Source organism: Mobula birostris, chromosome 2, assembly GCF_030028105.1.
Source record: "Mobula birostris isolate sMobBir1 chromosome 2, sMobBir1.hap1, whole genome shotgun sequence".
Lineage (NCBI taxonomy): Eukaryota > Metazoa > Chordata > Chondrichthyes > Myliobatiformes > Myliobatidae > Mobula > Mobula birostris.
The window spans coordinates 26,144,277-26,216,365 of NC_092371.1; the positions used below are offsets into that span (position 1 = coordinate 26,144,277).

Sequence of the window (72,089 nt, forward strand, 5' to 3'; positions counted from 1 at the left end):
CAATGTCAAAAAGACCACGGAACTGATTGTAGACTACAGGAGAGGGAAACCAGAGGTCCATGAGCCAGTCCACGTCAGAGGATCAGAGGTGGAGAAGGTCAGTAACTTTAAATGTTTGGGTGTCACTATCTCAGAAGACCTGTCCTGGACCCGTCATATAAATATTACTCTGAAGAAAACACAACAGCATCTCAACTTCCTCAGGGGTCTGCAGAGGTTTGGCATGTCATCGAAAACCTTGGCAAACTTCTGTAGATATATGGTGGAAAGTGTGTTTACTGGCTGCATTATGGCCTGGTATGGGAACACCAATGCTTCTGAGCAGAAAATCCCACAGAAAGTAGTGGATTCGGCCCAGTACATCACAGGTAAAACTCTCCCAACCATTGAGCACATCTACATGAAACGTTACTGTAGAAAAGCAGCATTCATCATCGAGTATCCTCACCACCCAAGCCATGGTCTTTTCTCATTGTTGCCATCAGGTAGATGGTACAAATGCCTCAGGACTCACACCACCAGGTTCAAGATCAGTTACTACCCCTCAACCATCAGGCTCTTTAACAAAAGGGGATAGCTACACTCATTTAAGGACTCTGTTACGTTGTTACCTCACGCTTGTTATTTATTGCTATTTATTTATATCTGCATTTGCACAGTTTGTTTACAGTTAGCAGTTACAGATGTTTACACTTTACAGTTTCTGTTCTATAAATTTGCTAAGTATGCCTGCAGAAAAAGAATCTCAGAGCTGTACAGTATGCGGTGACATGCATGTATTCTGATAACAAATTTGACCTTCACTTGACTTTGAACCCCTGTGAGACTGTTGTGCATAAAAATCCCAGGAGATCAACAGTTTCTGAGATACTCAAACCACTCCTTCTGACACCAACAATCATTCTATGGTCAAAGTCACTTGGATCACATTTCTTCCCCATTCTGATGTTTGGTCTGAACAACAACTGAACTTCCTAACCATGTCTGTATGCTTTTATGCATTGAGCTGCTGTACATGATTGTCTGATTAGATATTTGCATTAATGAGCAGGTGTACAGGTGTACCTAATAAAGTGGCTTCTGTGTGTAGAGTAACACACTCAAAATGCTGGAGGAACTCAGTAGATCAGGCAGCATCCATGAAAGTGAAAAAACAGTCAACGTTTCAGGCTGAGACCCTTCTTCAGGACTGGAAAGGAAGGGGGAAGATGCCAGAGCGAAAAGGTGGGGGAAGGAGGCTAGTTAGAAAGTGATAGGTGAAGCCAGGTGGTAGGGAAAGGTAAAGGGCTAAAGAAGAAAGAATCCGATTGGAGAGGAGAGTGGACCATAGGTGAAGGGGAAGGAAGAGGAGACCTATGGAGAAATGATGGGTAGGTGAGAAGAGGTAAAAAGCCAGAACGGAGAATAGAAGAAGAGGAGCGGGGAGGGAAAGAAACGTTTAGCAGAAAAAGAAATCGATGTTCATGCCATCAGGTTGGAGGCTACCCAGATGGAGTATAAGGTGTTGCTCCTCCAACCTGAGAGTGGCCTCATCGGGGCACAAGAGGTGGCCAAAGACCGACATGTCAGAACAGGAATGGGAATCTGAATTAAAATGTTTGGCCACTGGGAAGTTCCGCTTTTGGCTGATGGACTGCTCGATGAAGCGATCCCCCAGTTTATGGCAGGTCTCACCAGCGTAGAGGAGGCCTCATTGGGAGCACCCGACGCAGTTGATGACCCCAGCAGATTCACAGGTGAAGTGTTGCCTCACCTGGAAGGACTGTTTGGGGCCCTGAATGGAGGTGAGGGAGGAGGTGAATGGCCAGGTGTAGCACTTTGGCCACTGGCAGGGATAAGTGCCGGAAGGGAGATTGGTGGGGACGGATGAGTGGACAAGGGAATCATGGAGGGAATGATCCCTGCGGAAAGTGGAGGGGGAGGGGGAGGGGAGGTAAAGATATGTTTAGTGGTAGGATCCCTTTGGAGATAGTGGAAGCTGTGGGTGCTGGTGGGGTGGTAGGTAAGAAAAAGAGGAACTCTACCTTTGTTAAGGTGGCGGGAAGATGAGGTGAGCACAGATGCCTGGCAAATAGAGGAAAAGTGGATGAGGGCAGCATCAATGGTGGAGGAAGGGAAACCTCATTCTTTGAAGAAGGAGGACATTTCTGATGCCCAGGAAAGGAAAGCCACCTCCTGAGAGCAGGTGGAGACGAAGGAACTGAGAAAAAGGAATAGCATTTTCACAGATGTTGTGGGAAAAGGTATACTCAAGATAACCGTGGGAATCAGTAGGTTTATAAAAGACGTTGGTTGATAGTTTGTCTCCAGAAATGGAGACAGAGAGATTGAGAAAGGGCAGGGAGGTGTCAGAGATGGACCAAGTGAACTTAAGCGTAGTGTGGAAGTTAGAGGCAAGGTTGATAAAATTGACGAGCTCAGTATGGGTGCCTGAAGCAGCACTAATACAGTCGTCAACGTAGCGGAGGAACAATTGGGGAGTTTTACTGGGGAAGCTTGGAATATGGACTGTTCTACGTAGGCAGTGAAGAGGCGGGCATTGCTGGGGTCCATGCAGGTCTGGAGAAAGTTGGAGGAGCTGAAGGAAAAGTGTAGAGTGCTATTGTTGCAATTATATTCGCCAGGGAATTCAGGAAAAATGCTTGCTGCCATGTGAGGGAGTCACATGAAAACATGCAAGGTGAAGCTGTGTAAAGGCATGAGGGATAATGGTATGTTACCAGGATTGGAGGGTGAAGAGCAGGTATTAATCTATAGAGCTGAATCGGCTGTTTCTGTGCTATGTTCAATTTAATTTTGAGTAATTTCTGTGCCCTTTGCCTTCAAAAGACCAAGTATGTGGTACATTTGTTGCTATGGTATTTTATATATGGATTGTGATGTCACACATTTCCTATTTTGCCATTACGGCAGTTACTGTGACAACAAAAGATTTTAGCTGACACGGTCAGTGACTGAAAACTAAAGGATCTCCTGTGGCATACTGTTCCCCTCGTGTTTTTCTCAACTCGTGAAACTTCCATAGATCTGTTCCTCGGGTAGGGATCAGGAAGTTGAGCTACCCATTGTGTAAATATAAGCAATGTTTTGTGATAACATAGGGCAGATATTGTTTATAAAGTACCAGAAATCTGGTACCCCTTCCCCAACCCTGTATCTCTTTCACCAATTAACTTCCCAGCTCTTTACTTCACCTCTCCCCCCTCTCAGTTTCACTTGTCACCTTGTGGGTCTTCCTCCCCTCTCCCCACTTTCTTACCCTGACTCCTCATCTCTTTTTCCAGTTCCGATGAAGGGTCTGGTCCTGCAACGTCAACTGTCCTCTTTTTCCATAGATGCTGCCTGGCCTGTTGAAATCCTCCCTCATTTTGTGTGTGTGTTGCCAGAAATCTGTAAATTGTTAGGTATTGTAAAATGGGAATTTATTTAGCCTAACGAGAACTTGTTTCTAACGGTGCCCCAGTTACAAAGACGGACAAGCTAAGTGGTGACTCTTTAGAAGGTACTTTGCTCTTGATCTAATGGTGCGAGATATTTGTGCAATAGAGACCAATTAATTGATGCAGTTTGTGATCTGACTCTCCCTCTACCCAATGACACCCTTGTTGTTCAAATGTTTGTCAGTCTCCTCCTTGAATATATTCAGAGGTTCTACTTGGGCTAGAGAATTCTGAAGATTCACAACCCTCTGAGAGAAAAAAAATCCTCCTCATCTATCTTAAATGAGAGACCCCTTATTCTGAAACTATGTCCTAATTCTAGATGTTCCTACTCAGGAAAGCAACCTCTCAATCTGTCTCCGAATGTTTCCAAATAGACCACCTCTTGCTCTTCAGAGCTCTAATGAGAATAGACCTAACCTACTTCATCTCTCTGCACTTGTCAGTCCTTTTATTTTGGTAACCCTCTCTGTAGTGTCTCTGATGCAGCTGTATCATTCCTCTAATAAGAGGATCAAAACTGCAGGCAGGACGGTTTGAGGTACAATCTCACCAGCACCCTGTAGAGTTTCATCAAAGACCTCTAGTTTTGTACTCCTTACCTCTTGCAATAAAGGCCAATGTTCCTATTGGTTTTCCTCAATAATTGTTGTTCCACTGCTAGGACCCTCAGCTCCCTCGGTATCACAGTATTCTGTATTCTCATTCCTCTTAAAGAAAAATGTGTTTTTTCATCCTTCATAATGCTTTTCCACATCTCCTCGTCCTCTGCCAACCCTTGTACAACCAGTCAATTTAAATATCATTGCAGGCTCTTTTCAAAACTTACTTATCCACCTACTTCTGTGTCAACAGCAAATTTGCAGCTGTCATCCAATTTAGTAAAATAGTTTGGAAGTAGGCGAGGGCCCGGCTCTGATCCCTGTGGCATTCCACCAGTTACTGACTGCCAATCTGTAATTGACCTGTTTATCTGGATCTCTGTTTCGTTTTAGTTAGCTAATCCCTTTTCCATCTCAATATATAATTCCCAACTCCATGAACTGTTATTTAGTAACTCTTTATCTGGCACCTTATCAGATACCTTCTGGAAATCCAAATACATTACATCTCTTGGTTCCCCTTTGTCCACCATTTCTTTGCATCCTAAAGGACCCTAGTAAATGTGTATGGCATAAATCCCCCTTTCAGCGATCACAGACTTTGCTAAAGGTCTTGCTATTGCCTCCTAAATAATGGATTCCTGCATTTTCCCTATGATGGTCCATATTTCCCCGCTTACTGCCTCCCTCATTTCTTGAATGGTGGCATTACTCTTATGGTTTTCCAATCCTGCAGGGTCTCTCCAGAATTAATGGAATTACACCTAACGCATCCAGTGTCACTGTAGACACTTTCTCTGAAACCACAGGATGCAGGCAACCCAGTTCAGAGAACTAGTGGGCCATTGGCTCCAGTAGTTTGGCTAGGTCCTTATAAAATGAGAGGAATTGTGTCAAGCTTAGGATTGGGTTGTAAATTGAGTGTCATTGATAAATTAGGATAGCTGGAGACAAGTGTCATGTACCACAGAAGGCATCCTATCTGTTTGCATAATGGTTTGGTATGGCAACTGCTCTGCATGTGAATGCAAGAAACGGCAGAGAGATGTGGACACAGCTGAGCAGATCCCAGATCTGGATGGACTCTGGACTTCTCACTTCTTCAGCCAGCAAAGTCCAAGAACCCACCCACCTCAGACATTCTCACCTCTTCCCTCTCCCACTGGGTAGAAGATACAAAAGCCTGAAAGCATGGATCATGAGATTCAAGGACAGCTTCAATCCCACTGTTATCAGATTCTTGAATAATTTAATTCCCTAGTATGATAAGATGGTCACCTAACCTCACAATCTACCTTGCATCTTATTGTGTACCCGCACTGCATTTTCTCTGTAGCTGTCTCTCAATGCACTGTGTAATGATCTGATCCGTATGAACAATATGCAAGACAAGTTCTTCACGTATCTCAGGACGTGTGACAATAATAAACCAATTCCAGTTTCAATTCCGAATTGTGGATGGCAGAGCATATACCCCTCATGGGTTTGTTATTCCTGTCATTCCAGATAACTGGAAGCATCTTGCATGTTCATAAGAACATAGAAACTTGGAAAACCTACAGTACAATACGGGCCCTTCAGCCCACAAAGCTGTGCCGAACATGTCCTTACCTTAGAACTACCTAGGTTTACCCACAGCCCCACGTATCCATCCGGGAGTCTCTTAAAAGACCCTATTGTTTCCGCCTCCACCACCGCCACCGGCAGCCCATTCCACGCACAGAGTAGATAAGCATATGTTGTAAAGTCTTTGTGAATACTTTGAGATATAACATATAAAGTAACCAAGTTTATCTACAAGCTGGCACATGTAAGCTGTTTATATGTTGAGACTTTTAAGACGTTAATGTAAAACAAAAGAGGTGATCATTCTCACTGGTAATTGGCATTGATTTGTTGAGGCAGCTGTCAATCCTAGTAATGACGGGGTGGGGGGGGGGAGTCTGGGATTCAGTTATGCTCATTCTGAGAGTATGTGAGATTTGCTTTCTGTGTGTGTGTTGCCTTCACTATGAAAGGGTGCAACATTCATTCCTGAGGTTAATTTCATTGCTGGCCTATTAAAGAGGTACTTAGATAGATAGATTTCACTTTAATGGTCACATGTACATTGAAATGCATTGTTGCTATCAAATCAAATCGGTGACAACTGTGCAGGGCAGCCTGCAAGTGTCACTATGCTTCTGGCACCAACGTTACATGCCGATAACTCACTAACCCTAACTATACACCTTTGGAATGAGGAAACCAGAGCACCCGGAGGAAACCCATGCAGTGATTTGGAGAATACAACCTCCTTACAGAGAGCGGTGGGAATTAAACCTGGATCTCACAGTAAAAGCACTGCTCTAGCCACCATGCAACCATGCTGCCCCATTTTATTTATTGTCAACGTTTAAGCCTTAAGACTACCTGCAGCTACTGTATCCGAATTTTTATTTGGTAGAGGTTATTCTTTTTAATGGAGCTGCAAGTTTTCAAGCTCTCTCTGTCCTTTTTGAATGTGGTGGCCAGGTTGAACCTGAAGTCACTTCGAGATCTGCACTGCACTACTGCCACCTCGTGGGCATGGCTCATTTTTATACCGATGAAAGCATCCTATCCAGATGCATCTCAGCTTGGTATCACAACTGCTCTGCCTGAGGCCATAAGAAATCGCAATGTTTTGGAGACAGCTCTGTACCTCACTGAAACTATTCTCTCCCCTTGCGTGGACTCTATCTAGATTTCTCGCTGACTCAGTAAAGCGGCCAGCATAATCAAACACCTCACTCACTCGGGACATTCTCTCTTCTCTCCCTTCCTGTCGGGCAGAAGATACAAAAGCCTGAAAGCGCACACCACTAGGTACCAGACTAGTTTCTATCCTGCTGCTATAAGACAATTGAATGGACCTCTTGTATGATCAGATAGTCTCCTGATCTCACAGTCGCCCTCGCCATGCCTCGCAGCCTATTGGCTGCCTGCACTGCACTCTCTCTGAAACCGCAACACTTTATTCTGCATTCTGTTATTCCTTTTCTCTTACGCCACCTCAGTGGACCAACGAGATGAAATGATCTGTATAGCTGGCGTGCAAACAAAATGTTTTCACAGTACCATGTGACAATAACGAACCAGTTTACCGATTGGTTATTAAGGTAGAGTTAAGGACAATAGGGGTAACTTGGCCGAAGCAGTCCGAGATTGGCGGGAACTGACACCACCCACAGATAAAGGCAGACATTTCAGTTTTGTTTTACATTTGACTGGAACACTCTACACCATGGTAGCAGAGCAGTAAGCGTATCACTTTTCTGTTCAATTTATGTAAGGAGTTTGTATATTCTCCAGTGACGGTGTGAATTTTTTCTGGGTGCTCCAGTTCCCTCTCACATTCCAAAGACGGCCGGTTGAGATTAGTGAGGTGTGTGCATGCTAGCTTGACACGGAAGTGTAGTGACACTTGGAGGCTGCAAGGTGTGACCTGCACTTATTTGATTTGACGCAGTCGACTCTTTTCACTGTGTGATGAAATATTTTGATGTACACGTGACAAATGAAGATAATCAAATGAATGGTAAACACTGAAGATTGCTTGTCATCTTCTACTGATAGAATCTATCTTACTCTGTTTGCAGTTCTACAGATCATGGCAGTTTTGGAAGCTTTCAAAAGATGGTGGTACAAATACTGTTCATGCAACATTGAGGAGGATGAAGAAGTAGGTTGCTAATTTTTACAATGGAGAGAAAATTAATCAATCTTAGATGTTTAGAACATATAATCTGCAAGTGCCTGAAAAGCATTTCATCCTCTGGACTTCCTCCCTAAATGTCTAACTTGCTTACCTCCCCCCCCCCCCCCCCCCCATGCAGATGCAGAAGCATTGCAAATTACCAGTCTGCGTAGTGGAATTAAGGATCTTGTGCTTTCCCGGCATATATGATGAATAAACGCTTCTCGGGTTTCCAGTCGGGTACAGGTATTGACTATAACCAGCGTTTTGGTGACAAACTTGGCCAACTTCTCAGAGAGATCAGTGTTAGCAGAACACTGCTTTCGCATTGACTTTGACGGTACAAAACTCCCTGCCACACCAATGGCTTTTGGGACTGCCTGGTAAAGGAAACCATTGAAATAAAACCATTAACAAAGACGAAGGTCTCGCTCTAAGTAAGAACTGGAATTTGATTGTAAACAAGGTGGGAGACCAGAAACCTGATTGGATGAGGACTAACCAATCAGCAGGGACAGAAGACAAGGGTATAAATACCACCGGACTAGACATGCCCAGGCATCATTCCCGAAGAAGATGGCAAAGTTTGTCACTGAAACATCGGTGGTGGTCAATATCTTTACCCAGCTGGAAGCCCAAGAAGAGTTTGTTTGTAGTGGGATTAGTTGAACTACACACAATGTGACTGTATTTAAAGTGGAAGCAGTTTTAAACAACGCATACAAAATGCTGGTGAGTCTCAGCAGGTCAGGCAGCATGTATGGAGGAGAATAAACAGTGGATATTTTGGGCCAAGATCCTTCATCAGGACTGGGAAAGAAGGGGGCAGAAGCCAGAATAAGAAGGTGGCCGGAGGAGAAGCTGTACAAGCTGGCAACTGACCAGTGAGACCCGATGAGGTGGATGGGGGAGGGGAGGGGAGGACAATGTGAGAAGCTGAGAAGGGATAGGTGGAAGAGCTGAAGGAAGAGGGAAGATGTACTCTCCTCCACCCCACTCCCCTCTGCATTCTTTCTTCCTTTCATTTCCTGTTGAAGGGTCTTGGTCCGATACATCGACTGTTCATTTTTCTTTATTGATGTTGCCTGACTTGCTGAGTTCCTCCAGCATTTTGTGTTGCTCAAGATTTCCAGCATCTACAGAATCTCTTGTGTGAGTAGTTTTTTATAAACTCAACAGGTTATAATACTCTCTGGTCAATGGTGGTGCCAAAACATCTTTACATGGACAATGTGTTCGTTACAGGTCACTGGGTGGAATTGTTTTGGCTGTCCGTATTATAATTAGTAGGAAACACCATTCATACACAGTAGTCAGATTTCATGTTATGAAATCTTTATGAATATTTTGAGGTGCAAAGTATACAGTCAAAAGATTTAGATATTTATAGGATTGCTTGTTTGGTTGTCCATTGTATCTTGATGATGACAGTATCTAAACCCGTGTGGGAGAGTTTTTAAAGTGGGAAGGCCATTGTACTGGGGCAGTTCCACTCTCGACACTGGTAGTCTGCGTCCAGTGGTACAAGTAGTTGTCACAACTGGAGTCGTCCTTGGTTGCAGTGGATGACCGTGACTTGTGTGTGTTGTCATGCCCTTCGCTCTCCATGAAGTGATACAGAAGAACCCTCCTGGCTGTTAGATCTCATTGTGAGCATGCTATGTTGGCGTGGAATGTGTGAGACACTACCTGGCTGCCCCCAGCACATCCCCAAGTTGTGTATGTCGTTAATGCAAACAACACATTCCACTGTATGTTTCCATGTATATGTGATAAATAATTCAGACTGAATCTGAAGTCAGCCTGGGAAAGTGGTACATTGCGGGGAAGCAGATTTTCGCAAGACTCTACTGTCCAATGCAATGACTGCATGAACACAGGGAGTATACTGCACAGTATATATTGTAAAGATATGTTGTACATGTAGAGTATGTTTGTAATGTCCTGTATGCTTCCTGTGTTCACCTCACCTGCTGCAGACGGATTCATCTCTGCATTCTTTATTCCCTCTCCAGCAGTCTTCTGCCACTGACGAGACCATTAACGCTCGCTCTTCTCTCCATGGGTGCGGCTTGATCTGCTGTACGTTTCCAGCACCTCCTGCTTTTATTTTGCTTTACGTTTCAGCCGTAAGCACACCTTGGGAGTTGGCAGCAGCATTTGTTTCTGGGATTTTTGCTATTTTGTGAGAAGCAATGGGGATCTGAGTGAAAAATGCATAGCCTTAATACAAGCTGGGTCATTGTTTAAACGTCACCGCCCATTGAGATGATGTGCTGTGTGGCATGATATCTTATAAGTCAAAGACAAGTGTATTGGGACTATATTTGCGTTGAAACTGCTTGTCTTTCTTCACTGCACTAAAAGGCTGTTTTACTTAGCACAGAGACTCCCCAATTAAAAGGTGATAACATTAAATCATGATCTACACAGAAATAGCACAGGGAGCTTGCGGCTGCAGCATCTTTGGCACCAGTGAGTGTGAGGAGCAGGAACACTCTCCTCAGCAGCATAATTCACAGCTTACTGTGGTTGCCATGGAGAGGGGAGAGTGAGGGGAAGCATATGTATTCAGTGCTTGTGGTCAAACCCCTCCTTCCACCTGCAGGCCACCACTGGCGATGGCCCTCACGGACTGGTTCGTTGTGTGGCTCCAGGTACCTGTGGCATAAAGGCTCACCACTCAGATGGAGGCTGCAATAGATCTGGGCTGGCCATGTGTTGCAAGGGGGCGTTGGAAGCAGACACGGACACTGAAGTACAAGGAACAGGACTAGGGTTATCGAGATAGCAAGGTGAGTCAGGAAGAAACGACGCTGGACATTGACACAGGCCCTGGATGAGACTAGGATTCAGGGACTGGGCTAGGACGGGACCTGGACGTGGAACTAGGAACAAGGAGCCTGGACTAGGAACTCAGAACTCCGGAACCAGAGTCTGGCCAGGGACATGGAACCTGGGTCTTGGTTGGGACTCGGAACTGGAACCTGTGTCTAGGCTAGGACTTGGGACTAGGATCTTGGCAAGGACTCAGGACTAGGATCTTGGCAAGGACAGGATGTGGCTACAGGACGGGACAAGGCTCTTGGACTAGGTTTGGTTCAGCTCTTGAATTCGTCTTAGTTAGGCTTTTGGGTACGGAGCCGGGGCTCCTCCTTGGAGCGCAAGGCCGGGACCCTTTCCAAGACACAGGGCCGGGATGACTGCCAAGGTAAACTGCCAAGGATTCGGGTGGGGACGAACCAGCACAGGACGAGGAATCTCCAGCACAGGACGAGGAATCTCCAGCACTGGGCTGGGCGAGGTACTCCTGGGCTGGGCGAGGACACGAAGCTCAGACTTGGACAGGGCTGGAACACAGCACCTGGACTTGGTCTTGGATCACAGGAACACAGAGCCTTGGACTTGAGCACAGGAACACAGAAAACAGAGCCGGGAATCCTCCTTGGGAACAGGATGTAGGGCTGGGACTCGTACACAGAACACAGACACTAAACATGGGAACACAAAGAGACAGGTCCAAGCTCAACGGTAGATAGTCCCTTCTCTTGACGTGGCAAGGCTCCGGTCTCACTCTGGTCGTTTAACTTGACGGGGGTACTGACGAGATTGCAGGCAAAGGTTTCAGGTGAAGGTTTCAGAAGGAAGGGAGAGTGAACAGTCCAGCAGGTTTGAGAGGTATTTATGTGGCAGCCCACAACGAGAATCAGGTGCCTCAATTAAGGTACCCAATGGAACAAGGGAAAACAGGAAAACCCGGAATAGGGAATTGATGGACCGGACCGTGAACCGGAATGCGGACTTCACGGACTGGACCATGACACCATGAGCGTGAAAGTCGAACAACGTGAGCCCTGCAACAGTACAGCGGCTATGCTCAATACCATCAGCTCAGGCAGAAATGTGCAAACAGCTACATCCCTGCAGCAACACCAGCACCATCCCACCAGGATCCTTACCTCACCAGCTGTTGGAAGCGTAGCTTTTGGTCTGCGCATTCTGGTGCCCTTTTCCATCAGCGAAGCACAATTCAGCATCGCAGGAGCTGGTTTCAACATCTGGACAGATGGTGCTGGTAAACGTCAGTATGCTAGGGTGAATCTCACCTGGAAGAGCCCAGTCCAACTCCCCGAGGACAGGACTTTCCACCACCAACTGGTGCTGCTGCATCAAAAAACTTGTCAGGGTAATTTTCACAATGGTCTCCTAGGATGATTATCCAGCCTTGCTTATGTCTCTGTTATTGGTCAAGGTGGCGCTGGTGAACCACGGTGACGTGTTGCTGGCATTTTACAAAACTTCTAAATATACTTCTTCTGAACTACTCTCACTGCAATCTGCAGCTTGTAATTTCCCTTTAAGTAAAATATCTTTGAACCACCTCAATGAACTAGTGATTTCACGATCTTCTGAAGGACTCCATGGACTTAACTCCAGAGGATGTGGGTACAGCACCTTTAAGCGGCCAAAGGTACATTGCCATGGCTGAAAGAGAGGGAGTAGGGGAGGACTTCAAGCCCGACTGAAACTTCATCTACCCAGCAAATGTACAGTCACTGGAGAACAAGATTGAGAACCTAAGGGCAAGATTACTATGTTGGAGGGAAATGAGGAATTGCTGTGTTCTCTGTTTCACAGAGACATGGCTCACTCCTTACATGCTGGGTACATCAGCAAGACCCAAGGTCTTCTTGATACACAGGAAGAACCAGACTGCTGATTCAGAGAAGGAAAAAGTGGGGTGTCTATGTTTCATGATAATCTCTTTGTGGTGTTCAGATGCAGCAGTCTTATCGCACTCTCGTTCTCCAACCTGGAACATCTACTGATTAAGTGCCAGCTGTTCTACTGAGCAAGAGAACTCTCCTCTATGATGCTGACTGCGGTTAACATACTGTCAAAGGCCGATGTTAAGCAGGCACTCAAGGTACTGAGTGCCGCTATCAGCAAACAACAACCAGCCAACTCCAATACCTTTCAAATCATTGTTGGGGTCTTCATTCAGGGTTGTTTGAAGCAATCTCTGCCCAGTTATCATCAACGTATCACCTGCAGCGCCTGGGGATCCAACACACCATTGCAACACGCACAAGATGCTGGAGGAACTCAGCAGGCCAGACAGCATCTATGGAAATGAGTAAATAGTTGACATTTCGGGCCGACACAGCTTCTTTAGTACTTGACCACTGCTATACTACAACTAGGAATACCTACCGTTCCACACCTAGACCGCACTTCGGGAAATCTGATCACTTGGCTGTCCTCCTTCTACCTGCATGCAGAGAAAAGCTATAGAGAAAGGCACCAGAGATTAGAACAACAAAGAGCTGGTTGTGAGAGTCAGAGGAGTGGCTACAGGGTCATGTTCAATGACTTATCAGAGGATCTGAATGACTACACCATGGTTGTCACAGACTTTATAAAAACAGCTATAGATAAGTGTGTCCCCACAACATCATTTAGAGTCCTGGATGAACCATGAGATCTGCAATCTGCTGAGGGCCAGGTCAGTGACACTGATTTCTGGAGACCATGTAAAATACAAAAGGTCCAGGTATGACCTCCAGAAAGCCATCTCACGTGTGAAGTAACAATTCCAGACCAAACCTGAATCACTGAAGGACGCTCAGCGGCTGTGGCAGGTTTGAATAATATCACCTCTTACAAAATGAAACCAAGCGACACAGAGGACAACAAAGCTTCGCTCCCAGATGAACTCAATGCACTCTATGTTCGCTTTAACTGTCAGAACATGAAGGAACCTTCACGAAGTATCACAGGCGTGATGACCCTGTGATTTCCAACTCTGAGGCTGATGTGAGAGCATCCTTCAGGAGGGTAAACCCACAAAAAGCATTTGACCTAGCCGGGGTACCCGGCCAAGTACTAAAGACCTATGTTGATCAATAGGCTGGAGCATAAACCGATATCTTTAACCTCTCGCTTGGCAATCTGCAGTATTCACCTGCTTCAGGTAGACTTCAATCATACCAGTGCCTAAAAAGTACGAGGTGACCTGCCTCAATGACTCATCCAGTAGCACTTGCATTCACAATGATGAAGTGTTTTGAGAGGCTGGTGATGAAGCATATCAATTCCTGCCTGGGAAGTAACTTGGATCTGCTCCAATTTGTCCTACCACCACAAAAGGTCAACAGCAGATGCTATTTCATTGACTCTTCACTCCACCCTGGAAGATTTGGACAGCTATGATGCATACATCAGGATCTTTTTCATTGAATACAGCTCAGCATTCAATTCCATCATTCCCTCAAAACTAAGCAATAAGCTTCAAGACTTTGGCCTCAATATCTCCTTGTGCAACTGTATCCTCGATCTCCTGACCTGCAGACCTCAGTCAGCTTGGATTGGCAACATCTTAATCCTCCACAATCTCCATCAACACAGATGCACCACAAGCCTGTGTGCTTGACCCCGTCCTCTACTCACTTTATACTGTTGCAAGAATCACCCCTTGTAATAATGAGCAGAGAAACACAGAGAGATCTCTATTTACCGACAAGTACCTTTATTGTCTAAATTAACAAGCATGTGAATTTATACACTAAATAAATTCATTGCACTAACTAAATTTTCCTGACCTTTAATGAACAGTCAATGAAAAGAAAAAGTATTACCCGGGAAAGGTGTCTACGCTGGCAAGGCATTTCCCGTGGTCCTGAACTCCACGTGTCTGTGGGGTCCTCCTCATCCACGATGGTTGTTCTCTGATTGCTGAAGTTATCATCATTAAATATTTGGAGTTCCTGACTTTTGTCGTGTTCCTCACCAGTTGAACTGGTGGATCTCCATCTCATTGGCTCAAGGTTACCTGACCTACCTGCATCATCTTCTTACTGGTTCTAGTCCAGTGCTACAACCAACATTGTTTCATGGTTCTTCCCAACCCCAACCTTGCGTATTTGTGCCTTTCAACTCTGACTGGCCCAAATCAGTTAAACTAGGCAACCCAGACAGAGTCTAACGAGATTACACATCGCCTCTTTGGTAGGTCGGGCACTTTACATAATAAGTAGCTACACATCTGAGAATGATCTCAGGTTTAGCAGGTCATTACCTGGAGCTCGTTGTGCCCACATTCAATTGCCCTGATAAGATTATCCCAGGGCAAGGATCAGTTCAGAGTCCATAAAATGGGGGGAAACAAAGACAATTGGTTTATACCCTGTCCTTGATTCATCTGAATCTACTAATTTGTAGACTGTAGTTCCTTCTGGCTAACAATACTTGTGATTGTCAGGTTAAGCACAGCTTCAATGCCATATTAAAGCTTGCTGACGACACCACTGTCATTGGCCAAATCAAAGGTGGTGACAAATCAGAATATAGGAGGGAGATTGAAAATCTGCCTGTGTGCCACAACAACAACGTCTCATTCAATGTCAGCAAGACTAAGGAGCTGTTTTTTTACTACAGGAAGAGAAAACTGGAGGTCCATGACTCAGTCCTGATCAGGAGATCAGAGCTGGAGAGGTTCAGAAACTTTGAATTCCTTGGTGTTCCTTGGTGTTTCTATTTCAGAAGCTCTGTCCTGGGTTCCACACATAACAGCCATTGCAAAGAAAGTACAGCAGTGCCTCTACTTTTGTAGAAGTTTGCCAAGATTCAGTATGCCATCTAAAACTTCTATAGATGTGCAGTAGAGAGTATGTTGACTGGTTGCATCATGGCCTGGTATGGAAACGCCAATGCCCTTGAACTGAAAGCCTTCAAAAAGTAGTGGATACGGCCCAGTCCATCATGGGTAAAGCCCTTCCCAGCACTGAGCACATCCCCATGGAGTGCTGTGTCAGGAAAGCAGCATCCACCATCAATGAGCCCCACCATCCAGACCATGTTCTCTCTTCACTGCTGCCATTCGGAATGTGGTACAGGAGCCTCAGGACCCACACCACCAGGTTCAGGAACAGTTATTATCCTCCAATCATCAGGCTCTTGAACTAGAGGGGATAACGTCACTTACCCCAATACTGAACTGATTTTACAATCTATGGACTCACTTTTAAGGACTCTACAATTTATGTTCTTGATATTTATTGCTTATTTATTTATTATTATTATGATTTTTTTTTCCTTCTATATTTGCAGTTTGTTATCATTTGCACATTGGTTGTTTGACTGTGCTGTTGGGTGCAACCTTTCATTGATTCTATTGTGTACCTTGTATTTACTGTGAATGCCCACAAGAAACTCAGTATGTTCTTTGATAATAAATTTACTTTGAACTTAAGGAACAGAGGAGGGAGGCCTTTCAACGATCAGCAAGCTCGTGGCTGATCTACATCTAACTCTCTTTGTTTCATAACCTTTTGTATTCAATCTATCACACCCTTGAACGACTTAATTAATCCAGATCTTCAGAGACATTTATTGCAGGTCATTACTGTCCACTGCCTGAAAAATTGTTTTCTCCTCTTGCTTCCCAACTGTTAAGCGCCAATTATAATATCATGACCTTCTAATATGTCATACCACCAGGAGACTGCTCCTTTCTGTTCTTCTACTTTGACGAGATCGAATTGAATTGACTTTGTTTCTGACATCCTTCATACTCTTACATGAGGAGTAAAAATCATTGTTACGTCTCCATCTAAATATGCCATGTGCAATCATAGTAATTTATAATAAATAGAACAGTCAATGTAATATAGAGTACACTCAAATCAGCGTGAGTTCATCAGTCTGATGGCCTGGTGGAAGAAGCTGTCCTGGAGCCTGTTGGTCCTGGCTTTTATGCTGCGGTACCACTTCCTCGATGGTAGCAGCTGGAATAGATTGTGGTTGGGATGGCTTGGGTCCCCAATGACCCTACGGGCTACTGCTCCTCAGTCTTAGGAAGCTAACTTACAAAACTTTCCCCTGATCTTAACCACTAAAGTTTCAATATTAGACTAGAAAATTTAACTGTATCCTTTCAAATTCAATATATTTTTCCAGAACAGGAAATATCCTCAGAGAAAAGTGTACTCTAAGTTCTGTTCTAAATTTTCTTTACTCTGACTTAAATTTCATTTCTTAATTTGTTTTGTGTAGCTCTGATCATCCACCTACAGGGATGATATCAATAAGATTAAAAGAGTGCAGAGAAAATTATGTTGCAGGGACTTGAGGAGCTTTTGGGAAAGCTCCTTAGGCTTTCCCTAAATAGATGAGTAGTTTAGGTCTTTAATCCCTGGAGCGCAGGAGACTGAGCAGAGACTTACAGAGCTATACATGATTATGAAGGATATAGATAAGGTAAATGCAAGCAGGCTTTTTCCACCGAAGTCAGGTGAGACTAGAACTTGAGGCCATAGATTAAGGGTGAAATGTGAAATATTTGAGGGGAACATGGGGCGGGGATCTTCTTCACTCAGAGGGTGGTGAGTGTGTGAAGTGAGCTGCCAGTGGAAGTAGTGGATACAGGTTCAATTTCAACATTTAAGAGAAGTTTGGATGAGACGGGTATTGAGAGCTATAGTCCAAGTGAAGGTTGATGGGACTGGGCAGAATATTGGTTCAGCACAGACTAGATGGGCCAAATGGCCTGTTTCTGTGCTGTAGTGCTCTATAACTCTAGGACTAATTCCTTTTGAAATAACATCCGCACCTACACAATAAGTACAGTCACTTACCTCAATAGTTTGCACGACCTTAATCATTTTTTTTTGCTGGATGTCAAAACTTAAGGTTTTTCTAACCATTCGTCATAACCCATCCATTTTAAATGAGGATGATTGACTGCCCATTCTGGTGAGTTGTCCCCTCTTTGGAAACAGCTGGTTGATGAAAATAAAATCACCGACTGCCAGGACTGGAAATCTAAAATAACAGCAGGAAAAACCGGAGCCACTCATCGGGTCAGGCAGCACCTGTGGAAAGTGAAACAGTCAACGTTGCAGTCCTGGGACCTTCATCGGAGCTGGTAAAGACAGATTTGCTATTTTCATTTTATTTAGTCAAGAGCACTGAAATGGGATGAATCGATTTGGAGATCTGCATGATCACTGCATAAATTGTTTGAATTTGGATGACATTATTTAAAACTATTAGAGGATGAGGACGAGACAGGATGGAGGAAAATCAAGGGGCAGCAATCTGAACCAATGGATAGACGACAATTGTACATTGTGACATCCCGAGGAGCAAGAGTACCATTTAAATACCTCCAAAGATCAATGAACTTCCATCCACACTCAGCCAGTTGTAGTTACCACAAAACAAACTTAAACAAGTTGATCTTTGCAGCATTTAAGCCCTGCTTTGGAATAAAAACTTTCCATTTGTTCTCAATGAGGGGTCAGAGACAGCTAGTTAAAGATTACTTAAGATACAGAAAGCAGGCTTCAGTGCCGAGTGGCTGTTTATCACCCTGCAGGGTCAATGTTTATCCCACAGAGAGCACAACTTAAAAAATAATTACCTCATTGCAGATTGTGTGACCTTGCTGTGTTTGCTACTAGAAAGTTCTCTTTGAGCTGGTACCAGCGATTCCAAATGCAAATCCTTCTCTGATGGTCTGATTTTCTGTTGACCGAGGGAGATTTGCCATGCTGGCAACAGTCTAAGTATTATCCAGGAGGGATTATTACGAGAACGCACACCAGTCCTCATGGGGGGGGGGGGTGCGGCGGCAGGGGTCAGCAGTGGAAAGGGTGAATGTCTTCAAGTTCCTGGGCATCAACATCTCAGAGTATGCATCTCAGTCCAGCCCATTGATGCAGTCGTGATGAGGACATGCCGGGAGTGTATTCATCTGAGGAGATTTGGTAGGTCAGCAATGGCTCTTGTATGGTAGCGAGCATTCTGACAGGCTGCGCCACCATCTGGTGTGGAGGCTCCAATGCACCAGATTGAAAGAGATTGTAGAGCATGGTGGACTCAGCCTGTCCATCATGGGCACACGCCTCCCACCATAGATGACATCTTCAAAAGTCAGCACCCATCGATAAGGAGCCTCACCATCTGAGACATGTCCCCTTCTCAATACTACCTCTAGGGAGGAGGTACAAGGGTCTGAAGCCCCACACTCGACGTTTTAGGAGCAGTGCCTTCCCCCTTGCCACCAGATTTCTGTGTAGTCCATGAGCACTCCCTTGCTATTCCTCCTTTGCACTGTCAATCTATGTTCATTTATTTATAAGACCTTAAGACATAGGAACAGAATTAGGCCATTCAGCCCATCGAGTCCGCTCTGCCATTCCATCATGGTTGATCCCAGATCCCACTCAACCCCATACACCTGCCTTCTCGTCATATCCTTTGATGCCCTGACCGATCAGGAAATGACCAACTTCTATCTTAAATATACCACGGACTTGGCCTCCACTGCAGTCCGTGGCAGAGCAATCCACAGATTCACTACTCTCTGGCTAAAAAAAAATCCTCCTTACCTCCATTCTAAAGGGTTGTCCCTCAATTCTGAGGCTGTACCCTCTAGTTCTGGACAGACCCACCATAGGAAACATTTTCTCCACATCCAGCCTATCTAGTCCTTTCAACATTCGGTAGTTTCAATGAGATCTCCACGCATTCTTCTAAGTACAGGCCCAAGGCTGCCAAAGGCACCTCATATATTCATGGAATCATCCTCACAAACCTCCTCTGGACTTTCTCCAACAACAACACATCCTTTCTAAGATATGGGGCCCAAAACTGTTGACAGCACTCCAAGTGCAGCCTGACTAGTGTTTTATAAAGGCTCAGCATTATCACTTTGCTTTCATATTTAATTAGTTATTATTTTTTATTGTAACTTATAGTAATTTTATGTCTTACAATGTACTGCAGCCACAAATCAACAAATTCAATGATGTATGTCAGTGTTCATAAACATGGTCTTGATCCTGATTCAAATTATGAAGCATCCAGATTGACACTACTAATTCAGCTTCATGAATTAAGTGACAAGTTTGGATTGATTTCAATGACAGTCCCTGGACAGCTCTCAGAATGAAGAATTCCACCACTAAATCCCAAACAGTCTGCCATCAAGGGCAATTTGCCGTGCATATGGCACCACCAGTTCTCTTTCTGACTGGAGGTGAAAAGCTGGAGCTCGATCACTCCATTTCTGACCAAGGTTGTTTCTAGACTTTGTGTGTGATCAAGGATAAAACAGACAGACTCTCCCCTCCTCATTAGCCTTGGGATGGGATGATGAAAGATGCTGGGACCAAGCCCAGCAGCTCTAGGAGAAGCCTGGAGTGGGAAGTAGGAAAGGGGAAGGGAAAGCAGCAGCTGAAGACTGGAATCCTCCCCCCTTCTGTTCCCACATCCACCAGATACAGAGCACCTGCTTGGGAGACAGTACAGCAGAGGGAACGCCAGGGAACTTCATCGTTTGAGCTTGACCTTGGTGCTTCGGTAGTTCCTTCCCACAGGACCGGAGCTGAGTTCATCCCCGGCTTTAGCGCGTGGACACATGACTTCAGTTACTGAGGGAGAAACAAATGCAGATGTTGAGTTGGGACCACCAAACAGGTATCAGTGTCATCTGGCTGTAGTAAACCGATAATGGGGGGGGGGGGGGGGGGAGGTTGTCAGTGTAAACCAACTGAAGTACACCATAATGCGGGTGGGCGGGGCAGTGTACACGAACTGACATTCACTGATAATCGGCGGGGGGTGAAGTACACTGATACTGTGAAACGGCTGAATTACACTGTAATGGGGTGGGTGGTGTGAGTGTAAGCTGACTGATTCTGTGAAGCAGCTGAATTACACCACTCTGCTTGCTGTGGCATGTTACAAGTGCACTGCTTCTCTCCAAAGTGTGAGGGGCTGCATTAGGTGAAGTGTTACATCGCAGTTCAGTTTCCTCTCCTGTTCTGTGTCACCTCACTTCAGTCTGAAACAATTGAGACCTGGAACACATGAAAAGAGATGGTATTTAAGTGGGCTGAACCACTGGGTGAGGTTGTATTGACAATTACAAGTGGGTTATATTCACAATGGATGTGTTTCAGTTACAATTGCCACTGCGGAACAGTCGCCCTTGTCACTTATGCCTTAAAGTATTAAATATGCCAAATGTGTTAAAGGAATACATAATCTATCTCTCACCAATAAAGTTAAGCAACCAGTAATTAGTTTCAGTGTTCGTTCAGTATTGTTCCCTCTATGTCGATACACTAGCTTGAACAGATCACTAATTTTGAAAACAAAATGTGGAGCATGCATTCCCTCATTTGGGAACCTTGCTGAGTTAAATTGCATCACAAACACAAGAAAATCGGCAGATGTTGGAAATTCAAGCAGTACCCACAAAATGCTGGAGGAACTCAGCAGCCCAGGCAGCATCTGTGGAAAAAAAGTACAGTCGACGTTTTGGCTGAGATCCTTCATCAGGACAGGAAAAAAAGATGAGAAGTCAAAGCAAGAAGGCGAGGGGAGGGGATGAAGAAATACAAGGAGCTAGGTGATAGGTGAAACCAGGAGAGGGGAAAGGGATGAAGGAAAGAGCTGGGAAGTTGATGGGTGAAAGGGATAAAGGGCTGGAGAAGGTGGAATCTGATAGGAGAGGATAGAAGACAGTGGAAGAAAGGGAAGGGGAAGGAGCACCAGAGGGAGGTGATGGGTAGGTAAGGAGATAAGTGATAGAGGGAAACGGGAATGAGAATGGTGAAAGTGTCGGGGGGGGGGCCATTACCGAAAGTTTGAGAAATTGATGTTCAAAGATTGTAGACAGGTGGTCTTCCAATCCTTGCTAGATGTGAGATAGATTGCAGATGGGTGATCTCCTAGTCCACGATCTTCCTCTTTTTCATGGTGCTGATGAAGGGTCTCGGCCTGAAATGTCGACAGTTTACTCGTTTCCTACCCCGCCGTTCTGGCAGTATTTTGTGTGAGTTAAATTGTGTCATGTGGGCACCATGGCAGTGTAGCAGTTAGCGCAAGGCTATTACAGACTGGGGTATCAGAGTTCAGAGTTCAATTCTGGTGTCCTCCGTAAGCAAGTTTATACATTAGTTCCCGTGTGCCTGTGGGTTTCCTCCAGGTGCTCTGGTTTCCTCCCACAGTCCAAAGATGTCCCAGGTAGTAGGTTAATTGCACACTGTAAGTTGTTCTGTGACAAGGCGAGGGTTAAATTAGTGGGTTGCTGGGTGGTGTGCTCAGTGACCCAGAAGGACATGTACTGCACTGTAGCTCTAAATAAAAATTATTAATAATATTAATAACTTACTTCTAGAGCAATTTTCATATAGATGATGTAGCTCAAAGTGCTTTTCAAAGGGATGAAGTGAAAATAAAAGTCAAAAAGATGTTAGTTAAAAGCAAGGTTAAATAAATAGGTTTTGAGCTGGCATTTAAAAGTGTCAACTGGGTCTCGCATCTCTTATAACTTTAGGGATTGAGTTCCACAGTTTGTGAGCATATATTAAAAAAGCTGACATGCCAATTTTCTTTTGAGGGAGATGGTTTAAATTTAAGAGACCAGCAGAAGACCCGAGAGTTCGAGCAGGATTTGAGATGTACTCTGGCTCCAGACCACTGAGAGTTTTAAAAAAAACACCCAAGGTTAAATTAACCCTGTTCCAGTAAAAGCAGGCTTCCCTACCTAATGAGCATTTCACTTCCAATGAGCTACCCAGCTACGAAAGCTAAGCTCTCAGCTGTGATTTAATTGTTGCTTGCAGATTCTCGATGATCTGTTCCTTGACGAAGAGTTGACCCTGCAGCTCCAGTCTCAGCCCTCACCTGCCCTGAATGTGGTTCAAGGTGATCTGAACCGCTTGACTCCAGCAGTGAGAGACTTTGTGGAAGAGAGTGCGAAGCTGTGTCAGCCAGCCAGCATCCACATCTGCGATGGAAGCGAGAAAGAGGACAGGCAGCTTCTGTCCCTGATGGAGGAGCAGGGAATGATCAAACGCCTACACAAGTACCAGAACTGGTGGGTAGCTTCCCTCTCTGCAGTGCATTTGGATACACAACTCTAAGTTTCACTTCACCCACAGAACAGCAGCAGCATTTTAATTTCTGAATCCCTCACCATTAACAATCACAACATATACCATGGCCACAAGAGCAAGGAGGCAGCGTATTGTCTGGCCTGCAACCTTTAACCTGTCTACCTATAACCCTTCCACCATCTACAAGTTGGGGTGGTGATGGAGTGTGCATCCTGTGACTATCGGGATGAGTACAGCTCCCGGCAAAGTCAACCAGCACACCATGAATGAGATCAAACCACCACTATCCTCATCATTATGTGACGTGGGCGATGCATCTGTCTTTACTCTGAAAAGTTCTAAGAAGCTCTTCAAAACTTTTTTGCCTGTCCCTCACTTGATGTAGCTCATAACTGTCATGTGCTGCCGATGGCAACTTTTCTTCCATCAATTTTTCCCGTCACTGCACGATGTTCATGCTTCTCTTTCTTCAGTACCTGTCCCAGAAATTCTAGCTGCTGTTTCCTGATTGATGATATCAGCTCTCTTCTTATTCAAGCTTTTCGCAACACTTCCCCATTTGTTACTCTGTCCTTCCACGATATCTTCATCACTCTTCTCAAAAACCACATTCCTACAGCTTTGAGTTTTCCTTCATTTTGCTTTGATACCGTCCAGCATTTGCTTCCATACGTTGGTTTGGAATGAATGTAGCTCCACAACACTCTGAGTTTCCAACTCACAGAAATGATGTTCCTTAGCATCTTGCTCAAATGTTCAACAGGTACCTTCTTAGAGCTTCTCTTTCATATCCTAGGTTGTTTAAATTTATCTACCAATTACCATGCCTGGTATACTGCTAATCTCCCTTAGAATCTTCTTGCTATAAAATTTAAATGGGTCAGACGAGAGAACACAAAACTATCTAACTCCCCTCTTAATCTGGACAAAATCACTTGTCTCATTTTCAGCCCTCATTCCTGCTCATTGTTCCCAATACACATTTCTGATCATTCTGATATCAAACCAGTCCACAAAGTTGCTACCTCATCCATCACCCTAAACATTCACCCCCTTCATTGCCAGCACACGGTGACTGGTATTGATATTGGAATTGGTTTACTATTGTCACAAGCCCCAAGGTTCAGTACCAAGCTTGTCTGATATATTGTTGATACACATCACATCATTACACAGTGCATTTGGGTAGAACAAGGTAAAACAATGACAATACAGAATAAAGTGAATACGTTACCAAAACTGTGTGGTACAGGTAAATGATAAAGTGGTATATCATAACGAGGTATATTATGACCTCAAGAGTCCATCTTATCCTACAAAGGAGACTAATAACAGTAGGATGGTGTAAGGAAACATAGAGGAGGTTTGACCCAAAGCAGAGCAGCTGAGATGATTTAGCGTTGCATGATAAATTTAATAATCAGCTTTAAAATAACAAGCCATGAGGGGCCACAAAACAAGGGAGATCAGATACAAAGCTCACAGGCAACAAGATAACTGAAGGCTAGGAGCAACTGGTTGAGGCTGGCTGGTTCGATGAGTGAACAAAGACTGTGGATGAGAGCTGGGTTTAAATAGGCTGCAGGTGACAAGTTGGAAACGAGTGGCAGGTATCTCCTAGTTGAGTGAAGACTGAGAGGTGCCTATCCTGTGCAAGCGTGACACCTTTGAAGTTTACCCCCTCACCTTAAATGCATGCTCTCTTGTATTAGTTTTCCTTGCACTAATAATAATCCATGCAAAATTCTTAACGAGCCTGATGGTGATTCCCCGGCTGCGGATTCTGTAATCAGGGTCGTAGTTCCAAAGTAAGGCAATCAGACTGGAATGTTTTCACGAGAGTGTTGTGAATCTTTGCAGTGCTCTGCCTGAGACGGCAGTGGAGGCCCAGTCACTGAGTAAATTCCAAACCAAGTTTGATAGAGTTCTGGATCTGAGGGGAAATGAGGAAGGTGAGATCAGTGTAGGAAGTGGAAGATCAGCCAGTGAATGGGAAAGCAGGAACGAGGGGCCGAATGGCCGTGTCCTGCATCTTTATCTGATGGTGAACGAGCAGTGTTCCAGTTCCTGCAACACCCAACACAGAGCAAGAATTCTCACTCCGAGGACAGCAAGAAATAATTATTTGTACAGTAGTGAAGAACTGTAAGAGGTTAACGAAGTGAAAATTTGAGGAATTGTTGCTTGACCTATAATAGAAATAAACGAATTATGCTTTGTGAGCATATTATTTCCACTACCTCGACAGTGTTGGCAGGACTTGATTGAGGTTGCTAGGGCACCGAATTAACTGCACATACCTATAATATCATCACACTCTTTATGGCAAATGTGCAGTGATTCACTTGTTGCAACATTTTGCACAGAGGGAGAATTCCTAGTTTGCAAAGTGACAAGGAGGAACACTCATTGATGCAAAGCAAGTGGCAAATATCAGCATGGCTGATCATTACAGTTTGAGGCAGAACATGGATCCAGGCCTCTTTCAGGGACACCACATACCAACAGGCACAACCATATAAGTTAGAAAACACAATGCATAGAGTTCACTGTCCCATCCCCTTGGTGCTTCACCCCACACACGTGCATTATACTCAACACAGAACTCCCACCTTACAGATCTGGCTTGTGCATTAGCGTATTGGTGGCAGAACGGTGCCCTTGGTTCTGAATGATTACAGATTACGGTGAGGCTGTAACTGTGAGGACTGCCTGACCTTAACGACCAGTCACTGCTGCTCATTCTCACCACCTTTCATCACCTCCAGCTGGCTGGCTCGCACAGATCCCAAGGACGTTGCTCGTGTGGAGAGTAGAACGGTGATTGTGACCCCTGAGCAGAGGCAAACCATTCCCATAACAAAGAATGGAGTGAGCCAGCTCGGGCGATGGCTGTCAGAGAAGGAGTTTGAAAAGGCCTTCAATGCACGATTTCCAGAGTGTATGAAAGGTACAGGCATTAATTCAACCTCCCACCCCTGTACATTGATGTGAGTTGTGCTCATTCACAATAATAATTATGCCAGAGTTATTGAACCTTCCATGTGGATCTGTCCAAGTCTCAGTTACATGTCTGTTGGCCACATCCCTCACCACTCAGGATACTAACATGGTTTCTGATCTGTGTCAACCCTACACCTAACTCTGCAGTGACAAGGTCAGCTTACAAACACAGATATTACAAACAAATTTCCTAACAGCACTGCTTGTACAAATCAAATAGTTCTACTGATGCTCACAGAGTAGAAGGTGCAAATCAGAGACCTTATCATATTCCACAATTTCAATTGTACAAATCAGAGACCCTACCGAATCTCACAATTTCAATTGTATAAATCAGAGACCCTACCATATTTCACAATGTATATTCTACAAATCAGAAGGCCCTTCTGTATTTCACAGTGTAGATTGTCGAAATCAGTGACCCTATTGTATTTCACAGTGTAGATTGTTGAAATCAGTGACCCTACCAGATTTCACAGTGTAGATTGTTGAAATCAGTGACCCTATCGTATTTCACAGTGTAGATTGTTGAAATCAGTGACCCTAAAGTATTTCACAGTGTAGACTGTACAAATCAGAGACCCTATCGTATTTCACAATTTCAATTGTACAAATCAGAGACCCTACCGAATCTCACAATTTCAATTGTATAAATCAGAGACCCTACCATATTTCACAATGTATATTCTACAAATCAGAAGGCCCTTCTGTATTTCACAGTGTAGATTGTCGAAATCAGTGACCCTATTGTATTTCACAGTGTAGATTGTTGAAATCAGTGACCCTACCAGATTTCACAGTGTAGATTGTTGAAATCAGTGACCCTATCGTATTTCACAGTGTAGATTGTTGAAATCAGTGACCCTATCGTATTTCAGTGTAGATTGTCGAAATCAGTGACCCTAAAGTATTTCACAGTGTAGACTGTACAAATCAGAGACCCTATCGTATTTCACAATTTCAATTGTACAAATCAGAAACCCTACCATATTTCACAATGTACATTCTACAAATCAGAAAGCCCTTCCGTATTTCGCAGTGTAGAACCTGCTGAATTTTACTGTGTAGGTTGTACAAACCACAGGAATCCTACTGTATTTTGCAGAGTAGATATGTGCAGTGACTAAATCTGAATTAATATTTCAGTAATAAGGATTTTTCCATCAGTGACTTTCTACCCCAGCTTTCATTCTTCAGGGCGTACAATGTACCTGATCCCATTCAGCATGGGACCTGTGGGGTCACCTCTGTCCAAAATTGGCGTCCAGCTCACAGACTCGCCGTACGTTGTGGTCAGCATGAGGATTATGACTCGTATGGGATCAGCGGTGCTGGAGTCCCTGGGCAGTGGCCAATTTGTGAAGTGTCTCCATTCAGTGGGGTGTCCCCTACCATTGAAGAGTGAGTGTGAATCCTACTGTTTGAAAGAAAGGGTTGTTGCTGTCTGAGTGTTTGGGGGGATGGGGTCTGATTATGTATTGATCTTCTGGTGACAATCTGCCTCTTGTGTGTAGAGCCGCTGGTCAGTAACTGGCCCTGTAATCCTGAGCTGACCCTAGTTGCCCACATCCCTCAGCGCAAGGAAATCATCTCATTTGGAAGTGGCTATGGTGGGAACTCCCTGCTGGGGAAGAAGTGCTTTGCTCTGCGCATCGCCTCGAGGATTGCCAGGGATGAGGGCTGGCTGGCTGAGCACATGCTGGTAAGGAGATGGAGCTGCCCTTGGTGAAGGGTCATTCAGCAGCTGAAGATTCTCAGGAATATATTTCTGCCGTCAGTTTCTCACCAGCCTCTCTCCTCCCTCCACAGATTTTGGGAGTAACCAACCCCAAAGGTCAGAAGAAGTACATTGCTGCAGCTTTCCCCAGTGCTTGTGGCAAGACCAACATGGCCATGATGAGCCCAACATTGCCTGGCTGGAAAGTGGAGTGTGTGGGAGATGACATTGCTTGGATGAAATTTGATGAGCAAGGTTTGTTCACTTTGACACATCTCTGTAGCTGAAGGCAGATGAGACAAAATAATTGTAAGGGGAAGTTTTAGAGTCAGAGAGTCATAGAATAATACAGCAGGGAAACAGGCCCTTCAGCCCATCTGGTTGATGCTGACCACAGCATGCTCCCTGTCAGTCCCAGTTGCCCACATTCGGACTACAAACCCCTTCCTTCCATGTGGAATATTGCAATGGTACCCTCTGAAAGGCAGCTTCTGGCAGTTCATTCCATGTACTTTCTGTAAAAAGAAGTTACCTCTCAGGACTCTATTAAACCTCTCCCTTCTTGCCTACTAGTAGTGCCTTCTAGTTTTATACCCTCTATTCTCTGGGGAAAAGACTGTGGTTTCCGCCTTATCCATAGTTTCTACGAAGTTACCCCTCAGCATTCACTGCACTCCAGGGAATAAAGATCCAGTTACATCCGTATTACTCAGACCCACTAGACCAGGTTGCATCCTTGTAAATTTCCTGAAGCCGTAGTGTGATAGAGTACGGCCACGCTAAAGGAGGACCTTTGGCCCATTAGTCCATACTGAACTGTTATCCTGCCTGGTCTCTTCGACCCACATGTGGACTATAGCCCTTCATGCTCCTCCCATTTCTCTTTTTTTAAGTGTTGAAATCAAACCTGCGTCCACCGCTTCTGCTGGAAGCTGATTTCACACTCACATCGCCCTCTGAGTGGAAAAAGTTCCCCTTAAATATTCGACCTTTCTTTCTTTCTTTTCAAATCTTTTTATTGTTGTATTCCCTCTGTACTCTTTTTATTGTTATATTATACAGAAAAAATATCATGAGTACATTGAAGTAACAACACTTATAATGTCTCAAAAAAGACATTATCTTAAAGGTTAAAAAAATGTTTGTGATAACAAAAAAAACTTACTAAGCAGAAAAGTGAGGAAAAAAAAGAACCCATTAGGTGTACAACCTCGGAGCCATGCGTCATACAAAAGGCTTCTGAAAAATAAACATCAAACCGCCAGCTAATTCAACCGTTCACCCTTAACCTATGACCTCTAGTTCTAGTCTCACCCAACCTCCGTAGAAAAAACCTGCTTGCATTTACCCTTCATATTTTCTATACCTTTATGAAATCTTTCCTCATTCTCATCCTACACTCTAGGGAATAAAATCCCAACCTTTTTCTGTAACTCACGACGTCATCCTGGCAACATATTTGCATATTACCTCTGTACTCTTTGAATCTTATTCATATCTTTCCTATAGGTATGTGACCAAAACCACACACAATACTCCAAATTAGGCCTCACTGACAACTTCAGTACAACTCGCCAACTCCCATACTCAGCACTTTGATTTATAAAGGCCAATGTGCCAAAAACTTTCTTTATGACCCTATCTACTTGTGAAACCACTTTCACGGAATTATGCATCTGTATTAAGACTGCTCTGATCATATGTCTACTGGTTTCCTCAGTACTCTGTTATTCACAGTGAAAATCCTACCCTGGTTTGTCCTGCCAAAGTGCAACACCTCATATTTGCATTAAATTCTGTCTGCATTTTTCAGCCCCTTTATTTCAGCTGCTACAGCTGATGCACACTTTGGTAGCCTTCCTCGCTGCCCACCATGCCCTCAGTCTTGGTGTCATCCGCAAACTTGCTGATGCAGTTCACCGCATTATCGTCCAGATTGTTGATATAGACAACGACAGGAATGGGCTCAGTACCAATCCCTGGTGCACAACACTATCCGCAAAGCTCCAGTCAGAGAGGAGACCGTCTATCCCTCTGGCTTCTCCTGTGAAGCCAATGTCAAATCAGACTTACTGCCTCATCCTTTCAATTTATTCTGACCACTGTGCGTGATGTGAACATGGCGGGTCTGTTAATAACCTGGCCTCCTTGTTCCTTTCCCTAGGAAACCTAAGGGCAATCAACCCAGAAAATGGCTTCTTTGGTGTCGCCCCTGGGACTTCGATGGATACAAACCCAAACGCCATGAAGACCATTTGTAAGAACACCATCTTCACCAATGTGGCAGAGACCAGTGATGGTGGTGTTTACTGGGAAGGCATCAATGAAACTCTGCCCCCCAATGTCACAGTGACATCGTGGAAGAACAAAAGGTGGACCGAGGAAGACGGAGAACCGTGTTCACACCCCAACTCCAGGTTCTGTGCTCCCGCCAGGCAGTGTCCGATCATAGATCCGAATTGGGAGTCTCCTGAAGGCGTTCCCATTGAAGCAATTCTCTTCGGAGGGCGAAGGCCAAATGGTACAAAGATCTATTCTATAAAGCAGTACTAATAAGCATTAGAAACATACTCTGTAGATTTCTGGCTTCGAATAGGAGCCACAGCTCAGGGAGCTCCATCACTCCATTTTCTCAATGGAGTCTTTGTAAATCAAATGGTCCAAGTTTGAACCTGGTTATGCAACTTGAAATGGTGTCTCTGGCTCAGAGGGAAATGTTTAATGGTAACCTGTCCATCGGTCCTAGCCTCTATCCCTCTCTGTTTCACGAGGTTGGGCTCTCCTCCGAGAAACAGTGTGTGTTCAGTTCTAGTGTAGATCTGACAAAGTGTTGTCATCTAGATTTGAGACGATGTCCAAGCTAAGTTCTGTCTCTGTTATCTGTGGTGCACCTTGAGGCAGTATTTGGGAAGTTATTATAGATCTCACATTATTTTCCATCAAATCACAGAGCATCTTGTGGAGAGGGTTACAAAAGCCTGGAAGCATGTAGCACCCAACTCAAAGCCAGCTTCTACCCTGCTGTATAGGACTCTTCAATGGCTTCTTGTACAATGGAATGGACTCTTAACCTCCCAGTCTACCTCATCATGATCTTGCACCTTCTCTGTAGCTGTTACACTTTATTCTGTATTGTTATTGTTTTACTTTATTCTACCTCAATGCACTGTGCTGTCTGATTTGTATGAACATTGTGCAAGGCAAGCTTTTCACTGTATCTGGGTACATTGATATGATTAATTATATAAACGTGATAGGAATGGACTAAGTTCACAACCGAAATTTTTCAGAATGAATGAAGGTCAAAGGAGTTTCCTGGTCTACATCAGGACGTTGCAGATCACCCATCCCACCACCATATGATCACAATCCCAATTCAGATGAGCCTTGGCTGGGGACAGCGTAGGAGGGATAGCAAAGTACAAACATATTTCACATTGTGGGTCAGCTGTCACCATCAAAACCCTCCTGTCCTGTTCTGTTGCAGGGGTCCCTCTGGTGTACGAAGCGTTCAACTGGCAGCACGGGGTGTTCGTTGGAGCAGCCATGAGATCCGAGGCTACAGCTGCAGCTGAACACAAAGGTATGAGGGAGGAACTGGGGCAGGGTGTGCTGTGAGTGATGCACCGAGGGGATGCAATGCATCTGGGTTTTCAGAAGGCCCTTGACGTCCTACCTGAGAAATGTGCATGGGAAAGTGAGGAACATGGGGCTGGGATAATAAACTGGCATGGATGAAAACTGGTTGACTGACAGGAAGAAGAAAGTAGGAACAAATGGTGCTTTACAGGAGGACAGGCAGTCAATAGCAAGGTACCGCCAGGGATCCGTGTGTATCCGCAATATATGAAAGTCACGGATAAGGGAAACAAATACCAGTTTGTGAATGGCACAAATGGTGGAACAGTTAGAGCTGAGAGGAGGATGCAGGAGGCTTCAAGGCAATTTAAATTACTCTCATTGTGGAAAAGATGTGGAAGCTTTAGAGAGAGTGCAGATGAGTATTAACAGAATGCTGTCCGGACTAGAGGGCACGTCTTATGAGGACAGGTTGGGAGAAGAAAGGCTTTTCTCTTTGGGTAAAAGGAGGGTGAGTGGTGACTTGATAGAGGTGTACAAGATAGTAAGAGCCACAGACAAGGCGTTCAGCCAGAGACTTTTCCCAGGTCATTAATGACTAATACAAGGAGACATTGTTTTAAGGTGATTGGGGGAGGAATGGGGGGGAGTGTCAGAGAATAAATTCTTTACACAAAGCGTGGTGGGTGCATGGAACATCCTGCTATGGTTGGTGGTAAAGGCTGATACATTAGGGGCATTTTAGAAACTTTTAGATAAGCACATAGAAAAACGGAGGGTTATGTAGGAGGGAAGGGTTAGATTGATTAAAAGGCCAGCACCACATTGTGGGCTGAAGGGCCTGTACTGTGCTTATGTTCTATATTTTATAGCATGGGCAATACATGGCAGATGCAGTGGTAAGGTGGAGGAATGTAAAGTTATTCTCTTTAACAGGGAAACCAGAAAGTAAAATCATTCAAATGATAATAATTTGGGAAATGTCGAAAGGGATCTCGGGGTCCTTGTGTAGTAATTGATAGGTGTAGTTGAGGAGGCAAGTGGTCTGTTAGCCTTTGTTGTAAGAGGGTTTGAGTACAGGAGGGACAATGTCTCATTACAGCAACAAAAGTCCTTGAGTAGCCTCACGCGTGGGAATACTGTGTGCAGCTTTGGACTCTGTCCTTAAAGAAGGACAATACTTACTGTATTCTGGATTGCACGGAATCTCACCAGACTGATTCCTGGGATCACAGGATTCTCTCTTGAGTTAAGAAGGTGTCATGGTAGCAGAGTAGTTCGTACAACACTGCTACAGCTCATGGGCTGGAGTTCGGACCTGTCAGGAGTTTGTACATTCTCCCCATGACCACGTAGGTTTCCTTCAGGTGCTCCAGCTTTCTCCCGCAGTCCAAAGACGTACCGTTGGTAGGTTAATTGGTCAGGGTAAATTGTCCTGTGATCGCCGAGCATTAAATCGGTAGGCTGCTGGGCGGTGGAGTTTGCTGGGCTGGAAGGGCCTGTTCCACACTGTATCTCTAAATCTTCACCAGGGATTTGGAAGAATGTGAGGAAACAGACAAAATTCTGATAAAGACTGACAGACTGGATGCAGAGAGGATGTTTCCTCTGGCTGGAAGTCTAGAGCAAGGGGTCACAATCTCAGCATATGGGGGCAAGACATTTAGGACTGAGGTGAAGTGTAGTTACTACACTCTCAGAGGGAGAGGGACCAGTGGAATTCACGGGGTTAGACACCAAGTCACTGATAATATTAAAGGAAATAGCCAGATTTGTAGACTAGGAGCTGGACAGAGACAGGAATATGGCAACGAGATTGTGAATACACCACACTGCGTAGCGGTTGGCGTGATGCTATTACAGCTCACGGTATCAGAGTTCAGAGTTTAATTCTGGTGCATCTGTAAAGAGTTTATACGTTTTCCCTGTGACTACATGGGTTTCCTCCGGCTGCCCCAGTGTCATCCCACAGACCATAGAAGCACCGGTCAGTAGGTTAATTGGTCATTGTAAATTGACCTGTAGTAGGCGAGGGTTAAATAGGTGGGCCACTGGGCAGTGCAGCTCGTTGGGCTGGAGGGGCCTGTTCCACACTCTCCCTTTATATAAACAAAATAATCATCCATATTTGTCTTGACCAGGGTAGCAACTTTGATGGGCTGAATGGCCTGCTCCTACTACTTCACATGTCTTTATGCATGTCCCAAATGGGTTTCTCTGAGAATCTGTCAATATTGCAGAGCATAACATTTTACTTTTGAATGTTAATTCCACATGCGCCTTGGAGCAAATTGAATATTTGCTTCCAGTTCCATGGCTCAGGATTGTGCCCAGTATGTTTACTACAGTGCTACCCATTCCAACAGGCATTGTCTTTGTTCAATATAAACCAGTAAGCTGTGCCTTTACATTTGAGTCCAGCACGAAGGTTGTGGTGTAAAGGAGTTTGTTTGCACACTGAAGACGCATGAAGCAGTGACCCCCATGCTTCCCTGGGCACCAGTTCTTTGCCACTCCTCTCTCGTTCTTTACCAGTTCTTTACCACTCCTCTCTCGTTCTTCACCAGGTAAAGTCATCATGCACGATCCGTTTGCCATGAGGCCTTTCTTCGGGTACAACTTTGGCAAGTACCTGTCCCACTGGCTCAGCATGGGGCATAGGCCCTGCTCAAGGCTTCCCAAGATCTTCCACGTCAACTGGTTCCGCAAGGACGAGCACAACAACTACCTGTGGCCGGGCTTCGGCGAGAACTCGCGAGTCCTGGAGTGGGTGTTCCGGAGGATTGAGGGGGAGGACTGCGCCAAGTTCTCTCCATTGGGCTTCATTCCCAAGGATGGAGCTCTGAACCTCGACGGCCTGGCTAACGTGAACATGGATGAGCTGTTCCGTATCGACAGGGAGTTCTGGGGAGGGGAGATAAAAGAGATCAGAAAATATTTTGAAGAACAGGTCAACGATGACCTTCCTAGCGAAATAGCCAATCAGCTGCTGCAGTTAGAACTGAGAATAAATCGCTTGTAACAAAGGCCAGTTGATAAGAATAGAACAATAACCATGTTTAGAAATATAAAGATATAAAATTTCTCCTGATGGGCGATCTAGTTAGAGGGGTTCCAACTTTGAAGAAAAGAGCAGACCCTTCCTGTGATTTTATTTCTGACCTGCACTGAACTCACTGACAGCCAGTGGAGGCAACTGGCCTCAATGACTCTTTGTTATCTAAGGGGAGATTCAGAGTTCAGGCCACGGTTTGTGGTTTTTGCACGCGTGTGTCTTTGGCCAGAGTACATACGTGTTCAAGGGGCAGCCATTTTAGAGAGTTACTTTAAGAAACCAGGGTTAGTACAGCCTTGTTTTGTACTGAATGAAGAACAGAAAGCATATTTCGGTATAGAGTCACATTGGGTGAGGGGAGAGAAGGGTGAGAGGGTGAGGGTTACCCAAACTGCAGAAAAGACTGCCTGAACGATATCGAAGAACATTTTCTGCTTACGATTAAATAAATAAAGTTTTTAAATACTCTGATTTTTTTTAATTTTATAATAAAAAGCCTTGTCAAGTTTCATACAGCCCAAATTGTATAATGTGGTTTAAGCATTAATATATATAGGTGGAAATCCACATTTGCTTTTGTTATCAAATACTTTTGACAATATCCACTGAACTACTCTGAGGATGCTTGGGTTAATTTAATCCTGAAGTGTTCTGACATTTTAATCTGGGCTGCTCTTAATTATTATTTACATAAGGTCAGTACGGCCTGTCTCACCTACCAAATATTCTATTGCATCTGAGACCAAAGTCTCACACACAACAAACATTAAAGACGCAATCACCTCAAATGTTGGATTAGGGTCTAAATTGTCATTTTCCTTGTAGTTTAACCTTCTTTGTGCTTGTTTATATGACTATAATTACTCATTTATCTGTAAAATTTACAGTGAATTTTAATAATTTGTAGTCTAGTTGATTTTATTTTGTGTAGTTTCTTTATAAACTTGTGTCAAGCCAGCATATATCAAACCGTCTCATTGGCTGTTCTTAGGAAAAGAATTTTCTTACAGTATCAATTTGTTTGAGCTTGGTTTCAATAGAAAGACAACCACTAGATGTGACTCGTTGTCTTCCTTTCTTTGGCTCTTTCTTTGTTCTTTTTTACTAAAGTAGAGTGAGTTGGTTTCTGTTAATTCTTTTTTCGAACGTCTGATGAGCACAACATTTTGTGCCTCATTCTTGTCTTCCGAAGAATATTCTGGACAATACCATCCCCAGATCCAACAAAAAGATATCCCCACCTTTAGCTGCAACAGCACAGAATCAGTGGAGGAAAAGAGGCAGGTCACAGATTGTGAGGTGTTAGAGATTTGGGTGCACAGGACAGAGGCTGAGGATTGGGGTTAGTTTGTGGCTGGGTTGGAGTAGGACTGTGGATATTAGAGCAGGGGGACTGGATTCTGAGGGACAATCAGAGCAATTGAATACAACCAATAGACACAAGGAACAACAGTTTAAATGGAAACAAGAAGTCATTTATTGGAGATTAAGGTGGGATTGGTGAACAAAGAGATATTGAAATGTAAACACATTGCTGACTACAGGTCAGCAAGGCCAAGGTTTATTTCTGCAAGAATGGAAAGGAAAAGGAGAGAAGTTGTACTAAACCTGTGGCAAACCTGGTCACACAACACCTCTTGTGTGTGTTTCAGGTCACTGGGATATGAAGTAGATGTTCAGGCAATAGGAAGGGTTCAGAGAAGATTTAAAAGGACGGTCCAAAGCAGATGAGAAACCTGGGCCTCTTTTCCCTTGAAAAATAAAGTTGAGGAATCACACCCTCTCCTTCAGGACAGAAGAGTAGAATTCTCCTTGCCGTCACCTTGCACCCACCAGTCTTCCCATTCACCAGATAATTCCCTGCAATTTCCATCACCTTCAAATAGACTCCACCAGTCACATCTTCCCCTCTCCCTCCCTTTCATCATTCTGCAGGGTCTGCTCCCCTTGTGACTTCTGGGTCCACTTTTATTCCCGCCAGCCACAGCACTTTCCCTTGTAATCGGAAGTAATACACCATTGATCTCTTCCCTTCCTAGAACTTGAAAAAGGCATTGGAGCTGTGCTTGATCACACAGTCACGTGCGTATGAGAATAGAGCAGGGACCAAGCTTGATCACACAGTCACGTGCGTACGAGAATAGAGCAGGGGGCCAAGCCTGATCACACAGTCACGTGCGTACGAGAATAGAGCAGGGGGCCAAGCTTAATCACACAGTCACGTGCGTACGAGAATAGAGCGGGGGTCAAGCTTAATCACACAGTCACGTGCGTACGAGAATAGAGCAGGGGGCCAAGCTTGATCACACAGTCACGTGCGTACGAGAATAGAGCAGGGGGCCAAGCGTGATCACAAAGTCACGTGCGTACGAGAGTAGAGCAGGGGGCCAAGCCTGATCACACAGTCACGTGCGTACGAGAATAGAGCAGGGGCCCAAGCTTAATCACACAGTCACGTGCGTACGAGAATAGAGCGGGGGCCCAAGCTTGATCACACAGTCACGTGCGTACGAGAATAGAGCAGGGGCCCAAGCTTAATCACACAGTCGCGTGCGTACGAGAATAGAGCGGGGGGCCAAGCTTAATCACACAGTCACGTGCGTACGAGAATAGAGTGGGGAGCCAAGCTTGATCACACAGTCACGTGCGTACGAGAATAGAGCAGGGGCCCAAGCTTGATCACACAGTCACGTGCGTACGAGAATAGAGCAGGGGGGCCAAGCGTGCCCTTGAGACGCACCTGTGTCAGTAGTCAGCAGGGAGCAGATGTTGTTCTTAAACCTCACTGACTGAGGTCTGCTGATGAGGAAGTCGAGTATCCAGTTGCAGAGGGAAGTTCAGAGGCCCAGGTCATCAACCAAGACCCATGTTTAACTGGGCTAGGTTTAACTGACATGTATTTATTGGGGCCAGATTAACCCTCCCTCGCTCAGCAACTTAGGTTTAATAGAACATAGAACAGTAGAGCACAGTACAGGCCCTTCGGCCCACAATGTTGTGCCGACCCTTAAACCCTACCTCCTATATAACCCTTCACCTTAAATTCCTCCATATACCTGTCTAGCAGTCTCTTAAATTTCCCTAGTAAGCCTCAACATATTTCTGCTTGTTGCTGAGCCTTTGAAAACAATACCCTGTTGTTTTTCTTGACACAGGAGACTACAGATGCTGGAACCTGGGACCATTTTCCTGAGTCCAGATGTAGGGGTTCAACACGAAATGTCAACAATTCTTCTCAACCCACCCCACAGATGCTGCTCGACCTGCCAAGTTCCTCCAGCAGATTTTTGGTCATTCATGCTGTTGTTGTTGACCCTCGGCCTTTCAATCAATTCACTGTTCAAGTATTGATCCAAATGCTGATAGCCTCTGTTGCTGCATGTGCGGTGGTAGGGTTGGAGAGTGAACAGATCACTGTCAGGCACTCTCCCTGTCTCCCCTCCATGCTTACAGCCACATCCACTGGAAATGGTCCTTGCCTGCATGAAGGCCTCTCCTATTCAACACTCCCAGAGGCTCTATTGTAGCTTATGGCATTTATGACAATAGACAATAGACAATAGGTGCAGGAGTAGGCCATTCGGCCCTTCGAGCCAGCACTGCCATTCACTGTGATCATGGCTGATCATCCACAATCAGTATCCAGTTCCTGCCTTACCCCCATAACCTTTGATTCCGCTATCTTTAAGAGCTCTATCCATCTCTTTTTTGAAAGCATCCAGAGACTTGGCCTCCCATTTCCCCCAACAAGATTTGTTATCATCTGCATCACATCATCTGAAGTATTGGTCCTGCATAGGTCTATTTAATCTCATGTTTAGCAAGATTGTTCATTGACTCTCGGAGGTGGGGAGGTGCACACACTCTGTATATATCAATGGTGCTGAGGTGGAGATGGTTCAGAGCTGTAAGTTCTTAAAAAAGTATTTCTAATTATAAATATGTAAATATTTCTAATTTGCCTTTGTTCAATCAAGCATAAACAATGGCAAGCAAGGTGCCTCTACTTCCTCAGGAGGCTACGGAAATCCAGCATGTCTCCACTGACCTTTGCCAATTTTTATAAACGCACCATAGGAAGCATCCTATCTGGATGCATAGCAGCTTGGTATGACAACTGCTCTGGACACCTCACAGAAATTAGCCTTCCCTTCCTGGACCCTATCTACACTTCTCACTGCCTTGGAAAGCAGGCAGCATCATCAAAGGTCCTTCCCACCCCAGAATTTCTCTTTTCTCCCCCGTCGCATTGAAGAGCAGGTTCAAAGGCTGAAAGCACATACCACGAGGCTCAAGGACAGGCTATTGAACTGAACTCTTGCACTGACCTCACAATCTACCTTGTTATGGCCTTGCACCCTCTAGTCTGCCTGCACGGCACTTTCTCTGTAACTACGAGGGGTGGTTGATAAGTTCAGTTAGAAGAAGATAAGTTATACAGCTCTCATTGCATGCACGTGCAGTTCAACTCTTTGAGTGACTATGCAGAAGGTTTGAAGTTAATAACATCTCCTTCCACCTTAGGCCACGAACTTATCAATCACCCCTGCTGTGGACCACTTTCTGGAGGCCCAAGACGTCAACCTCTACAAAGAAGGGATCTTCTCCACAACCGCTGGACTCAGTGTGTAAATGTAGGAGGGGACTATGTTGAAAAATAAATGTGCTAGGTTTTCTGAAATTGACTCCTTCTACTGTAGGCCACGAATTTATCTATCACCCCTCGTATAACACTTTATTCTGCATTCTGTTATTGCTTTCTCCTTGTACCATCTCGATGTACTGATGTGAAATTATCTGTATAGATGGTATGCAAAACAAAGTTTTTCACTGTAACTCAGTCCATTGACACCATTTCCCACATTTCCCCCCCGAGACTACTCCTTTCTGCTCTTCCTCTGGTGCTGAGATCTTTAATCCACATCTTCCTTAACTGGAACAATGATCTCTGGGGTTCCTTCTGCACAGTTCTCTCTCCCCAATGGGGACACGATGTTCAGCTAACCCAGATAATCTGCAGTCTAAAGTAATTTCCATTGCAAATTCTGTTGTTCCTGCAGTCTGCAACCTAGTAGCTGTAACAGGAATATCTTTATCCATTTTCAGGTTCTCTCGTTGCCTCCATGTCTATATTTCCTCATGGATGCTGCCTGACCTCCTGAGTTTCTCCAGCATTCAGTGTGCGTTGCCCAAGATTTTCTGCATCTGCAGAATCTTGTGCCTGTCCTTGCATCGTTCCATCTCTGACCTGTCCCTCCATTGCACAACCCAGTCCACACTCTTTGTTCTATTCTCCTCATCTTCTTCACGCCGTCTTTGGGAAGCACTTGCTCCAGCAATGTACCCTCCCTCTTTGGAATGGCTACTCTTCTTTCTTTCTTGCAAAGCTTCAGCTTCCAATAGAAGTCGAATTCCGCTGTCCACTCTGACGTTCTCTGTCAGACTGAAGGTCACTCTACGACGGTGAGGGCTGAAAGCTGTTGTAAGTTCAATGTAAGTGTCTACAGCGGTGGGGTCAGTGAGTGCGAATTTGATCAACGCCAGCAGTTTCCGACCTTTATCACTACTATGGTTCCGTGCCAAAGCCTCAGGGTCAACTCAGTTGGCTAGGGATCAGGCTCGATCATCAATCCTCTGATCAGAGATCACAGAATTTGGCATGAATCCTCTTTCATCCTACAAACCCTAGCTCTGCTCCAGTTTACTGAAGGCTCTGGAAAGTTGACTGCATTAGATGCCTGTTCACTATATCACCCCAGATCAGATCCAGTCTATTAAAAAGATTTTTACCCATTTGCACTGTGTTTAGCTAGTTACTGGTGGTCAGTATCCTTAACTCACTGGTAAACAACCACCAGACAAAACATTCCTGAGGGAAACGTTTATGTATTGATAAATGAGAATTTTAACTCTGATTTTCTATAGTGTGAAGCTGTGAAAATTACACATTAGCCCAGATCCTTGGAATTCAATCCTCTATCACATGTCCTTCTTTGCTGAATGATTCTGAATTGCTGTTCCTTACTAGTCAGGATGCCATAGCAACTGCAGTGCACAGGGTGGCACCAAACATCTGAAGATGCTTAAATGACATCAACTGGAATTAGGACCCTGGGGGACCACGGAAAGTGAGCTGATCCGAGGAGCAGGGAGAAGCCTGGAACCTGAGCTATTTAAAGAGATCACCAATTGTGTGTATGCTTGTGCAAGCTGGCCGGAACAGAACTAAGTGAGATTAGCCACAGTGAAGTTAGGAGCTGAAGTTCCTTTAGATGTGTAAGAGCATTTTGCAGGTTAGACCTTAAATTCTTGCTTCAGCTGTGGTCCTGTATAATTGAGGGACCAGGAAGAAATGGACTTCATGGTAGAAGTAAGATCATTGAAGAAGCAGTGGAAAGTGATTAGGCTGAGGACCCTGTTCTTTGGAGCTCCTGCAGTGATGTCCTGGGACTGGGATGAATTCAACTCCAAAAACCACAGCCAGCTTCATGACTTCAGCTCTTTTGCTTTGCTGACACTGAGAGAGATGTTGTTTTTATGACACCGTGCTGCTAAGGTTTCTAGTCCTTTCCTGTACTCCGATTCATCGTTATTTGAGATATGGTCCACTATGGTGTCATCTTGTAGATGGAGTTAGTGCAGAATCTGACTACCTAGTTGTGTGAGTGTGAGCAGGGAGCAGAGTGAGAGCTGAGCACACAACATAGTAAAGCACTGTTGTTGAGAATAAATGTGGCTGAGGTGTTGTTGCCCATCCTTACTGACTGCAGTCTATTAGTCAGGAAGTCAAGGATCCATTTGCAGAGAGAAGTGTTGGGTTCCAGGTCTTGGAGTTTGGTGATGAATTTTCTTGGAATTATACTATTGAAAGTGAAGCAATAGTCAATAAACAAGAGTCTAACGTAGATGTCTTTACTGTCCAGATGTTCCAGAGACAGAGATGCCTGTGTAATTTCTGTACTGGAGTACCACAGCTGGTTCCATTGTGCAAATCAACATTTCTAATCTGGAACATTTTCTACTTCTTTAGCCTTTGCTACATCCAGTGCTCAGATGTTCCTTGGTAACATACAGAGCAAATTACATTGACTGCAGACAGGTTCCTGTGATGGATGGGACTTTAGGAGGAAGTCTGGCCGGATCATTCACCTGGCACTGTTGGCCTCTTCAACCTTGTCTCCAGTGCTTACATGCTGAGCTGAAGGTCACTGAGGAAGGGCTGACCTTGGAAGAAACCTTCTCCTCACATTGAACATATGACCACCCATTCATGACTGGATGTGACAGGACTAGAGCCTCAAATGAGCTGTTGCATGTGAGACCACTTATTAGACAGAGACGTTGTCCCTTAGCAGCTATCTCACCCGGCTGGCCCTTTGTTGTAGAGATGCACTTGCCACTGTGCCTTCTTCTTTCTTTCTTAAGCACAGTTAGTCCACAGGCTTGATGGTTTCAGAAGAGTGAGGGATATGCTTGGCCATGACGTTGTGATGGTTTTCTCAAGATGTCTCCATATGGACTGTGCAGCAATTGCGCTTAACAATACGGTTGTAGGCAGTAATTTGGTGAGGTTAAGTTCAAGTTGCTTTATCCTTCATGTTGGTTCCCTTACAAATACTGCAGACTGATTTAATAGCTGTGTACATTGGGATTCAGCCAGCTTGGACAGCGATGGTGCTGCCAAGCTGGTCTTCTCAAAGCATATGAAGTACACTGACCAGGATCTTTTATGTTCCCACTTTGCTCAGCAACACTGCATCGTGCCCTTCTAATTAGAGCAGCAATTTGTCAGCTTAGAGACAACAGTAAATGGCAATGGGATAAAGTTTCCTTGACTGCATCTGATTTCATTACCTCATGGAGACTCCAGGGTTCTCCCTCTCATTCGAACGCCCCCGGGCTGGTGGGTCTGCCCTGCCTTTGAGACAGGATTGTGACACCGGCTGTAAAGAATACTAGTTCATTAGTGAAAAATATCAAATGCTGGAGGAACTCAGCAGGTCAGGAAGAAACAGCTGACATTTTGGGCCAAGACCCTTCATCAGGACTGGAAAGGAAGGGTTAAGAAGCCAGAATAAGAAGGTGGAGTGATAGGAAGGAGTACAAGCTGGAAGGTGATAGGTGAAGCCAGCAGGGTGGGGGAGAGAGGATGAAGTGAGAAGCTGGGAGGTGATAGGTGGAAAAGGCAAAGGGCTGAAGAAGAAGGAATCTGATAAGAGAGGAGAATGGACCATGGAAAAAAGGGAAGGAGGAGGGGCACCAAGGGGAGGTGGTAGAAAGGTGAGGAGATGAGAAGAGGTAAGAAAGACATCAAACAATCCCCCATAAACAAGTCTAAAAAAGTTATTATTCCTTCGGTTTTCAAAATTAAGAAGGTCTGATCAGAAATTGATGGTTTAAAAGTGTGATTTATCAAATGCACTCTTTTTTAGATATTTACAAATTAGGAATTTTTTACGTAGTTTAATTCCAAACTTCCCCTCTGCTTATTCACCCAATATGATAGATACTCTTTTCCAGGTTAAACCATTTCAAAAAGGACTGATAGCTATAATTTATAAATGGTTATTGAATTTGCGAAAAGTATCTAATGATAAAATTAAAAGAGCATGGGAATTGGAATTTCAAAAGTCACCTTCAGATAATCAAAGGGATAACATTTTTCATTTGGTAAATGCTTCATCTACTTGTGCCCGTCATTCCTTGATACAGTTCAAGGTAGTACATCGGGCACATATGTCAAAGGATAAATTAGCCCGTATTTTTCCCAGTATTAATCCTATTTGTGACAGATGTAATATTAAGGTGGCTACTTTAACTCATATGTTTTGGTCTTGTATCAAGATAGATAATTTTTGGAAAGTTGTCTTTAAAACTTTATCAAAAGTTTTGAATTTGGACCTACAACTGAATTTATATACAACAATTTTTGGGATCATTCCACCGGAAGCAGGATATGTTCCTGTTTCCACTCAATGGATGATAGCTTTTACAACTTTATTGGCTAGAAGAGCCATTTTGCTTAAATGGAAGGACTCTAAGCCACCTATTGCTTTTTATTGGCTTTACTCCATTATGTCCTGTCTAAGTTTAGAGAAAATAAGAAGTCGGACATTTGATATATCCTTTAAATTTGAAGAAACCTGGTGACCTTTTATTCAATATTTTCATATGGCTTAATTTATGGCTCTTCCAGTTACTTTCTCAGAACTTTGGACTTGATCTGAAAGTTTCTCTTTTTTTTCTTTCTTCTACTCTTTGTGTGGGCTGTCCAGTCCCCGTTTATTACTCTTTTTCTTTTTTTCCTTTTTTGTTTTTGCTTATAGAGAATTGTGGTTTTTATGTATATAAAATTATAAAAGTCTATCACTTTTTTCTTTTTATGAAATGATAAGAGGAGAATTGATTATCTTATTTTTTATTATATATTATTAGATTAATACTATGTATCATCTTGATAACGTTTATTTTACCTTTTATGTGTATTGTTATTGATATAGATATTTGAGATAATTCTCCTCTTGTTTGTACTTGTTTTTTTAAGTTAATAAAAAGATTGATAAAGAAAAGAGAAGAGGTAAGAGGGAAGGCAGAGTGGGGAATAGAAGAGTGAAGGGGAGGGGGAAAAATACTGGAAGTTAGGGAAATCGATGTTCATGCCAATAGGCTACCCAGCCAGAATGTGAGGTGTTGTGCCTCTAAGCTGAGAGTAGCCTCATTGTGGCAGTAGAGGACACCATGGACTGACATGTTGGAATGGGGATTGGAAGTAAAATAGTTAATCACCAGAAAATCATGCTTGTTGTGGACAGAGTGAAGGTGCTTGTCAAACAGGTCCCCCAATCTTTGTTGAGCCTCAGCAATGTAGAGGTGGTCGCACCAGGAGCACCGGATGCCATGATCCCTTCACTGGTCTCCAACTCCTCTCGTCTTCTTGGACATCCTGCTCTGTTTCCCTGCCTGCTCTGGATATTTTCATCTCTAATTGCTGAGGAGTCATCAACTGGCTCAGCTTCAGCACTCCTCATTCCTCCTTGAAACTTTCTCCCTCTGAGTGCACACCCCTCCACTCTCTGCACCAATCAAAACCTTACTATCACACCCATATGGCAAAGGGTATGCTGTTGTTGTCTGGCAGACTGACCTCTACCTTGCTGAGGCCAGGTAGCAGCTCTCATACACCTCCTCTTACTTACCCCTTGAGAAAGACCCTACTCAGGACCATCAGGCTACTGTCTCCAACACCATCACTAACCTCATCAACTCTGGAGAACTTCCATTCACTGCCACCAAACTCATAGTTCCCTTATCCCGCACTGCTCGATTCTACCTCCTACCCAAGATCCACAGACCTGACTGTCTACATAGCCCCATTACCTCTGCTTACTCTTGCCCCGCTGAATTTATGTCTGCGTACCTCAACTCCATTCTATCTCCTTTGGTTCAGTCCCTTCCCAGCTACATACGCAGCACTTCAAATACTCTCCATCACTTCAACAACTTCCAACTCTCTGGCCCCTATCACCTCATTTTCACCATGGATGCCCAGTGCCTATATATTTCTAACCCCTCTCAAGATGGCCTTAAATCTCTCTGTTTCTTGCTCGGCAACAGATCGAACCAGATCCCAGACCCCACCACCACCCTCCTCTGTCTGGCCAAACTGGTCCTCATACTCAACAATTTCTCTTTCAGCTCCTCCCACTTTCTCTGAACTAGAAGTATAGCCATATGGGCCTCAGCTGGGCCTGCCTTTTCATTGACTATGTGGAACATTCCATGTTCCAAGCCTTCCCTGCTAACACTCTCCAACTCTTTCTGCGCTACATTGACAACTGTATTGGTGTAGCTTCATGCACCCATGCTGAGCTCAACAATTCATCAGCTTTGCTTCCAACTTCCACCTCGTTCTTTAATTCACTTAGTCCACTTCTGACACCTCTCTCCCCTTTCTTGATCTCCCTGTCAATATCTCTGTTTTATAAACCTATTGACTCTCACAACTATCTTGACAATAATTCTTCCCACCTTGTCCTCTTTTAAACGCCATTCTCTTTTCTCAGTTCCTTCATTTCCACCACATCTGTTCCCAGGATGAGGCTTTCCTTTCCAGAACATCTAAGATGTCCTCCTTCTTCCAGGTGGATTGGAAGAGGATATTAGCAAGGATGACGGCAAAGCAGAGGTGGCTGTAGGTTTCTGGGAATAGTTCACAAGGCACAGGATAGATATGTCCCACAGAAGAAGAAGTTCTCAAATGACAGGGGTAGGCAACTATGGCCGACAAGGGAAGTTAAGGACTGTACAAAGGCCAAGGATAGGGCGTATAAGGTAGTAGAAGTGAGTGGGAAGTTGGATGACTGGGAAGCTTTTAAAATACAACAAAAGGCAGCTAAAAAAGCTATAAGAAGGGAATAGGTGAAATATGAGGGCAAACTATCTAATAATAGAAATCAGGATACTGGAAGTTTTTTTTCAGTTATATAAAGAGCAAGAGAGAGGTAAGAGTTGATATTGGATTGCTGGAAAATGATGTTGGTGAGGCAGTAATGGGGGACAAAGAAATGGCAGATGAACTTAATTGGTACTTTGCATTAGTCTTCACTGTAGAAGACACTAGCAGTGTGACAGAGGTCCGTGAATGCCATTGCTATTACAAAGGAAAAATTAAGGTCTTAAGGGGGATAAGTCACCTGGACCAGATGGAATACATTCCAGAGTCCTGGAAGAGGTTGCTGAAGAGATAACGGATGCATTGGTCATGATCTTTCAGGAATCACTAGATTCTGGCATGGTCTCGGAGGACTGAAAAATTGCAAATGTCATCCCACTCTTTAAGAAGGGAGAAAGGCAAAAGAAGAGAAATTATAGGCCAGTTAGCTGAACTTCAGTGGTTGGGAAAGTGTTGGAGTCTATTATTAAGGATGAGGTTTCAGGGTACTTGGAGACTAATGATAAAATAAGTCAAAAACAGCATGGTTTCTGTGAAGGGAAATCTTGCCTGACAAATCTGTTAGAGTTCTTCAAGGAAGTAACAAGCAGGGTGGATAAAGGAGAGGCAGTGGATGTCATTTACTTAGATTTTCAGAAGGCATTTGATAAGGTGACACACAGGAGGCTGCTTAACAAGGTAAAATTCTATGACATTACAGGAGGTATACTGGAATAAGGAATGGCTGACAGGCAGGAGGCAGTGAGTGGGAATAAATGGGGCCTTTTCTGGTTGGCTGCCAGTGACTAGTGGTGTTCCTCAGAGGTCAATGTTAGGACCACTACTTTTCACATTGTCAGTGATTTAGATAATGGAATTGATGGCTTTGTGACAAAGTTTGCTGATGATACAAAGATAGATGGAGGGGTAGATAGTGCTGAGGAAGCAATGTGATTGCAGCAGGACTTGGAAGAATTTGAAGAATGGGGAAAAAAGTGGCAGATGGAATACAATGTTGGGAAATGTATTTATGCACTTTCATAAAGGGAATAATAGTGCGGACTATTATCTAAATGGGGAGAAGGTTCAAACATCAGAGGTGCAGAAGGACTTAGTCCTTGTTCAAGACTGCCAGAAGGTTAATTCATAGGTTGAGTCTGTGGTAAAGAAGGCAAATGCAATGTTGGCATTTATTTCAAGGGGAACAGAATATAAAAACAAGGAGATAATGCTGAGCCTTCATAAGACATTAGTCAGGCTGCACTTGGAGTATTGTCAACAATTTTGGGCCCCATATCCCAGGAAGGATGTGTTGTCATTGGAGAGAGTCTAGAGGAGGCTCACGAGAATGATTCTGGGAATGAAAGGGTTAACATATGAGGAGCGTTTGGCAGGTTTGGGCCTGTACTCACTGGAATTTGAGGGGGATCTCATTGAAACCTACTGAATGTTGAAAGGACTAGATAGGGTGGATGTGGAGAAGGTGTTTCCTATGTTGGGGGTATCTAGAACTAGAAGGCACAGCCACAAGATTGAGTGGCGACCCTTTAGAACAGAGGTAAGGAGGAATTTTTTTCGCTAGAGAGGAGTGAATCTGCAGAATGCTCTACCACAGACTGTGGTGGAGGCCAAGTCCATGGGTGTATATAAGGTGGAAGTTGATAGTTTCCTGATTGGTCAGGGCATCAAAGGATATGCCGAGAACGCAGGCGTATGGGGTTGAGTGGGATCTGGGATCAGCCATGATGGAATGGTGGTGCAGACTCGATGGGCTGAATGGCCTCATTCTGCTCCTATGTCCTATGGTCTTCAAAGAATGTGGTTTCCCTTCCCCCATCATTGATGCTGCACTCATCTGCATTTCGCAGACATCTGCCCTCACTCCATCTCTCCACTGCCTTAACAGGGATAGAGTTCCTCTTGTCTTTACCTACCACCCACGAGCTTACTCATCGAGCACATCGTTCTCTACAACTTCTGTCATCTTCAATGGGTTCTGCCACCTGACACAACTTTACCCCCCGCCCTCCACACTCTTCGCTTTCTGCAGGGATTGCTGTCTTCGTGATTCCCGTGTTATTCATCCCTCCCACTAATCTCCCTTCCAGCACTTATTCCTACAGGTGGAAGAAGGGTGACACCTGCCCACTCACCTTGTCCCTCACCTGCATTCAGGGCCTGAAACAGTCATTCCAGGTGTGGCAACACCGTACCTGCAAGTCAATTTGAGTTGACTATTGTATCCGGAACTCCCGACCTGACCTCCTCCATCTCAATATAGATCGGAGGATCACTTTGTTGAGCATATTCACTTTGTCTGCAACAAGTAGTGTTTTCCAGTGGCTAACCAATTTAATTCCAATCCCCATTGCCATTCTGACATGTCAGTCCATGGCCTCATCTACTGCCACGATGAGGCCACTCTCAGGTTGGAGGAACAACACCTCATATTCCATCTGGGTAGCCTCCAACCTGATGGCATGAACACTGGTTTCTTTAACTTCTGATGTTCACTCCTCATGAATAAATTAAAAATACAGGGTAAATATTATTTTTACAGTGGAGATATTAAGAACCATTGATTTTACTCTAAATTCTTGTCAATTTAAGGCTGGATGAATTATTTTAGAAGTTTCGTCAAGTTTTTTTTTAAGGATCAGGGAACATCTAAGCAGAAATAACAGAAAATGCAGGAAATTATGAAAGGTTGTTGAAATGAAACAGAGTACTGCATAACCTGCGTATTTTCAATATTTACTTTTGCATCCTGTCCAAGTTGCACGCAATCCTGATTTTTTTTATTGGGTCTAAATCCTGGAATTCTTTCTAAAACAGCACAATTGGAACACCTTCTAGGAACATAAAACCATGAAACATACTGTAGGAGCAGAATCAGGCCATTCAGCCCATCGAGTCTGCTTTGCCATTCCATTATTGCTAATTTATTATTCCTCGCAACCCCATTCTCCTGCCTTTTTCCCATAACCTATGATGCCCTGATTAATAAAGAACATATCAACCTCTGCTTTAAATATACCCAATAACCTGGTCTCCACAGCTGTCTGTGGCAATAAATTCCATTGCTTCACCACCCACTGGCTAAAGAAATCTCTCCTCACCTCTGTCCTAAAGGGACGTCCATCTATTCTGAGTCTTTGTTCTCTGGTCCTAGTCTCTCTCACTGTAGGAAACATCCTCCCTACATACATTCTATCTTGAGCTTTCATTAATCGATAGGCTGTAATGAAACACCCCTTATTCTTCTAAACACCAGCAGGTGCAGGACTGGAGCCATCAAACATGCCATATACATTAACCTTTTCATTTCTGGAATCATTCTCGTGAACCTCCTCTGGACCCTCCCCAATGCCAGCACATCTTTTCTGCGATAACTATCAGAAGGCAAGTAAAAAAGCCATAAGGAAGGAAAAGATAAAATATTGTATGAAGGTAAGCTAGCCAATAATATCAAAGGCGATACTAAAAGTTTCTTTCAGATATATAAAGAGTAAAAGAGAGGAGGAAGTGGATATCGGACCGCTGGAAAATGACTCTGGAGAGGTAGAAATGGGGGGCAAGGAAATGGTGGACGAACTGAATAAGTATTTTGTGTCTGTCTTCACGGTGGTAGACACTAGCAGAATGCCAGAAGCTTGAGAGTGTCAGGAGGCAGAAGTGGGTGCAGTTGCCACTACTAGGGAGAAGTTGCTTGGGAAGCAGAAAGGCCCAAGGTTAGGTAAGTCACCTATATCAGACTGATTACACCCCAGGGTTCTGAAAGAGGTGGCTGAGGAGGCTGTGTAAGCATTAGTAATTACCTTTCAAGAATCACTTGATTCTGGCAAGGTTCCCGAGAATTGAAAATTACAAGTGTCACTCCACTCTTCCAGAAGGGAGGGAGGCAGAAGGAAGAAAATTATAGCCCAGTTAGCCAGACTTCAGTGATTAGAAAGATATTGGAGTTGATTGTTAGGGTTGTGGTTTTGGGGTACCTGCAGGCATGATAAATGGGCCAAAGCAGCATGGTTTCCTTATGGGAAAGTCATGCCTGACAAATCTGTTGGAATTATTTGAAGAAATAACAAGCAGGATAGACAAAGGAGAATTGATGGATGTTGTGCACTTGAATTTTCAAAAGGCTTTTGACAAAATGCCAGACATGAAACTGCTTATCAAGATAAGAGCCCATGGTATTACAGGAAAGATACTAGGAAGGATAGAGCTTTGGCTGTTTGGTAGGAGGCAAAGAATGGGAATAAAAGGATCCTTTTCTGATTGACTGCTGGTTCCACAATGTTAGGACTGCTTCTTTTTAAGTACCATGTCAATGATTTGGATGAAAGAATTGATGGTTTTGTGGCCAGGTTTGCAGATGATGCAAAGATAGGTGGAGGGGGCAGATAGTGTTGAGGAAGCAGGGAGGCTGCAGAAGGACTTAGACAGGTCAGGAAAATGGGCAAAGAAGTGGCAGATGGAAAACAGTGTAGGGAAGTGTATTGCCATGCACTTTGGTAGAAGGAGTAGACTATTTTCTAAAAGGCGTGAAAATTCAAAAATCCTAGGTGCAAAGGGACCTGGGCGTCCTCATGTAGGATTCCCTAAAGGTTACCTGTAACTTTCAGGATGAGTTGGTGGTTGATGATAGCAAATGCGATACTGGCATTCATTTTGAGAGGGTTCAAATATAAAAGCAAGGATATAATAGTGAGTCTTTATAAGGCACTGGTGAGGCCTCACTTGGAGTATTGAGAACAGTTTTGGGCCTCTTATCAAGAAAGGATGTGACATTGGAGAGGGTTCAGAGGAGGTTCACAAAAGTGATTCGGGGATTGAAAGGCTTATCATGAGGAGTGCTTGATGACTCTGGGCCTGCACTCGCTGAAATTTAGAAAAGTGAGGACGGATTTCATTGAAATCTACTGAATGTTGAAAAGCCTAGATAGAGTGGACGTGGAGAGCAAGTTTCTGGTAGTGGGGGAATCTAGGAGCTGAGGGCACAGCCTCAGACTAGAGGGACGTCCATTTAGAATAGAGATGAGGAGGAATTTCTTTAGCCAGAGGGTGGGGAATCTGTAGAATTCGTTGCCACAGGTGGCTGTGGAGGCCAGGTCATTGAGAGTATTTAAGGCAGTGGTTGACAGATTCTTGATGTCAGGGTGTGAAATGTTACTGGGAGAAGGCAGGAGAGTGGTGTTGAGAGGGAAATAGATCAGCCATGATCAAATGGTGGAGCAGATTTGATGGGCCGAGTGGCCTAATGCTGCTCCAGTGTCTTATGGTCCTATAAGGGGCCAAAACAGTGAACATAGTGCAGTCTGACCAGTGTTACATCCTTGCTTTTATATTCTAGTCCTCTTAAACTGAATGCTAACATTGCAATTGCCTCCCTTACTACTGAAATACCAATGCCCTATGACCAATGAACAGAAAATCCTACAAAAAGTAGCGGCTATCAGCCCAGTCCATCACAGGTAAAGCCTTCCCCACCTCTGAGCACATCTATGTGGAGCATTGTTGCAGGAAAACAGCATCCATTAGGGACCCCTGCCACTCTCTGCTTGCTGCTGCCGTCAGGAAGAAGGTACAGGAGCCTCAGGACTCACACCATCAGGTTCAGGAACAGTTATTACCCCTCAGCCATCAGGATCTTGTACCAACTTCACTCGCCCCATCATTGAAATGATCCCACAACCTGTGGAGTCACATTCAAGGATAATTGTCTCACGTTCATCTTTTTGTATTTGTCCAGTTTGTTGCTTTTTGCTCACTGGTTGAACGCCTGAGTTGGTGCAGTCTTTCATTGATTCTATTATGGTTATTATTCTATTATGGATTTATTAAGAAATCCACAAGAAAATTAATCTCAGGGCTGTATGTGGTGATATATACATATTTCAATGATAAATTTACTTTGAAGTTTGAACTGTGATTCATCCTGCAGGTTAACTCCCAAGTTCCTTTGCACCTCTGATTTTTGAATTTTCCCCCCATTTAGACAATAGTCTATGCCTTTCTTTCTTCTACCAAAGTGCATGACCGTCTACTTCCCTGTACCACATCCTGTCTGCCACTTCCTGCCCATTGTCCTAACCTGTCCAAGTCCTCCACAGACTCCCTGCTTCCTTAACACTACCTGCCCTTCCACTTATTTTCATATTGTCCACAAACTTGGCCACAAAGTCATCAATTCCTTCATCCAAGTCATTGACATCTAAGGTGAAAAGAAGCGGCTATAACACCACTAGTTACTAGCAGCCAACCGGAAAAGGCCCCTTTTATTTTCACTCTGCCTCCGGCCAATCTCTATCCATGCTGGTATAATTTCCTGTAATACCAAAGGTTCTTATTTTGTTTAACAACTTCATGTGCAAATGTCAAAGGCCTTCTGAAAATCCAAGTAAGCAATACCCACTGACTCTTCTTTGTCTATCCTGCCTGTTATTTCCTCAAAGAATTCCAACTGACCTGTCAGGCAATATTTTCCATTAAGGAAACTATACAGACATTGGCCTTTTTTTATCATATACCTCAAAGTACACTGAAACCTATTCTTAATAATGGGCTCTAACATCTTCCCAACCATTTTGTCAGGCTAACTGGCTCATAATTTCCTTTAAGTTGCTTCCCTCTCTTCTTAAAGGGCTGAGTGACATGTGCGATTTTCCAGTTTTCTGGAACAATTCCAGAATCTAGTGATTCTTGAAAGTTCATTACTAATGCTTCAACTATTTCTTCAGCTACTCATTTCAGAACCCTGGGGTATAGTCCATCTGGTCCAGGTGATCCATCTACCTTCAGACCTTTCAGCTTCCCAAGCACCTTCTCATTAACAGCAACTACACTCACTACTGCCCCCTGACACTCTTGAATTTCTGGCAAATTGCTGGTGCCTTATACAATCAAGGCTCACGTAAAAACTTAAGTTCGTCCACTATTTCTTTGCCAACAGGAAGACTGCAGCAGTTTGAAGTGGCAGCTCATTATAACCTTCTCAAAGGAAATCAGGGATGGGCAAGAAATGGTGGCCTTGCCTCTCATGCTCACATCCCGAGGAATGAACAGAAATAACAGCTGCAAAATGATGCAATTAAATAAAATTCAAAGTGTAGAGAACATATGAAAACACTTTATTTTTAAACACCAAAATATACACAACAATCTTTCCTTTTAGAACGTATGTTATAATATAAACTCAGTCAAAGACAGTTGTAGAAAAATATTTTATCGTTTGAATAGACTAACATACTTTTCTTTAATAAATGATTTGGGCTTCCACCTTCACTATCAGCTGCTTTCTGATGGATCGAGTTTGTATCTCTGAAATATAACGGGTTGTCTGTCGCCTGAGGCAGTGGCATTTGGTCATTGAAAGCACCTTGCCAATAATTTAATTACTTCATCATAGCTGATAGAAAAACTGAAGTTATCTGGTTAAAGGTATCCTGTTACATGGTGCTAACTGGACAGCACACTCTAAAACTCCAACAGGAACAGTAACACAGGCTCAGAATAGCTAACCACAAGATTAAGGTCCTGTTTTCTTCACATAGGCTACAAACAGTTCTGCAACAGATTCTGAGCAATGGATTTCCACTGCCATAGTGTACTTTCAAAGGCTCTGTTAATATAATTGTCTGTGATATTATGGTACACAGTGCAAGTGGACAAGTTGCTACGTTTGACTTTAGATGCCCACTTCAGGGAACATTATTTTTTGCCCTCTTATCATTTAGTGAAAAATTACAATTGTAGGCACAGCTCACTATTCTTGCATGTGTGTATGAATCTCGTTTACTGTCTCAATAAACACTGCAATACACCAATTAGAGGCCATTTTTTGGAAAATAATTATGTTTGTTCTATTCTTTTCAGCTGGTCTTTGTTACAAGCGGTTTATTCTCTGCTCTAACTGCAGCAGCTGATTGGCTATGTCTCTGGGAAGGTCGTTGTTGACTTGTTCTTCAAAATATTTTCTGATCTCTTTTATCTCCCCTCCCCAGAACTCCCTGTCGATACGGAACAGCTCATCCATGTTCACGTTAGCCAGGCCGTCGAGGTTCAGAGCTCCATCCTCGGGAATGAAGCCCAATGGAGAGAACTTGGCGCAGTCCTCCCCCTCAATCCTCCGGAACACCCACTCCAGGACTCGCGAGTTCTCGCCGAAGCCCGGCCACAGGTAGTTGTTGTGCTCGTCCTTGCGGAACCAGTTGACGTGGAAGATCTTGGGAAGCCTTGAGCAGGGCCTGTGCTCCATGCTGAGCCAGTGGGACAGGTACTTGCCAAAGTTATACCCGAAGAAAGGCCTCATGGCAAACGGATCGTGCATGATGACTTTACCTGGTGAAGAACAAGAGAGGAGTGGTAAAGAACTGGTGAAGAACGAGAGAGGAGTGGCAAAGAACTGGTGCCCAGGGAAGCATGGGGGTCACTGTATCATGCGTCTTCAGTGTGCAAACAAACTCCTTTACACCACAACCTTCCTGCTGGACTCAAATGTAAAGGTACGGCTTACTGGTTTATATTGAGCAAAGCTCCATGTTCATTGCATGCACTTTCCTGTAGGAATTTCAGAAGTATTAATAGTGGGAGGAGGGAATCAGAGTGTTGTTTCCCTTTTCAAAAACCACTGCTGTGATATTCAGAGCTGTAGCTTTATTGTATGTTGTTGTGGTGTTACCACTTGGTCTATGATACTGCAGGTCCCGCCTGAGTATTATTAAGCTCTGTGTCACTACATTACTGTGCTCGCTATCCCTATTTTATTATTTTGTTTTACTGACTGTCTCTGTCCTGCCCTGACGTCACAGCCCGCCATGCCACACTGTTATTTTCCCGTCAGCTCCATGATAAAGGATTCTGTATTGGTTGTTGCTGCACCCTGCGTACTGCTGTAAACACACTGTCGTACTAGTCCCTGTCCCTGACCCTGCCCCAGTTCCTCCCTCATACCTTTGTGTTCAGCTGCAGCTGTAGCCTCGGATCTCATGGCTGCTCCAACGAACACCCCGTGCTGCCAGTTGAACGCTTCGTACACCAGAGGGACCCCTGCAACAGGATGGGAGCGTTTTGAGATATCGGTAAATACGAGATAGTACATTTTGGTAAGAAGACCCAATACCCTTTATACTGTAGAACAGGGGTCCCCAACCTTTTTTGCACTGCGGACCGGTTTAATATTGACAATATTCTTGCAGACTGGCCAACCCGGGGGTGTCCAAGTAGGGTTAAACTCACCTCAACATGTCTTTTACAGTTAGGGTTGCCAACTTTCTCACTCCCAAACAAGGGACAAAAGTAGCAGTCAAATCCCGGGACACTTTACCCCAGGAAAGACTACCATGACCATGAAGCCTTGCGCAGGCACCTGTGTGCGCATGTGATGTGCGCATGTGATGTGCGCATGTGATGTGCGCATGTGATGTGCGCATGCGCGTACCTGCCAATTCTGTTCCCCCCACAAACTGGTTTTGCCTTCATCTTCCCGACTACACTGCACATACATTATTTCTACTTTATATAGGCTGTGTATTTATCATATCATTCCTGCTTTTACTGTATGTTAGTGTTATTTATTTTTGGTTTTGTGTTATTTGGCATGATTTGGTAGGTCATTTTTTGGGTCTGGGAACGCTCGAAAATTTTTCCCATATAAATTAATGGTAATTGCTCCTGCACTTTACGCCATTTCGGCACGAAAGGTTTCATAGGAACGCTCTACCTTAGTGGGGGAAATACGGGACAAACCAATTTAGCCCAATATACGGGATGTCCAGGCAAATACGGGACAGTTGGCAACCCTGTGTTCAAGCTCAACAGTGCGTGACAGGGAATGAGGAAAGGTGCAGCTCACTCATATCGTTTTCTCACGGCCCGGTAGCACATGCTTTCGGCCCGGTACTGGTCCACGGCCTGGTGGTTGGGGACCGCTGCTGTAGAACACTGGTCTGTTGCTACAGAGGCACTACCACAAACAGTTATTGCACTAGGTCCCTTTTCCAGACTAATATTGAAAAGCAGAGAGTTTGTGGAAATGAGCATAAAACCTTGGTTAGGCCACACTTGGAGTGCTGTGAACTGCTGTGTTTACAAAAGTTCTACCCAAAGTGCAGCAGGACCTGCATGAAAGATGCCATTGCTCCAAGATTTTGCCTATCAGGAAAGAATGTCAGAGGCTCCTCGCGTTCAAATTAAATTTATTACCAAAGTACATCTATGTCACCATATATGCTCCTGAGATTCATTTTGTTGTGGGCATACTCACTAAGTCCAATGACCATAATAGAATCAATGAAAGAGCCCTGGCAACAACACAGACAACCAGTGTGCAAATACAAAAAAAGAAAGAGAAAAAACCTAATAATATTAAATAAGCAATGAGTATTGTGAACACGGGTCTTTGAAAGTGAGTCTATAGGTTATGGGAATAGTTCAATGATGGGGTAAGTGAAGTTGAGTGAAGTTATCCCTTCTGGCTCAAGATCCTGATGATAGAGGGGTAATAGCCATTCCTCGACCTGTTGGTGTGAGTCCTGAGGCTCCTGTACCTTCTTCCTGATGACAGCTGTGAGAGAAGAGCATTGCCTGGCTGGTGAGGGTCCCTGATCATGGGTGCTGCTTTCTTGCAACAACACTTCACGTAGATGTGCTCAATGGTGGGGAGGGCTTTACCCATGATGGACTGGGCCGTATCCACTGCTTTTTGTAGGATTTTTTTTTCTCAACCAAAGAGATTGAGGTTTGTACTGTTAGAATTGTGGAAGAGTTTGATAGGGTAGGGATAAGCAGTCCTGATGTTGCCATCATACTGAATACCACCAGCAGTAAATCTGCACTGATCACATGCACGCAGTTTAAGTGCGAACCCCTGAGGATTCAGCAAACTCTGTCAGGTGTGTTGCCTGTCGCCACCTCCAGGGCAGTTAGGCTGAGATCATTTTAATGTGCCCGTTCTATAAATGAAACCCACATAATGTTCACTGAAAACATTACATTTAGCCACATGAAGTCTAAGCAAGTTTTAGTGGTGGGTTGTTGGGGAATGGATCTGCTTTTGGAGGAGGGTGGGGCGTATGGGATTCCTCTTTCTTGGACGTAGTCACTGGAGCCAAACCGCATGGCCCGCAACCTGTGTGGCCGCTCGCCGCGGCAGATGGAGAATTGGGACATGCACTTGATGGCCTGCTACTGCGGGAGAAGCTGGCGCCGAATTTGTGCGTCAGGGAAATCGCGGAAATGTTGCCCAGTTGAGCCGCACACCAGCACTGGTCCATGTGCTGGAGCAACTCCAACATGCTGAGTGCATGATGGAGAAGAAGGGAGAACACAGATGCTACATGACTGTGTTGTGCTTTAATGTCCTGCTCTGAACATTTGCTTGTTTTCGGACTCCCCAGTTTCAGACCCTTCTGCATGCCTATTGTGAGTGTTCGCCTGCACATTGGGCAGTGAATCCTACATGATGCCAGAAACCTACAGGCTATGTCTCTTATTAGCGTTGCTTTGCAGAATAAATTGCCTTACCTTTTGGCCTTCGACTTCCAAATATTATTGCTTCAATAGGAACGCCTTCGGGAGACTCCCAGTTCGGATCTATGATCGGACACTGCCTGGCGGGAGCACAGAACCTGGAGTTGGGGTGTGAACACGGTTCTCCGTCTTCCTCGGTCCACCTTTTGTTCTTCCACGATGTCACTGTGACATTGGGGGGCAGAGTTTCATTGATGCCTTCCCAGTAAACACCACCATCACTGGTCTCTGCCACATTGGTGAAAATGGTGTTCTTACAAATGGTCTTCATGGCGTTTGGGTTTGTATCCATCGAAGTCCCAGGGGCGACACCAAAGAAGCCATTTTCTGGGTTGATTGCCCTTAGGTTTCCTAGGGAAAGGAACAAGGAGGCCAGGTTATTAACAGATCCGTCCATATTCACACCACGCACAATGTTCAGAATAAACTGAACACCTTCCCTTACAATTATTTTGTTTCATCTGCCTTCATCTACAGAGATGTGTCAAAGTGAACAAACCTTGCTCATCAAATTTCATCCAAGCAATGTCATCTCCCACACACTCCACTTTCCAGCCAGGCAATGTTGGGCTCATCATGGCCATGTTGGTCTTGCCACAAGCACTGGGGAAAGCTGCAGCAATGTACTTCTTCTGACCTTTGGGGTTGGTTACTCCCAAAATCTGTGGAGGGAGGAGAGAGGCTGGTGAGAAACTGACGGCAGAAATATATTCCTGAGAATCTTCAGCTGCTGAATGACCCTTCACCAAGGGCAGCTCCATCTCCTTACCAGCATGTGCTCAGCCAGCCAGCCCTCATCCCTGGCAATCCTCGAGGCGATGCGCAGAGCAAAGCACTTCTTCCCCAGCAGGGAGTTCCCACCATAGCCACTTCCAAATGAGATGATTTCCTTGCGCTGAGGGATGTGGGCAACCAGGGTCAGCTCAGGATTACAGGGCCAGTTATTGACCAGCGACTCTACACACGAGAGGCAAATTGTCACCAGAAGATCAATACATAATCAGACCCCATCCCCCCAAACACTCAGACAGCAACAACCCTTTCTTTCAAACAGTAGGATGCACACTCACTCTTCAGTGGTAGAGGACACCCCACTGAATGGAGACACTTCACAAACTGGCCACTGCCCAGGGACTCCAGCACCGCTGATCCCATACGAGTCATAATCCTCATGCTGACCACAACATACGGCGAGTCTGTGAGCTGGACTCCAATCTTGGACAGAGGTGACCCCACAGGTCCCATGCTGAATGGGATCAGGTACATTGTACGCCCTGAAGAATGAAAGCAATAAAGTCAGTCTTAGACACTGCTGGGGTAGAAAGTCACTGATGGATAAATCCTTATTACTAAAATGTTAATTCAGATTTAGTCACTGCACATATCTACCCTGCAAAATACAGTAGGATTCCTGTGGTTTGTACAACCTACACAGTAAAATTCAGCAGGTTCTACACTGTGAAATATGAAAGGACCTTCTGATTTGTAGAATGTACACTGTGAAATACGGTAGGGTTTCTGATTTGTATAATTTACACTGTGAAATACAGGGTCTCTAATTTGTACAGTCTACACTGTGAAATACTGTAGGGTTTCTGATTTTACAATCTACACTGTGAAATATGGTAGGGTCTCTGATTTGTACAGTTGAAATTGTGATATATGGTAGAGTTTCTGATTTTACAATCTACACTGTGAAATATGGTAGAGTCTCTGATCTATACAATTGAAATTGTGAGATTCGGTAGGGTCTCTGATTTGTGCAATTGAAATTGTGGAATATGATAAGGTCTCTGATTTGCACCTTCTACTCTGTGAGCATCAGTAGGGCTATTTGATTTGTACAAGCAGTGCTGTTAGGAAATTTGTTTGTAATATCTGTGTTTGTAAGCTGACCTTGTCACTGCAGAGTTAGGTGTAGGGTTGACACAGATCAGAAACCATGTTAGTATCCTGAGTGGTGAGGGATGTGGCCAACAGACATGTAACTGAGACTTGGACAGATCCACATGGAAGGTTCAATAACTCTGGCATAATTATTATCGTGAATGAGCACAACTCACATCAATGTACAGGGGTGGAAGGTTGAATTAATGCCTGTACCTTTCATACACTCTGGAAATCGTGCATTGAAGGCCTTTTCAAACTCCTTCTCTGACAGCCATCGCCCGAGCTGGCTCACTCCATTCTTTGCTATGGGAATGGTTTGCCTCTGCTCGGGGGTCACAATCACCGTTTTACTCTCCACACGAGCAACATCCTTGGGATCTGTGCGAGCCAGCCAGCTGGAGGTGATGAAAGGTGGTGAGAATGAGCAGCAGTGACTGGTCGTTAAGGTCAGACAGTCCTCACAGTTACAGCCTCACCGTAATCTGTAATTATTCAGAACCAAGGGCACCGTTCTGCCACCAATACTCTAACGCACAAGCCAGATCTGTAAGGTGGGAGTTCTGTGTTGAGTATAATGCACGTGTGTGGGGTAAGGCACCAAGTGTTCCTCTCTGTCACTTTGCAAACTAGAAATCCTCCCTCTGTGCAAAATGTTGCAACAAGTAGATCACTGCACATTTGCCATAAAGAGTGTGATGATATTATAGGTATGTGCAATTAATTCGATGCCCTAGCAACCTCAATCAAGTCTGCCAACACTGTTAAGGTAGTGGAAATAATATGCTTACGAAGCATAATTCGTTTATTACTGTTCTAGGTCAAGCAACAATTCCTCAAATTTTCACTTCGTTAACCTCTTACAGTTCTTCACTACTGTACAAATAATTATTTCTTGCTGTCCTCGGAGTGAGAATTCTTGCTGTGTGTTGGGTGTTGCAGGAACTGGAACTCTGCTCATTGACCATCAGATAAAGAGGCAGGACAAGACCATTCGGCCCCTCATGCCTGCTTTCTCATTCAATGGCTGATCTTCCACTTCCTGCACCAATCTCACCTTCCTCATTTCCCCTCAAATCCAGAACTCTATCAAACTTGGTTTGGATTTTACTCAGTGACTGGGCCTCCACTGCCGTCTCAGGCAGAGCACTGCAAAGATTCACAACACTCTCGTGAAGATATTCCAGTCTGATTGCCTTATATTGGAACTGCGGCCCTGGTTACAGAATCCGCAGCCGAGGAATCACCATCAAGCTCATTAAGAATTTTGCGTGGATTAGTGCAATGTTAATTAGTGCAAGGAAAAATAATTACATAAAACCACTGTATGTGCAGTTAATTAGGTGCCCTAGCATCCTTAGCCAAGTCCTGCAAAAAAAGGATGGAAATAGAGCGGCTAGTATTCGGAGGCTGGGCTGTGCTTTGCACGTAACATTCGTGTATCAGGCCTGCTAGTGCTTGTTACTGATGTTCAGTAACAAAGGTGTATCTATGATGTACCTAAACTTGTCATGCACAATATATGAAAGAGAAACCAGATGGGAGGAAATTACTCACCAGTTCTGGTACTTGTGTAGGCGTTTGATCATTCCCTGCTCCTCCATCAGGGACAGAAGCTGCCTGTCTTCTTTCTCACTTCCATCGCAGATGTGGATGCTGTCTGGCTGACACAGCTTCACACTCTCTTCCACAAAGTCTCTCACCGCAGGACTCAACTCATTCAGATCGCCATTCACCACTTTCAGAGTGTGCACAGGCTGAGACTGGAGCTGGGGGGCCATGTCTTCTCTGATAAGCGTACTGCCAAGAACCTGTGAAACAATTATGTCACTGTTGTGTGCAGTTCCTTCATTATAACAGACTGTCTTAAATGTACATTTTCTGAATGCATAGATCATTCAAACTTTTTTGCAGAATAGGCATCAGACAATAATAAAAAAAGTCAATAAACTGGCTCTGCTTGTCTGCCTTGTAACGAAAAAAGATCACAAAACAAAAAAAGATACACAGGAAAAACACAGTAGCAATAATAAATAACTCCCTGTAATATGATAAAAAAACAGCTGTAATAAATTTTAGGCTCAAGAGTCTGAGCTGGAAAACACATCCTTTCTCAATTGCATCTATTTAAACAAATGCGAACCATTAAAGTGATGTTCACTTCCTCTCTTGTTGATCAGTAGTCCGGTCAGATCATTAATCTGAATTTTAACTTCTTTTCTTTCAAGCAACCTCAACTCTGAAGTTCTTCAGGTGTCTGGTGAGTTTTCTCTGGACTGCCTGCGGCTTTAAATACAGAATTAGCTGATCCTCTCCACCAACCACTTTGGATAAGGGGCTTACTTGTCATGTTCGTCACTGATAGTGGACCCACCTCACTGAGCACGCAGTTAATACGTAATCCAGTGTCAGAAATTTGTACTTCTAATAAATGTTCTAACAACTAGACATCAATAGATAGAAATGTGCAAGAGCAACACGTCTTCAAATATTTTAATACATAATCCAGCCAATACCCTGTTTCGGCAATCAGTGATCAATACTTGTTAAAATGTATCTTTTTCTATTAATGCTGAGGTTGGCAAGTTGCTGACCTTGGACCAGCTCTGATGCAAGTGGATAGTTTGCTTTTTTGATCCAAAAATTGCTGAATGTGATTTATGGGATGATAATGTGTTATTCAGACAAAGAACATTGCCTCTGCTGACTGTCCAATCAGGTCTTTGCAAAACCAGGCACACCTCCGGAGTTTAATAGTTAATTGCATGGCCACTGTCACTGGCTGCTGATTGGCTAATGGCTGGGGGCTCGACTCAGGTGTGGATTCAGCTCACAGTAATGGTTAGGCTTAGAATGGAATGAGGAAAAGAAAAACTCAAATTTGTTTCAGGCCTTTTAAAATCTTTAAGCAGCCCGTAGTCAATGAGACACTATTAACGTCTAGTCAGTTCGTGAAGGAGGAGGCTTCCACAGCCAATTGTGGATAGCAGGATCCTGTCAATATGTAGGCGAACAGAAATTTGAAATAAAGACAGGCAATGCTAGAAATGCTCAGCAGGTCAGGCAGCATCTATGGAAGGAGAAACAGTGTTAGTATTTTAGATTGAAGATCCTTATCAGAAGAATTCATTGTACTTGAAAAAGAGATAAGAATTTGTCTGAATGGAGGGTGAATATCTGTTCTTTTAGAAAGTACATAGGATAAATCTTTGAAGAGGATAAATTACCGGATGAGAAAGAAAAAGCCTTACCAAGAATGAGCCTCCAAGTGTCTATATGCTCGTAGGACCATTTCTTTAATACCTTACACAAATACACATACGTGTATACCTTCCACTTCTTCTGCACGAAGCATAAGGTGAATTTCCCCGAGGTTCCCTTCTTCTGACTCCTGTGGCTCTACTCTCAAAGTCATGATGGCTGCCAAATATATAATATCTATTGGTTGTAAAGACTTAGGAATGTGGCTCGCACCTTTGTGTGCTGACTGGTTCAGTGTAAGGGCTGGCAGAAAACCGTGTCCTCTGCAGAAACTTCCAAAGGCTGCCTTGTTCTCTCTCTTTCCAAACTAAACCGAAGAAATGCTGCTTTACAAAATGCAATCTCTTTTTTTAGAATGAGATATCATTGCCTTGCTTAAAGTATTAGTAATCCTCCAGCATCCTAGAGAGATATTGAGCTAGCAATTAGCAGAGCCCAGGTGGGTCACCCTGTGGAAATGTCATGACGCAGGAGCACCAAGGAAAGAAAAAGAACATGTTGTGGGAAAAGGGAAACATCTGCAATGTTAGTCTGCTCTTAGGTTAAAGTAGGATAAGTTTCCCCTGCTCAATTGAAGTTTGGTTTTCTGTCAAAATCCTTGAATCTGTTTAAATCTCCTTGTACTTTGATATCTGTTATCTTCATTCCAAACCAATATCATGCATTTCTCAGCCTGATTATTTTCCAGTTAATAAAGTGAAGTTGGCTACTACTGTTGTTCATTCCTAGATTTGTATAAAGATTCTTCAGCTGAGTAAGAAGTGTGCCTCATTAATGGAGCTGGAACTGAGATAGAGAGCATCAGGGAAGTGATTTAGCAGTGTAGGTACAAATCCAACAAAAATTCTACAGCTGAGGTTGGCTCACCTTTGCACATGGCTTCACAAGTGGAAGCGGCTAAATGCAATGAATGAATGCATTGTTGAGATGGAGGAGCAGGTCTTGGCCATCAGTGATGGGGTTTCTATGGGAGCAATTACCATTGGAGCATCTGTTCTCATGGAGAATAATGGTATATTCCTAGTCAATTTCCTGATTGATCCATCTTTTCTTCATTGCTTTGTATGTTTTGTCTTTACCTACATGCAACTTGTGAGTGCCCCTTCTTGTTCTCCCCTCATTCCAACCCTGCCTGTTGTGCTTCTCATTTCTGAAGCAGATGTACCTGCAGGATACTCAGATGAGGTCAATGATTGGGCTGCTACTTGACAAGAAACACTTGGTTATATATGGATAAAGAATGCAGAACGTAAAACATTACAGCACAGTAGAGTGACATGGTGTGCGGTGATGGTCCAAGTTCAGAGGGGGAGACACTGAAGCAGATTGAACAGTTCAGTGAATTTTATTAAGAATTGTGCAGAACAAGAGGAAAATATTAAACACTAGGCCAACAGGGCCATTAACTAAATCTCTCAGACTAAAGCTAGTGCCAACACTGCAGCTCGGAGGTAGTAACTTAATACTAAAGTAATGCCTCTCATTTATAGTGTTAATCTAAACTGTAGTCTTCTTTCCCAGAATGAGGACTAAGGTAAGCAGGGAGCATTGCCATTGCTGCGCTTCAGTCAAGATTTGACAAGACTAAAACGAAAGGAAGGGAGTTAAATATGACCACAAAGAAACCCTCATTGGCTGAAACATGCACGTTCACGAATGTGATTGCTGCTCCCTTTCAGCTGCCTGCCTGCGAGGGCACCAAGACTCCGTGGCAGTGTCCATGGCTGTGACAGGTCCCCCTCCCTGGACACAGCTCCTGAGGTGCCAGAGACTTGTGCCCAAAGGAAGTCCCGGATGAGAGACTTGTCCAAGATGTTGTGAGTTGGAACCCAATAACATTCCTCAGGACCATACCCTTCTCAGTCCACAAGGCACTGGATGACGCCCTGCACCTGGTGAGATGCCAGGAGGAGGTGCCGCACGGAATAGACAAGGGACCTATCCATCAAGTAGGGAAGGGGGAGAAGGGTGACAGGAGCAAGGACATGGGGTGGGTGGGGGGAGGTGGTGTGGAGGAAGTCAGGAAGTCACTGGCTTGACCTGAGTAATGTGGAACACTGGGTTAATCTCAAAGAACATTGAACAGGTTGAGTGGGGGTCCATCTAAGAGATCCACCATGTCGTCCAGTTTCCATGCATCATCACTGAACTGACCTAGCTGGGCTTGGAAAGTCAGGTCACATTGGGTAATGAAGTTCCTGCAGTCTTCAAGGTCACCAGAGTATCTGCTCGGTGGAGGAGTACCCGGTTCAGGTCTGGAAACTGCCAAGGGAACTGGGCCATTACTGGCTGAGACTTCTACAGAGGAGGATGTGGGAAGTGCTGATTCTGGGAGGACGCTGTTGAATACGGCAATGAGAGCTGTAATGGTTGCCACCCAAATCTGACTGTCTGATGGGTTGTTGAACTGTCACTGCGAACGCTGGCACCTGTTCTATGATTGAGCTTGTCATTCTATGAGTAATTGTTTACCAAGCCTCCTCTGACTTTAACTTCTCTCTACCCGACCGACAAACGTCAGGGCCATGCTAGTTACTCTCTCTCCACTGGGTCCATTTTGGAGGTCGAGTCTTGCTGACAAGGTGACAAGATGACAGCTCAAGAGCAGACGGAGAGACCCTGAAGCAGATTGAACAGTTCACTGAATTTTAATAAGAACTGGGCACTGGCCCATCTCCCCGTGCCCTTGTAGCCTTGGACAAACTGTTCAGCAGCTGGGACTCTGACGTCAATCTCTTGATCAGGGAGAAGCGGTGGCTGGAATTCCTTTTGGCATTCAAAGGCTGACATGCCAGTGGACGATGACTGGAAGTTATTGTGGGCAATCTCTGCTCTAACCAGTTGAGAGCTCTAGGTCTTGGGGTTGGAAGAGACAAGGCAGCAGAGTGTTGTCTCCAGCTCCTGATTCACACTCTCAGCCTGGCCATTAGATTGGGGCTGAGATCCTGATGAGAGGCTGGCTGGTGTTCCAAAGAAAGAATAGAAAGCCTGGATGTGAACTGTGGTTCTCAGTCAGACTCGATGTCCTGAGAGAAACCGGTGTCCTGAACACATACCATGAACATGGCAGTTTGGGGAATGGGAACTTGTGGCTGCTTTGGAGAACCAGTCTACACGTACATCTACTGGAATGTTTGTGTTTCCATCTGACAGAGGCAAGCCAAAGATCAAATCTGCAGAGAGGCTCAGGCAGTAAGTAGAACAGACCAGCGAGGTGACTTGTTCTGGGCACAAGTGGGACAGGCAGAGATTATTTCCTTTACATCCTGGGACATAGACAACCACCAAAGAGATCATTTCTTTATAAATCCTAGGATCCGTTGAATCCTCAGATGCCCAACCAGATGGGAAGAGTGACTCCACACTAACTCTCTAGGGCACACCATGGAAGGGACATACAGCTGTTGGTGTGCGATCCCTCACTTGGGCCTAGATCCGACTGTTGGGTAGACCCACCACTGTTTCTATTCCCTAAATCACCGGAGCAGCTATGCACAACCGAGGAAGGTTGGGCTCTGGAGTGACATTGTCCTCAGTGACATCTGCAGGACACAACATCAGCCTTGGTATTCTTACTGCCAAGAGAGTAGGTGATGGTGAAATTAAACTGGGTGAAGAAGAAAGCCAAATGGGTTTGACAGGAGTTCAATCTCTTAGCGTCCCAAAGATAGGAGAGGTTCTTGCGATTTGTTCATACCAGAAAAGACGCTCTGCCCCCTCTAACCAATGTCACCATACTTCACGTGTTTCCTTGACACCCAGAGTTTCTTGGTTCCCGACATCATAATTACACTCTGCAGGAGTCAAACAAGGTGAAGCAAAGGCACAGAAGTGCAGCTTGTTATCTGCAGAGGAGCACTGGGAGATTACAGCTCCAATGCCAACATCTGAAGCACCGACCTTGACAATGAATGGTCAGGATGGTTCTGGATGTTGCAGCATGAAGGCAGTGGTGAAGTGTTGCTTCAGTTCTGAGAGTACTTGTCTGTTTCTCTTGTCCACAGGAATTCTGCAGTGGTCTGCTTGGTTAGTGCATTTATGGGGGCCGTGATGGAACTGGAGTTTCTGATAAAATGGCAATAAATTTTTTTTTTAAATATGAAGCATCTCACCTGCTTGACTGTGGGTGGTTTGGGCCACTCTGTAACTGCCTGGGTCCGTTTGAATACTGTAAGGGGGAACAAGAACGACACCTGCTCTTTGTGGAAATCGCACTTTTCTGGGTTGGCAGAAAGGTTGTTCTTGAGGAGCTGTCTGAGAACTCTCCGGACGTGCTGGACATGTTCCTGGTGAGAGTGGGAATAGATAAGAATGTCATTCATATACACAAAACAAACTGATTCAACATGGCCCAGAGCACGTTGTTGACCAAAGCCTGAAAAGCAACAGGGGCACTGGCCAGACCAAATGGCATTACGAGGTACTCATAGTGGTCAGTGGAGCTGTTAAATGCTGTCTTCGACTTGTCCCTTTCTTGGATACAAGCCAGGCTGTAAACATTGCGTCTATCTAGTTTGGAAAATATGGTTGCTCCTCGGAGATGTTCAAACACAGGGGAAGAGGGTAGCGGTCCTTCCCCATGATGTTGTTGACAGGCCAATAATCAATGCAGGGACAGAGCTTGTCATCTTTCTTGCTCACAAGAAGAAGCCCGCCCCTGCTAGCGAGGTTCACATATGGATAAATCCTAGGGCCTGTACTTCCTTGATGTATTCTTCCATGGCTACCGTTTCAGGACGAGAGAGGGAAAAGAGCTAGCCCCGAAGAGTTCTAGTATGAAGTAAGAGTTCAGTGGCTGGTATGGAGCTAGAGAGGAGACAGTCTCCTTCTTGAGGACCTCAGGAAGGTCTGTATATTCAGCTAGAATGCCAGACTGGTCCACATTAGCAGTTGGCACAGGGGATATGCTGACAAGGGCTTGATCTAGACCCAGACTGGTAGACAGGCATGCTGGTCCCTACTCTTGGAGTACCCTTAGGATTGAGATAGCCAGGGAAGGCCAGGCACCAGCAGAAGTTTAGGTGAACCAACAAGATAGATAGGTGAAAGCGGTTCCTTATGGTTGCTTTCTAGCATAAGCTGGAGGGGCTCTGTGGAAAGGTGAATCTTGCCAGTGCTGAGAGGCCAACCATCCAGAGCCTTGACGTCGATATTCTCTCTGAGTTGGGTCTCTCCATCTTTGTACCAGAGGGATATCCCTAATGTTCCCCGCTGCCCCCATCATTAAATGCCTGAAGCTCAACAGTCTGGGACCCCTACAACAAGGAAGCTAGGAGCATTACACAATTAGGTGAAGATGCTTGGAGGGAGAACCAGCCCATCAGAACTCCCTTTCCAGCTGATGGGTATCCTCTTTCACCAGCCGCTTTGGACGTGATGCCTGGAAATGTCCTGGATCGTCATAGTAGAGGCAGGAACCTGTTCTCCTGCACCAATCTTGTTCCTCCTGAGATAGCTGCATGCACTTCACCTGCATAGGCTCTTCCACAGTCTGTGCGCTGGGTGATGAGGGAGACGGTGAAGACAGACGAGGATCTACGGAGTAGGAAGCTCGGGGCATTCCTTCTCCGTACCACTCAGTTGCCTGGTTGTCAATTCGAATGACCAGATTTGTCAGGTCATCCAGGCTGTCTTGTTCATCACGCACTACGATCTCATGCCGGTCCCCCGTGCTCAAACCATACTGGAAAGCAGTGATGAGGGATCTCTCATTCCACCACATCTCAACCGCTAGCAGACAGAATTTTTACTGCGTAGTCCCTTGTGGTAAACCATTTATATATGTTGTAACTGGGTTCCCTGTCTGGACATGCCCCTCTGCTGACTGCCCCTGTGGCTCCTCCCACAGACCCCTGAGTAAAGGCGATTGGGCCACTGCTCCTCCCTCAGTCCAGGGCAGATACTCAGCATGCTGGAGGTCACATTTTCCTGCTAATAAAATTGATGCACCATCAATAACTCCAAAAGACTGGAAGTTGAGTAAATACTGAAAGGCTTTTATTAGCAGTAAAATGTGACCTCCAGCATGCTGAGTATCTGCCCCTGGTCTGAGAGGAGGAGCCATGGCCCAATCGCCTTTATTCAGGGGTCTGTGGGAGGAGCCACAGGGGCAGTCAGCAGGGGGGTATGTCCAGACAGGTAACCCAGTTATAACATATATATATATATGGTTTACCACATCCCTCACTGTTCCTTTCCTTTGATGCAGGTCCAGGAGTCGATAGGAAGCCTCCTGACCCTGTACTGGTAGATAAAACACTCTCTTGAACTCAAAGACAAATTGCTAGAGAGGTTGGGCTGCAGGGGAACTCTGGTCTCATAAAGCATTGCACAGGCTGTGTGGTGGTCCAAGAGATTCACCATGTAAGCCAGTTTACATGCATCATCACCAAACCAACCAGACTGGGCTTGGAAAGTTAGCTAACAGTGGGTAATAAGATCCCAGGTCACCGGAGTAACAGCCTGGAGGAGGAATACTCGGTTCTGGCCCGGATGTTGTCGTGGCAGTCAGGGCATTAGTGGCTGAGGCTGATGAGACTGTTAAAGAGGAAGAGGTGGGAGATTCTGTGTGTGGGACTGACCTCGCTGGAGGCTGCTGAATTCCGGCAGCGAGAGCGGTAATGGCACCCACCTGATCCTGGCTGTCGGTAGTAAGCTGCTGAACCACCGCAATGAGAGCAGTAGTATCTGCCACCCGATTCCAACAGTGTGCGGTGAATTGTTGAAGTGTTCCTGTGAGGGCTGGCAGCCCTTTTCTCCCTGCTTGGACTGGGCTTGATGCTCTGAGAGTAGTTATTGCACTGCGTGAGACACTTTGGCCAACCCAGTCTCTACTGACTTTAACTTCTCTCCTACCTGACCCACGAATTTCAGGGTCATGGTCAGCTGTTCTCTCTCGGCTGGGTCCATTTTAGTGGTCAAGTCTTCCTGAAAAGGATGTGTGGGTATGGCACAAGTACAGGGGGAGAGATGCTGAGGCAATGAACAGTTCACTGAATTTTAATAATAACTGTGCAGAGCAAAAGGAAAAAAACTGCTAGGCCAACAGGGCTGCTAACTAAAACTCTCAGACTGAAAGCTAACGCTGACTCTGCAGTTTGGAAAGTTCAGCATTGGTCAAGACCCAAGAAGTCTGAAAGGCAAGGAAGGGAGTTAATTACAACCACAGTGAAACACTAATTGGCAGGAACGTGTAGACGCACCAGCAGCCTGAAGAAGGGTCTCAGCCCAAAACATCGACTGTCTACTCTGTTCCATAGATGCTGCCTGACCTGCTGAGTTCCTCCAGAATTTTGTGTGTGTTGCTTTGGATTTCCAGCATCCGCAGATTTTCTCTTGTTAGTGATACTCACTCACGTAATTACCCGATCCCTTTCAGCTGATGGCACAGGCCTCAATCTCCAAGGCAACAGGCCTCAATCTCCAAGGCAACAGGCCTTAAGCTCCAAGGCAACAGATGTTTGCATGCTGCAGTAGAAGTGTAGACAAATAGAATGGTGCTATTAAGATTCTACTGCTAATATGATGCTGGAATTGTCTGTTGCTTTCAGGCCTGTGATGAGGTTTGGGTGAGTAACCTTCACTGGAGCAGAGTGGCTCAGGTGGGGGAGGGTGGCTCGAGTGCTGTCTGTGCAAGGTGAGCAATCTTAGTTATTGCTGTAGAAACTTGAGGATCCAGATAGATTGGTCTCTGCGAGTACAGGCCCGTGCAAGTACTGAGCAGATGAGGTCTCTCAGCTAACGCCCTGGTCTCCCTCTAACGAGGCCCTTGAGCAAGTCTGCCCTGCCTTTGCTCCTTTTGCTCTTCCTAAAGCGACGGGTAATTGTGAGAAAAGGATGTATTTCCTGTAGTACCAAGCAATACCCTCGCCACTAGTCCAAATGATTGTTGGATTAGTGGTAGTATTATTGTCTGAGATGGGAGTGATGGGACCATTATAGACTATGGATCGGGAATCTTGACTGCAGTTTTGGATATTGGAAGACTTCTCATTACTTGCATGTGAATGGGCTCTAGAGTAGATTGCAACCTACACAAAAGGTTGATTTTGAAGATGGAAGCCTTGAGGAAGGCAATAGTAAAGCTCCTCAGCTATTCTGTAGGTTTCAGAGAACAGTACTGTTTTCTGGAATATTATCAGTAATAAAGGAGCACCGTCCCCCAGTTCTTTTCCTGTGATGATGTTCTAGTATGTTAAACAAAAGTTGTTGAATATTAGTGAAAAAATATAAAATCTGAAGACAAGCACAAGCATATAAGCAAAAGGAGCAAGTAGGCCATTTGGTCCTTTGTGTTTTTCATTATTCAAAAACATTGTGACTAGTCTTCTGCCTCAGAACCATTCCCTTAATATCCAAAAATCTATCAAACTGTCTTGAATGTGGTCAGCAACTGAGCTTCCAGGTTGTATTGAGTTAAAAATTCTAACTATTTGCTACCCTCCAGACATATAAGATAAGCTCTATCACTGCAAACAGTAGCAGAATGCAAAAAATGTAAATTTATTCAAAGCAGATATCTTGATTCATTGCAAAGTACAAACGCGGAGTCCTGTTTAACTGGAGGCCCACACAAGCCTATTTCTTGTTTGGGGGGGGGGGGTGGTTCTCATCATTTCAGAAATGAGAGATGGGAGTCTCTCCAGGCCATTCCAATGTAAGGATATGGATCCTGGAAAAAGAATTCCTTACTGATGCCTATCCCTGCTCAGAATTGAAGATCCATCGTTCTTTAATGGACCATTTTTTGGACACAGGTTCAGTTATTTACTGAATGAATGTTTATATTGGTGGCAGAAATCTTCTCTTATTTCAAAACCAAATGTATTTATTTTAAGAGGTAAAGTGTTTCTATTGGCAGAGAGAAGGACGTTTTGTAGATGTATTTTGTTTGCTTTAGCTTCTGAATTGCAATGACAGTGTGAGGTGGCAGTTTACACAGTAAATGACATTTTGTCAATACATTGTTTTCTCTGGAAAGCAACAAGATTTAGGGAGGCAAAGTCTGAAACTGGTGAATGGTGATGAGTCAATGGTTCCAATAAAGTTGCCTTGGAGGGTTATCTCAACAGAACAGTTGAAACTTTGACCTGATCTTGGATTGAAGTTTGTGAATGGTGAGTTTAAAAGTCAGTGTGGAAGGCAGAAGCCCTGGTTTTAGGGGGTGTTTTACACTCAGCGGCCACTTTATTAGGTATGCCTGTACACATTAATGCAAAATCTAATCAGCCAATCATGTGGCAGCAACTCAGTGCATAAAAGCATGCAGACATGGTCAAGAAATTCAGTTGTTGTTCAGACCAAACTTCAGAATGAGCAAGAAATATGAACTGAGTAACTTTGACCGTTGGTGCTAGGCCAGGTGGCTTGAGTACTTCAGAAACTGCCAATCTCCTGGGATTTTTGCGTACACCAGTCTCTAGAGATCGGTGTGAAAACAAAAAAAAATATCCAGTGATTGGCAGTTCTGTGGCCAAAATTTCTTCATAATGAGAAAGGTCAGAGGAGAATGGTTAGACTGGTTCAAGCTGACAGGAAGGTGACAGTAACTCATATAACCACACATTACAACAGTGGTGTGCAGAATAGCATCTATAAATGTACACCACATTGAACCTTGAAGTTGATGGGCTACAGCAGCAGAAGACCATGAACATCTGCTCAGTGGCCACTTTACTTAGTATAGGTACCTAATAAAGTGACCACTGACTGTACCTGCCAAATGGAGGCTGAATGGAATGTTTCCACTTCGTTGGCTGGAAAGTCATGAACCAGGAGCCACAACCCTCCAGCAGAGATGAAGACCGAATGACTGAGAGGGGCTGAAGTTTTGTTTGTGACAGATGGTCTTTCTGGAGATCTAAATGGAGGGAGAACAGAAACAAAATAAAATCTGTTGGAACTGTAAAATACAGAATGCAGCCATTGACAGAGGTCCAAAAGAAAGAATGTTATAGGA

General features: G+C 44.5%; 2 protein-coding genes across 2 annotated transcripts; one reads left to right on the top strand and one right to left on the bottom strand.

The window, feature by feature from the left end:
- The first annotated feature begins 10,959 nt into the window (after positions 1-10,959).
- On the top strand, positions 10,960-33,993 carry LOC140210494 (phosphoenolpyruvate carboxykinase, cytosolic [GTP]-like). Its single transcript, XM_072279490.1, has 9 exons — positions 10,960-10,971; positions 22,400-22,653; positions 25,441-25,622; positions 26,873-27,076; positions 27,190-27,377; positions 27,485-27,647; positions 29,557-29,913; positions 30,880-30,975; positions 33,539-33,993. Exons 1-9 carry the CDS (start codon positions 10,960-10,962, stop codon positions 33,991-33,993), a joined length of 1,911 nt encoding a protein of 636 aa, XP_072135591.1.
- Positions 33,994-52,563: 18,570 nt separating this feature from the next.
- LOC140185600 (phosphoenolpyruvate carboxykinase, cytosolic [GTP]-like) lies at positions 52,564-61,135 on the bottom strand. The gene is made up of 9 exons (XM_072238999.1): positions 61,014-61,135; positions 60,428-60,681; positions 59,087-59,268; positions 58,054-58,257; positions 57,753-57,940; positions 57,483-57,645; positions 56,978-57,334; positions 54,407-54,502; positions 52,564-53,794 (listed from the first exon to the last, which is right to left on the bottom strand). Exons 1-9 carry the CDS (start codon positions 61,014-61,016, stop codon positions 53,340-53,342), a joined length of 1,902 nt encoding a protein of 633 aa, XP_072095100.1. The 5' UTR covers positions 61,017-61,135; the 3' UTR covers positions 52,564-53,339.
- Between the last annotated feature and the right edge of the window lie 10,954 nt (positions 61,136-72,089).

Coding starts and splice junctions, on each gene's coding strand:
- LOC140210494 (XM_072279490.1), top strand. Junction 27,077..27,189: donor GTGTCCCCTACCATTGAAGA/GTGAGTGTGAAT, acceptor TCTTGTGTGTAG/AGCCGCTGGTCAGTAACTGG. Junction 27,648..29,556: donor GATGAAATTTGATGAGCAAG/GTTTGTTCACTT, acceptor TCCTTTCCCTAG/GAAACCTAAGGGCAATCAAC.
- LOC140185600 (XM_072238999.1), bottom strand. Junction 59,269..60,427: donor CTACACAAGTACCAGAACTG/GTGAGTAATTTC, acceptor CATCACCTCCAG/CTGGCTGGCTCGCACAGATC. Junction 54,503..56,977: donor TGGAAGTCGAAGGCCAAAAG/GTAAGGCAATTT, acceptor ATCCTGTTGCAG/GGGTCCCTCTGGTGTACGAA.